The sequence below is a fragment of the Acomys minous genome (genome assembly GCF_964271855.1).
Source record: "Acomys minous genome assembly, chromosome: 6".
Taxonomy (NCBI): Eukaryota; Metazoa; Chordata; class Mammalia; order Rodentia; family Muridae; genus Acomys; species Acomys minous.
This window is the reverse complement of record NC_140487.1, coordinates 65364549-65436637: the sequence shown is the minus strand read 5'-3', so window position 1 is coordinate 65436637 and position 72089 is coordinate 65364549. Positions and strand designations below refer to the sequence as shown.

Below are 72089 nucleotides of genomic sequence, written 5' to 3'. Positions count from 1 at the left end.
AATGGGTGGTGATAGGTAAGAATATTTATGTTTTCCTGAATCCAACAAGTTTCCCATACAACTATGTAATGCAGCTCCTAAATTTAATGGGGGACTTCCTGACTGCCGCCACCATTTGGTTCTGCTCCTTGTTAGGCTTCTTCTATTGTGTGAAGATTGCAACCTTAACCCATCCTGTCTTTGTCTGGCTAAAGTACAGGGTGCCTGGGTGGGTACCATGGATGTTGCTCAGCGCTGTGGGGATGTCGAGCTTAACTAGCATCCTGTGTTTCATAGGCAATCATATGATATATCAGAACTATGTAAAGAGTGGCCAGCAACCTTGGAATGTCACTGGGAATAGCTTAAGAAACTCACTTGAGACATTCTACTTCATTTCTATAAAAATAATTATGTGGACAATCCCTACTGTTATCTTTAACATTTTCATGAGTCTGCTCCTCGTATCGTTGGTAAGACACATGAAGAAGACTCTCTTGACCTTTTCAAAACATCAAGATATTTGGGCACAGGCCCACATCAAAGCTCTCCTTCTTCTCCTCTCCTTTATTATTCTTTTCATCTCCTGTTTTCTGACGCTGGTACTCAGTTCTGCCAGCAATACACCATTTCAGGGATTCAGGTACTGGATGTGGCAGGTGGCGATTCATCTGTCCACAGTGATACACCCCATTGTTATACTCCTCAGCAACCCTGGGTTGAGAGTGGTGATGAGGAGGGGCTGCTGCTGAAGATACAGGACAACCTGCGTGGCAGTTAATAACCCTTGGACAGTGGGAGAGAAGGCCCTAGAGCAACGGACACAGCTTCATTTTTTTTTCTGTTGTTACATTTGATATTTATTCCCAGTTTACTAAATGTACTGACATATGAATAACCTCAGTGCAATAAGCGGGCTCCAAGATCCTCAAAATGACGTAGTGTCACTGGTGTGAACCATGCCACCTCTGGGACTTGATATCATCAAAGGACCTGTAAGCTTTGACATTCCCTGTGAGGCATGCATCTCTTGGAGGTTAAAATGATTCCCTGGGAACTGTGTAAAGAGACCCTGACACACCATGTGCTATTTCATGTGCTGAGTCAGACTGAAGAAGATGCTTAGAACTTCCTTTATCCTTCTGGATGCATCCTGTGAACCACCCTGTCCTTATTATGACTTCTCAGTAGTTTAGCCATTTGCCATGGAGATTTCTTGCTGGCATCGGAGACAGAGCTAAGACACTCCCTGATCTGACTTCTATAGACAGACCCCCATATAATTTGTGCTTGGGTGCAGCAGTGTGTTCCATCTTGAAGGTTTATGTTCCCAACTGACCTTTGTAGATCCCTCTGAAATCCCCGAGTCTTAAATCTGTTTATTGTTGGAGTTTTCTACAATGGCTGATTTGTGAATCATTTCTCTTAAGGTTATGAGTCATATTTATTCCCTTTGTGTTGGTGTATGGATGTACTGAAGTTTTTGATATGGACAGATCTTCTATGTTGTTCTGGAACTTAGGTTTAGGAAGAAAAAGTCTCCTGGCTTGGTGAGGAACTGCACACTGAATCTTTGCTTCTCCTAATTCTTTTCAAACCTTTGCTACACTCAATTGTCCCTGGAGCAGTGCAAACTGACATCTCTCAATTTCAGATCTCAGACAGTTTTACTTTCTCTTTGTGACTGCTCCTCCCAACTCCTTTGCATTAGAAGGTAGATCTCTGCTTTTGGATTTTCCAGACTGACATTTGTGCACATAGCCATATACACCACACACAAACACACACACACACACACACACACACACACACACACGTTCTTTCTTTGTTTTCCCTACTAGCTCCGTAGCACCATATATAATTGTTGCTTGGTGGACTTAAGTAATAGCTTACCAGAATTTGAAGTTATTAATACATAATATAATTTTTAAATTGACTTAAAATATATACATATATATATACACACACTTTAAAAAGTTTTCTTTGTTTTTATGTATATAAGTGTTTTGCTCACATGTATGTCTGTGCGCCATTTGTTCAGTATCTGCTGAAACCAGAGAACTGTAACCCATGTGGGTTCCAGTCATCAATGTGGGTCCTCTGCAAGAGCTGCAGGTGTTCTTAACCGTTGAGCCATCTCTACAGCCCCCCTACACAGACCTTTTGAGGTAAGGCCTCACGTAGCTCAGTCAGGCAGACCTATTATGGAGTAGAGGATAACCTCCTGTCTAGACTTCCCAGTGCTGAATTGTTTCCATGTTGGAAACTGGAAAGTTGTTAGAAACCTTGTTTTAAAAGAAAACATGGCATTTTAGATTGTTTTCAGAATGTGTATCAATAATTATGTATGGACTGAAATGTAAGCGTATCTCAATATAACCAATAAAATATCAATTAAGAAAGGAAAACAACCTAGCCTTGGGCATTTTATTATTGCAATACTAACTAACTGGACTAAGATGACTACCTTTACCAAATTAATCTCTGGAAGGCATAACTTTGATCTATTTCAAGAATACCTGAGCATCTCTTGGTGTCTATCAGACAAAACCCAGGCCTCTGATCTTGACATGCAAGTACCTCTACAACCTGGTATCAGCTTCTAGGACAATTCTAGGTTTTCAGTGATGTTTGGATTGTCATTGTGATGAGTGAACCTGAAGCTTCCTGTCTGATCCTGGGAAGGGTTTCCCCATCACGCGAGCCTGTCAGAATCCTAGTCAACATTTTTCATTTTTCTTTGACTGTTAATGGTTGGCCCACATGCTACTTCCCCATTGAAGCCTTTTTGCATGCTCCCCACACTTTGATCTTCCCCACTTTTGAGGATACCTAAGTTGATATTCTCCAGGTGTGACCTGAATTCTACCTCGTGGTGCTGTTATTTGTAGGCTGTGTCCTCCCTAGGAGATATTGACTTATTGAAGGATGAGTGATTCATGCTCTTCCATGTGCCCTCTGCAGTGCTTACAAGCAATTAAAGAGATGGACCACCTCGCTGAAAACCAGCTATGATACACATATGTTTGCCTGCACATTTATATGTGGGCTGCCTGGGACTTAATGCCTAGGTTTAAGCTGTAATCTTTTCATTAGGTCACTGCTTTGCTTTCTAGACGCCAGACTTTCATTTAAATTTCTAGTTGAGGAATGCATAATAAATGTAGAGGTGAGAGTGAGTGTACTATTGTGTCATGTCTTTCCATCCTTTTTTATACATTAGTGTGTTGCTAAGCAACTGTGCATTATCTGCTATTAGGTATTTCATATCACATCTACATGAGAAGCCAGTTCTTGCCTTTGTTACTGACCCAGTCTTCCTCTGCAAAGTGTTCTATATAAGACTTTTTTTGGTTCCTTTTGGTTTTCGCATCATTAGCTAAGAGAAGCTCAGAACCCGAATGACCTCCCCACGAGGACAAGTTTCTTTGAAGCTTGAACACTCAGAAAAATACACAAGAAGAAAAGTTTGCTGCACACAAGAATACCTAAAGATAATTTGTTATTATCATTAACCTTTGTTCACAGATCAATTTTTGCATATGTTATATTGATGACATTAATGGTGTTCACTTACTGAGTATATAGTTTTATAATGAATGAGGCTAGATTATTACCTTAGATATTTTATATACCTGACTATTTATTTATATGAATGTCTTGCTTGAATGTATGTAAATGCCAGAAGAAGGTATCAGATTTCCTGGAACTGGAGTTACAGGTGATTGTGTGCTAGCGTGTGGATGCTGGGAATCAAATGCAGGCCCTCTTCACAAGCAACAAGTGCTCTAAAACGTTGGCCCATCTCTCCAGCCTTTGTATGCTTGACTTTTAAATACCATAGCAAAGTGGAAATCGCAACCTAGTTTTGTTGATGTTCGTTAGTAAGCAGTAGAAATGTAATTATTGACTGCTACAATACTTAAAACAGCTCAGGCTGGGGATATGGCTCAGAGTTAGAGTGCTTGCTTGATACGCACAAGGCCTTGAGTTTGAGTTTTCAGCACAGAATGTCCATCCCTACCAGACATAAGTGGAAAAGCATATATGATAGGCAAAGCATTGTAAGCCATGGGGGAAAGGACTACTTAACAGTGCACTGGCACATTAACATTCCAGCCTCAGAACAAAAATGAAGCCATTTCATTATAATGTCCAGGTGGTTGATATCTGATATAAATGCTGCCTAAAAATTTAAAGCTATGTTTATTTCTTATAAATGATTTATTTCCTATATTTTATCCTGTAAAATACTATCTCTCTAGATTTTAAGAAGCCTAATGTGGCTTGAAATCTTAGTATACAGGAGGCTGAGGCAGCAGGATTGCTATTAGCTCAAGGCCAGCCTAGACTATATAATGAGTTCCAGGTCAGCCTGGGATAGAGTGAGATATGGCTTGAAAATAACAAGACAATAAGTGAGTAAATAAACAAAGAAATGAATAATTTAAAGAAATATTTCTATACATTTCTGATTTCCTTAATGTAGTTATATGGTCTGCAAATATTATTCAGTTACCTCAGACAGAGAAACTCTGCTTTCTTAAGCCAAAGACAGAAATGTCAATAACAGTGAAAATATTTTCATGACAGTCATCACTTCAGCTTACTATCTGGACAAATCCTAAGAAAATCTGTGTGATCATCACAAAATATCCTAGGACACTATTGAAAAAGCTTTAATACTGTTTTGATAAACACAAGACACATTTAGTAATATGACATCTTTGTGTCATCTGGAAACTCACAGCATATTTATTGAATCTAGAGACAGTCTTAGAAAGTTCAAAAAAAAAGTTAAGAATGATCATAACTGCTATATTTTTTACTTTAGTGAAAATTCCTAAGTTGGGGAAAAATTAGATTATAGGCAACAGAATGGTAAAGGAAAAATTTTAAAATGTATTTATTTATTTAATGTATGTGGGTGTTTTGCCTGTGCATATGTACGTCCAACGTGTGCATGCCTGCTGCCCAAGAGGTCAGAAGGTCCTCAATTTTCCTGGAAGTAGAGTTAAGGATGGCTGTGAATCACCATGTAGGTGGGGGCACTAAAACCAGGTGCTCTTAATTGCTCAGCCATCTCTGCAGCCCAGAAAGAAATATTTGTGCATTATATAAGTATAATTTGAGTATATATTTATATTAAGATATAAAGTCAAAGGACCTAAAACAACATGAACATCACTGCAGAACATAGGCACATTTGGTAGACGAGCCCGCTGCCAAGCCTGATGCTCCGAGTTCAATTCCCAGGACCTACATGGTGGAAGAAGAAAATGACCTGATTCCTATAAATATGACTTCTGACTTTCACACGCTTGCCCTGACACTCATGTGCCCCTTCCACACAAAGAAAGAAACATGTTGCAAAAACTACCATGGAACAAAAATAATTTAGTAAGGCTTTGAGGTACAAAGTAAGTACACAGAAATAAGATCTAATACACAGATAACTACTAGTTAAAATACAGAATAAAGGAAAATATTCTTTTTTTGCCATAAGAACAAATACCCTGAAATAAAACTTACATGAAATGTATAAAATCTATATGAAAGAAAACTTAAAACACCCAATACAACATGGATTAATGGAATTCTATTCTCTGTGCCTTTATAGGACCATTTGGCACTATAAGTGTCTTTAGGAGAACTTGTTCACTTAACATAATATTACAGAAATATCAAATAAACCTGTATAAAAATCTGGACACAGTCAAAGTTTATTAAGGAAGTTGAATGAAGCTTAGAAGGAGAAAGTGAAACTAAATAGGCTATCTCTTACCTTAAAATAGAGTGCAGCCTCACAATTTAAAAAATATGCATAAATATAAACCCCTAGAATAAAAGGTTCAGGACAGTAAATTTATATATATAAAATTCAGTATAAATTCAGTGTAGCTAAAACTCCAATTTAAAATGGAGGAAAATTCTGTTGCTGAAGTTTACATAACAAGATAGCTATCTGGAAAAAAATGTTGCCTCATCTCAAACCATATAAACTCAAAGTGTATCAGAGATTTTAATGCCAGAAATGACACATGATTGCCAGATTGGAGAGATGGCTCAGTGGTCAAGAGCACTGGCTGTTCTTCCAAGGGACTCTGGTTGATTCTCCGCATCCACATGGCAGCTCACGACTGTTTGTAATTCCTGTTTCTGGGGATCTGACAACCTCACACGGACAACTAGGCAGGAAGAACACCAATGCACACAAAATGAAAAAAAATTTGCATAGCAAAAAATGTATCAAAAGTACAAAATATCAAGTTGGGAGAATCACTTCCATCTGCATTATAAAAACTTTTAATCTTCAACATATAGACAACTATTAGAAACAAAAGGAAAATGAACAAAAATAAGGGGAAAAAAAGGCAAAGACTCTGAATGTGAAATTCACAGAAAGGGAAAGAAGCAAAAAGAAATTTATTTAAATATATTTTATAACTGGAGTCATATAAATATTAAAAGACAACAGTCATATCACTTAAAAACTACTCATTTGTAAACACCGGCCAGATTTTCTTTTGCTAAGTTGTCAAGGAAGCACTGCTCTTCTACATTGCTGACAAGAGCATAAACTGGTACAATACAATCCGTACAGAGGGAAGTTTGGCAATATGAAATTACACCCTTTGATTCAGCAGTCCTCCTCGGGAGTTTGGTGTGGAGCACGCCTCCTCATGGGTTACAGTCTGTGCCTCGCCCTCATGGACCTGCTGTGACTCGAATCAGCAATGAAAGGAGCTGAAGCCTGGCTGTCAACAGGCTCGCCAGTCCTTTGTGAAGAGTCCATTGTAGGATCGGCAGAGAAACACTGGTCTATCTTCTAGGACTGTCAGGAAGAGCTACTTTTTTTTCCTAGGAAGACCTGGAAGAAGTTAGCGGTCTATATTGCTAGCTTTATTGGTATATAATAACCACATGTGTTCATCTCAGTTTTCTGGGCTCTGCTGCCCCCAGATTGCTGTTCCAAGTCTTTCAGAGAGTTAACATGCTACCACAACTCAGCCACTCACTGTGTGGATTCCTGCTTTGTAATCTGAGACTTACAATCACATGTGAGGGGAGCTTTTTCTATTTTTTTTAATATGACAGGCATAGAAGCTTTCTGGCTTTTTTACCTGGGTTTTGCGCTACACTTTCCAAGCCCTACACTATTTTCTTTCTATTTGCCATACTCTCTAGCACAGTCAGAGCCACGACCTTGTCATCTGTCCACCCTTGGAGCACAAGAAAGACTTGTACTTGCAGCAGATATACTGGCTTTGAGATGACTCTGGGCAGTGGCAGGCTGCTTTACTTAAAATGGCAGAATTCACCCTAAGATAACAGCCACTAATTTGCACACTATCCTCAGCACATAGAATACATGGGTCTAGGAAGCTTCTGGGAGTGATTTTTGTCCATTACGTCTCTAACAGAGCTAATCAGAGAACCTAGCCACATGGTTTTAGAGTTAGTGGGCACGGAGGTCTTGCTTTCCAGGATCAAGAACCCTACCAAAAAGTGACACAAAAAGAATCCTGAAAATTTATGGCTTCTACTTAGTTATTTTATGTTCCTGGTCCCAGAAGACCAAGACACAAGGAAACAGATGCCTTAGGATAGGAATAACTGGCCATGATCATCATGTATAAAAGAGGCTGTGGGGACTATGTACTACATTCATGGGATCACTGAGCTATCTCTTGGGGGCTTTTAAAGCTTTATCTGCTGTACCCAGGCAAGTATAATTGCATGGCTTATCAGAGAATAGAATTAAAGTCTTGCAGCTCTGAGAGATGAACATCTGAGGATGGATTATACTAGTTTTTGTCTTACATGCAACGCCGGAGTAGAAGATGTTTATATTTGTTTTTCATTAAAACTCTTTGTAAGTTTCCCTAGGAACTTCATCCAACCAGAGTCACGAGGGAAAGCTATGAGGAGATGGAGCGAACCCACTGTGTCAGGCAAAACTGTATGGTGTAAAGGGTAGGTTGTCCTTTGAGCATTCTCTCCCTTTCCCAGTGCCCTGCACAAAGTTCGTGTACTCATCGCCACCATCAGTTCACTGCTGGCCTTTGCCTTTGATTTGTGAGAGCTGCTTTACCCAAAGGAGTTGTTTAGACGATTTTCCCATCTACTTCCTTGAGAGGATCTGGGGTAATGACCATCTGATGCAGGATGATAATAGTACGGTTCCCATATTTGAGGGTGAGACAAGCTTTGTGGTTCAGTCTACACCAAACAGGATCAAAGAGAATGGATATTGACTACTTAATCACCTTGTGTGTTGTTTAGCTTCTTCCCTTGCCCTCTCCAATGACTCATATATTGCTGTGCTTTTCAATGGAAAGAAACTCTTCCAAATATCAGCTGTTCGAGTGCCTCTAGCTCATGCTTTGTATCTGAAAAATGGATCCGAGTGGTCCGGTTTTCGTAAGAAATATCTCTGATGTATACATGCATATCTCTTCTTTACCTATCCATGACTGTCTATTTCAAATCTATATCAAAATTGAAACTCTTGGTATCCTGTGAATTTCTTACTTAACATAATTTTTCCTGTTTATACTTTCTGTTAGCTTTGTGTCTGTATGCAACATCTTCATCTTTCAGTTGCTTTGGTCAAAGTAATTTACAGCCTGTGTCCAATCACTCAGCAACTTAGAGCTAACCATTTGTACGTGACACGCTTCTGGGTTCTGGTTCCATGGGAAACCAAGTTGCTCCTTCCATCTATTGACGGTCAGATTGTGTCGCAAAGGTTTGAACACATTAGTGTTAGAGTTACAGCCATCCGCCTTCCAAGAGTATCTGCAATTCTGCTGAAATGCACTACCTTCCCAGCTATGGTCTGGTGCAAGCCACTGTTATCACACAGACTGTATTGTTACAATTGTCTCCTAACTGGTTCTACAGCTTTTACTGTCCTTTTGGCTTTAGTTTGTGTTCAACGTATGATCCATGAAAAATACAAATTGTGTCATGGCACAGCTCTTTCATAACTCTGCTTTCCACCTCAAGCACAACTCTGAGGGGAAAAGGAAATGCTTAAATCTGAAGTCATCTCCTTGTACCCAACTGTCTTCTCAGACTTTGGAAGAGAATATTCTTTTTTTTTTTTTAAGAATATTCTTAATTTGTTCTTTTAATTTAGTGTAGTTTTGTGCATGCATGCACACAATGTCTTGACCACATCCAACCCAAATCCTTCTCACACTTTGCTGGCCTGTTTGGCTTCCTTGATGTTCCTTAAATACGTCAGGCATATTTTTGACATCTGTGGTTTTGGTACTTGGAAAGTCCTCCTCCTTACTTCTTCGCTTCTTTCAGGTGTTTCCGTTGTCACCTTATCTAAACTGCAGTCCTCCATACTGCTTATCCTGTTTTTTTTCCCTAAAATTGTCACAATCTATTGTACTTATCTGTTTATTCCCTCACTATAATACACAAGCTCCATAAGGATAGAGGTTTGTGCCTATCCTGTCATCTATTGGCACATGATAGGTGCTCAGTACATATTAGTTGAAGACATGCATAATTATTATAATAATGAGACTAGTTTTTCTTTCTGTGTCAGTGAGAATAACCACTAGAGGCTGGATCATCAACTGACAGCTTCTGTATTCAGAAGTGTCTGTGAGTTTTGGTCTCTGATACAACACCTAACTCTTACAATGCCTATACCCATCGACAGACAGAGATGATAATCGTTACACTTTCACTTTTTAATCCAGAATTCACTGGGGCTGCGGACATAGCTCAGCTGATAAAGTGCTTGTGTGTGCAAAGCCCTGTGCTCAGTCCTTAGCATTGCATAAATGGCATGACGTTATGTGTAGTCTGTAATGCCCACACTCAAAAATAGAGGAAGGCGGCCCAGAAGATCAAGATTATCCTGAGCTTTACAGTAAGCTCAAGGTAAGTATGAGATATGTGGGACAAGTTCTAAGACAATTCCAGTCAAACTAATTAAAAATAATGTATCAAACAGCTGGATACGTGATCTAGACATACATCTGTCTACGGAGAGCAATGGGCATGCAAAAAACATTCAAGAAACTTGCCATGCTGTTTTTCTTCCTGTAAGCATAAACCAGTTAGAAGAATTTAAGACAATGACGACCTGGTGATTATAAGTCAAGTGTTTAAAGTTAATTATGTTATTTATTTACTTGACATCCCAATCACAGCTTCCCCTCCATTCTCTTCTCCAAGTCTTCCATCTCACCTTCCCTCTTCTCCCCATGCACTCTCCTTAGAAAAGGGGAGGCTGCCCATGGATATCAACCAGCCTTGGCCCACCTGTTTGTAGTAAGACTAGGCATCTTCTCCTACTGAGGCTGGACGAGGGAGCCCGGGTATGGGCAAGGTATCCAAGCCAGGGATGAGAGTCAGAGACAGCTCGTGCTCCCTCTGTTAGGAGTCCCACCTCTGTCTCCTTCAATCTTTCTTCCTCCTATTTCCCAGGATTCCCTGAGTTCTGCCTACTGTGTGGCTGTGGGTCTTTGCATCTATTTCCATAAGTTGCTGGGTGAATCCTCTCTAATGCCAGTTATGCTGGGTGCCTGTCTTCAAGCATAGAAGAATATCGTTAATAGTTACTGGGGTTGGCTTTCTCCCACAGGGTGGGTCTCAAGGTAACATAAGTCAAGTTCTAATAGTGTTTATTATTGAGAGAATTCTAAAATGGCAATTAGGCACAGCCATTGCCTATCATGATATATTTATAATATATTGCTACAATTTTTTTGTGTGCAGATACTGTATCTTGGATAATCTCCATGCTTTTCTCATGATTTTTCTAGCTTGACATTTCCTAATACCATCATGATTTTTTTTTTTGGCCCAGATGTTAATGGTTTGCCTCCTGTGTGACTCACTCAGGTGAAAATGGGTACCGTACAGATGAAGAAAGCCGTATCATAGGAATGGGCCCCTAAGTGGGAGGAGAGCTGTGAAGAGAGCTGAGGCTTTGAAGTCCCGCTCAGAATGATGAGGCAGAGAGCGAACAGGATGCAGCTTCTCCCCGGGGTCGTCGGCTTCTGTCAGAGGCTTGTAATGAAGCAAAGTTCTAATGGTCTGGATGACTGGCCTTAGTGACAGATAAAACATTTGACAGTGGGTTGTAGCAACGAGTGGCTTGGATGGGTTTTTGAGCTTCAGTAGGCTGAGCTGACTGACACAACTTTCAACTACAAGTGAGACTTACTCTTGTTTGATAACGATGGGATCGAGGCTGAGGCTGCAGGGACTGTGGTGGTGGCCAGTTGTCTCTTAGAACTTTAATGTTTATTTCTTGTCCTGTGGATGAGACAGCTGTATAGGTGATTGAATAAACTAGTTAAGATAAAATATTTACATACTACTACTACTACTGGTAAATCTCTATTTTGCATTTGGTGATGATTTTTAAAAAAAAATGGTAAATTACACTGGGTGAAGTGGCACATTTCTGTAATCTTAGCACTGGGGGAGTTTTAGGCAGGCAGAACACTGTGGGTTTGAGGCCAGCCTGGTCTACACAGCAAGTCCAGGATAGCCAAGACTGCACAGAGAAACCCTGTCTCAAAAAAAGAAAAAGAAAAATTATTTCTGTGCCGAAACCCAGTCTCAAAAAGAAAAATTATTTCTGTGCCAATAGATTTTTGTGCCTTTTGTATTAGAACTAATATAATTCTCTCTCTGCCTCCCCTTCTCTCTGTTTTGTCATGCATGGTACATGCTTGTGCGTGCACAGGGAGGCCAGAGTCTCAGGTTTAATGTCCTCTTTGATCGTTGCCTCCCCTGATGTTGAGACAGAGTTTCTTATTTGAAATCAGAGGTCACTGGTTCATGTAGTTTAATTTTCCAGCTTGCTCGAGGGATCCCCTACCTCACTTCCCTAGCAGTGGGATTGCACAAAGGGCCACACATCTGCATTGGCACTGATGCTACAGTAGGAATCTGGACTCTGATCCTCCTACTTGCAAGTCAAGTACTCTAACTACTGAGGCACCTTGCCTCCTCAAGTGAGGGGGAGATCGCTTTCCATCTCTAAGGATAGAGGATTTAGAACTCACATTTGAGGTTAGTGGCTTTCTGCTGACAAACTCTTTGGGGTGTCATGACTTGGATCACTAATAATGGTAAGTTCAACCCAATTCTAATGCGGAAAGACCATACTGTGTGCTGCTGCATCATGGCAGGCTCTTCAGGAGTGGACTATGAATACGAGGGAGATCTCACAAAACAAAGATAGCAAAGAGTTCATAGAGACGTTGTAACATGAAGAACTACTCGTGTGTTTGTGGGGATGCTGGTATGAACACACTTGGTGTACACAGGAGCACAACAACACGATTATATAAATGCGTAATATTTGATAATGAAAGCCAATGGCTTTATGGATTTATCATGCTGTGTGTTTTACTGTTACTTTAGAGTGTGTTACTGTTTATAAATGGAAAGCTTACAGTAAGACAGTATGCACATTCTGCCAGCCACAACCTCACACACACATCTTCATTTGCCCCGTTTCCTGGTGCACCAGGAGGCTGTGGGGAGTGACCTCCTGCCCCATGCAGGTTTAGGTGAGTGTACTCTGGGAGGTGCGTGCCAAATGAAACTGCCCAGTGACTCATTTCTTAGAAAATATCCCTGTTGTTAAGCAATGCATGACTGTACTGTCTTTAATGGTGGGAAGCTTCAAAGGGGAAGAAAAATAGGCAATCTAAAGATTCACAGTTAGAAGGGATCTGGGTTCGGGACTCCTCACTCCTCTTTACTATATTTAAGGACTTTATAAGAAGCTGGGGATGGAGTTCGCTTCTCAAGTTAGGCCCCAGTGCCTTGTATGCAGGCGAATCAGGAACATTCCTTTATGCTCGCTGAGGTTTGTTAATCTATTATTGTGATTACTATAATTGTTCTCAAAAAGTCATTCTCAACCTTCAGAACCGGGACCAGATTTCAGGGCCTCAACAGAAAGGCTGCTCATACACACACACACACACACACACACACACACACACACACACACACACACACACAAGTGCTGGTACTACAGGCAATCACTATGCCAGTTATTTTCCTCCTCATGTTTTTAAAAAATTCCTCCACTTTATTTATTTATTTATTTAAAATTTAACCACACTTACTTATTTTGAGTTTCCATGGAGGCTACAAGAGTGCATATCAAACAGCTTTCAAGAGTCAGTTTTCTCCTCCCACTGTATGGGTCTTGGGGATCAAACTCGGGGTCATCAGGCTTGGCAGCCGCTGTCTTCACCGGCGGAGCCACCTCATCGGCTCCTTTTATATTTCTTTGTGAGACCAGGCCTTGCTAAGTAGCCCAGGGTGGTCTCCAGCTCTACATCCTCCTGTCTTAATCTTAAGACATTTTTACATTGGCGTGGGGGGGGGGCGTGTCACATGCACAGATCCCTCAGTAGTCCATGAGGAAAATCCAGAAGATGAAAATGTGGATATTGCTGTCAGGACTTACCAAGCCTCTTCCCTCAGATTACTAGCTGCTGGGAGCATCTCCTCCAGAAGATGTGGCCACAGATCAAGATTATCTAGAAAAAGGAAGAGCAGCTAAACCTCAGGCACAGGACAGGTGCTCTGTTGTGCTGCGATGTGGGAGTTGAAGAAAACCGTGCTTGCCCATTGGAGAATGACGTGTCTATTGTAAGACCCAGAGCCGCAGCTGCAGTTGCAGCATGTGTTCAGATGAGTCAGATTTTACATTGGATTCAGCAAGCAGTCTTTGTGCAAATCCCTTTGAGAATCAGAAGTTGAATGGTAATACATACTTTTTTAAAAAAAAGGATCAAGAGCTGCAGTTAATTGGGGTATTGGTGTTGCTGGGGTATATAATATGATATGAGATATATGTAGTAAGTTCTTAGCAACATTTTTAACTGATGCTGTGAAAGAGAGGAAGACACTGCATAGCACCCAGGCTGCAAGGAACACAAAGCCCTTCAGATGTGGGAGCAGCTTGGACACTGCTTTATGGAGCACCACTTCAATGTTCTGGAAAGTTCCAAAGGTGGTATGTGCCTTGCGCATGCGTCCAAGAACTGCTTTCCTCTGGAGCGCACCTATAGTTAGCTCTGGTTCTCTCACATCAAAAGGGCTCTATAGCCACAAAGTTTGGGGCAAACGATTCCTGCTCTGACATCAATAGCATTCATTCTTAGGAAAAACCGATTGAAACCTAGAGATGTTTTTCTTACTTTCCCATCCATATTTGCTTGCTTATTTCAAACACTGGGAGCCAGCTTTTGTTTAAAGTCTACTGAAAAGGGCTGGAGAGATGGCTCAGAGGTTAAGGGCACTGGCTGCTCTTCCAGAGGTCCTGAGTTCAATTCCCAGCAACCACATGGTGGCTCACAACCATCCACAATGAGATCTGGTGCCCTCTTCTGTGTGGGTGTACATGCAGGCAGAACACTGTATACATAATAAATAAACATTTTTTTTTTTTTTAAAGTCTACTGAAAAGCAGACAGTCTAAGAAGTCCACAGGTGTCCCGGAAAAACGCTGCTTTTTGGCATTTCCCCTCCTGCCTGGGTAAGCCCTGGGGCCACTGTTTTTGACCTACATTGTTAGTCCCTATTGCTTTTTTCCTTGTTTCTCGACACTGTCCTCTTTCAAGGAGTGCCCTCATTTCCCCTCTGTGTTTTCCTGATCACCCTGGTAGCAAAACAATCAGTCATGACGTAACCTTGAGAAGTAAAGCTGTCAGCTCTCCAAGAGATGTCTTCACTTCACTCTCAGTTTGGAACTTGTGAATGGCTTCTCTGAATATAGGGAATCCTGTGGGGCCAGGGCTAGGGAATTCATACTAGGATAGTCAGGGGCTCATTCCTAAAACACAAACGAGAGTCAGCCGCTTGGATGCTCTACACCCTGCACCTTCAGCAGGCCTCCTGACCCCGCTGACAAGCTGAAATTGGCAAATGGAAACACTAGCTGCTCAGAGATGACCCTAGAGTTGAAGAGAAGTAAACCATGGGACACAAGTGACAGATCTGAGAGAATGAGTGACATTACCTTGCAGTCAAGAGTTCATCTGGGCACACCTTTAATTCCAGCACTCAGGGAGGCAGAGACAGGCAGATCTTTGTGAGTTCGAGGCCAGCCTGGTCTACAAAGAGAGTCCAGGACAGCCAAGGCTACACAGAGAAACCCTGTCTAGAAAAACAAGAACAAACAAACAAACAAACAAACAAACAAACAACGATTCTAGTTCAAGTGGTAATTCTTTCTGCCTTCCTATGTGATGCCTTCTGTAATGGCAATACCCTTGCAGATTCTGTATGCACTGGAGGGAAGTAAGAGTTGTGGTCCTCAGACTTTGATGGGTTGATAAGACAGTAGTGCTGGTGATTGATAGCGGCCCTATGTGTCTGCAGAGAGGGGCAGAGCGGATGTGCTGAGAGGTTTAGTTGGGCCAATTCATCAAAATAGATGGCTGGCAGAAGTAATTACGTCTCAAGAGATTAGTATTTGGCTCTTCCAAATGGTGGGACCTGTGATGCTGCTATCAGGTGAGCCCTGCTCCACCCGTTCGTCAACCCTCTTCCACATGCCATGTTATTCCCTTCTTTCTGTCGTAGGATCTTACAACTTAAGGTTAATAAGGAGACAGAGGCATTTAGCGTTTGTTAAATACATCAGTCTTACTCTATTCCTACTGCTATGAGAAGATAGGCAACCCTGAGCAATTTATAGACAACAGACACTTATTTTGCTGCCACTCTGGAGGTTGGGACGTCTTAGATCCAAGCACTGATCTTCATAACATGGAAGACACAGGGACAAAAATAACAAAAGGGCAGAAGGCAACATCCTCCCTTCACACTCTTTTATAGAGGTACTCATCCAGTCCCCACGGCTTAGTATGGTCCTCAAAGTCCCCATTTCTCAATGCTATAATATTGGTAATGAAATTTAACATGAATTGGGATAGTAGTATCACAAATGTTTAGCTATTTAAAAACGTCAATGTTCTTTTTTGGTAATGTGATCATTACAGAAAACTTGAAAATTTGAATTTTAAAGAAATTTAAAAATCTCTATGAATTCCCAGAGATAATTGCAGTTAGCATCCACCACTCTTTCTATATGTCCCTCAGCTGAAAAATAGGTGAAGAAAATGTGGTCTATTTACATAATGGAGTATTACTCAGCTGTTAAAATAATGACACCTGTGGGTGGGCAGAAGACACCCAGAGGCCTGCCCGCAGTGGGAGCCACTACAATATGCAAGTATGTGATGGAGTAATGGGAGAGAAAGAAACGCAGAAGGTTTTGAAAGACACTACGAAGAGAGGCAGAACTGAGTAGCCTGCCATGTTCCTTGAGGTCATGATGAAGTCCAGACCCAAGCTGACACTGATGATCATGTCTGGGTCATGGCCATGCAGCGGCAGGGGTCTGAATCTCCATGTCTGTGACTCATACTTTCATCAAAAGTCATGCAGACATCCCTGGTCTGGGCTGCCACCTGGGACCATGTTAATATCCAAGAGTTGTATGGAGTTGGCCCTGCCCCTTGCCTGCTGTAGCACTCAGGAAAGGGTGCCCTGCATCTCACCTGGGCAGCACAGTAGAGCTTGCCCTTGTGATGAAGGCACAGGTGAGCATTCTTGAGGGCATGAGAGTAGGAGAGTTGGTCCTGCCCCTTGCTGCCTACAGCATTGGTGAGCTAGCCTGGGCAGTGCTGAAGAGCTTGCCCTGGTGGTGTGAGTATGGGAGAGCTGGTGAGCTGACCAATTCAGGTACAACTGAGGCCCCAGATCTAGGGATCTGAGTTGGCTAACCCCAACATTTACCCTATCTATAAACTGCTGGAGCACACGAAGGGGCTGATCCTGCAGATCCAAAGCCACAGGATCTCCAATACACAAGGGGACAACTGGATATCTAGGGAGAGTCCTGGTGAGGATCCAGGATTGATAGCATAGCAGAAGCCAGAGGCCTGGCACCACCAGCGACTCACGGCAATGAACGCTGCAAGTTAAAATGTGCAGACAAAGGGTAAGCCATGGGACACACTGCGACACACTCTAGCTTCCATGGTGAGATTTTTAAGTTTTCTTTTTGGGGAGGGGAGGTTGCAAGGGCAGAAGGGATGGGGGACAAGTGGGATTGGGGTTCATGTTGTGGAATTTACAAAGAACCAACAAAAAGAAAAAAAAAACAACAAATAAAATCATGAGACTTGAAGGCAAATGGGATGAAAACAGAAAAAAAAAATCATCCCAGCACTCAGCACTTGGGAGACAGAGGTAGGCAGATCTTTGAGAGTTTGAAGCCAGCCTGATTTACAAAGTGAGTCCAGGACAGCCAAGGCTACAGAGAGAAACCCTGTCTCACCGTCTCAAAATACAAAGAAGAAGAAGTAGAAGAAGAAGAAGAAGAAGAAGAAGAAGAAGAAGAAGAAGAAGAAGAAGAAGAAGAAAAGAAAAAAGAAAAGAAAAAGAAAAAGAAAAAGAAAAAGAAAAAAAAATCATCCCGAGTGAGGTAACTCTAATGACCAGTGCCTTGTATAGTCATCACCAGAGTGGCTTCCTCTGATAGCAGACGGAGGCAGATGCAGAGACCCACAGCCGGATAGTATGCAGATAGAGTCTAATTTGGAGATGTCCATCAGGTCCCTTCCCTCAGAGCCTGGTGAATACTGTGGAAGAGGGAGTGGGAAGATTGCAGGAGTCAGAGGGGATGGGAGGACACCAGGAGAATATGGCAAGGCTCACGTGTGCACACAGAGATTGAAGGTGAAAGCATGGGATCCATAGGGGTCTACAGTAGGTCTTCTGTGTCTATGTTGTGGCTGTTAGCTTGGTGTTTTTGTGGGACTCCTGACTGTGGGAGCAGGTGTGTCTCTGACTCATTTGCCTGCTCTTGGGACTCTTTTCCTCCTGTTTGGTTGCCTTGTTCAGCCTCACTGTGAGGGTTTTCCTCTTGTCCTGTTGTATTTTGTTTTGTTGTGTTTGGTTTTTGTCTCTTGGGGGCAGGTTCTAAGGGAGATGGAGGACAAGTGGATCTAGGGGAGAGGGGAGGTGCTGGGGGTAGCCGAGAGGAGTGGAGGAAGTAAACCGTGGTTGGGATGCATCGTATGAGAGAAGAACCTATTTCCAATAAAAAATAAATAAATTTAGAATCTCTGTAAATCCCCAGAGATTTAGCAGTTAACACCCACTACGCTCTCTAGATGCTTATTCTCCGTTTGAATTGTGCTAGTCTATGTGCGTTCTACAAAAACATGTACTTCCAACATACCGGACACACAAATATAATTGTACAAAATTAGGGAAGTATATTTATTTTATCTTTTGACATTCTGTGACCTTCTTTTTGTCTGCAGTGACAGCCACAAGAAGGCCTTTCTATGACTATGAAAAGAGAGTTTTTAAATATAAAGGTAAGTGAGATGCATGAAAAAATATCAGGCAATGAATAGCAAGCATAGAATTCTTTCCATTCCACAAGAGATATCATCTATTTTGACAGATGGCAAAGTTCAGGACACCTAAATAGCAGGAAGTGCGCTGTAACACAAGGAAAGCACTCATACCATGCTGTGGAGCAAAAATATTTGGCTCAACCAGTCACTAACTGAATTTTATTTTTACATCATCACAAAAATGTAAATGGAACCGGGATGAAATGAATACAGTTATGTTTCTGGACTGTTCTATCACGGTGCAGGTGACCCTTTGTGGGACTTAGAAGGAGAATCAGAATAGGAAGAGATTCTGGGCAAGATCTTTCCATTTTTCCTCATTGTTTAGAATCTACAATATGAGGGTTGTTGTTGCAGACATTCAAAGAAAATTGGGTAGGCTGATCCTATCTGTGTACTCTGTCTGGGCTTTCCTGCTCTATAATACCGTGTCCCAAGCAGCATATGTTCAGATAGGTTGACAACACTTATTATTTGAAACTATTACAGACACATATTTTATTATCCAAGACAGGCCCAGGCACTGTTAGTTGCTGTCTGTCACTTTGGGCAATCTTATTATGACTGTTTAAATTCACATAGTTTTGCATCATCTTAGTGATATCTCTCTTCTCTGTCTATCGCACATACAGTGAAGTAGATTTGATAACTTTGGCATAATGGACAGAGTATAACATTTATAACAGAAAAAAAAATCAAAATCTAATGAGAAGATCTTCCTATAGTGAGCTTGAAGAAGTCATGTACTTCCTTTGAACATGTCTTTTTAAAGCTATGACTGTGCTGAGTCCTATCCCACTGTCTGTTGTGGGAATAAGCTGTGATAATGGAGATTAACTGCTTAGCATTTTACACATTTCACAAATGTTGTTAAAATCCAAATGAGGATGATATTTTCCAGTCAAAATATGCTGGTGTCAATATTCTATCCAAACATTCGGATACGTGTATTTGCAAAACTACATTAAATCCTTATCTAAATATTGGGGATGGAGACAGAGACAAGTAATATGGTCTTTCTGGTCATTCTTTTTTAATTTAATTAATTAATTAATTAATTTTGGTTTTTGGAGTCAGGGTCTCTGTATGTAGCAGAGCCTGGGTGGTCCTGGACTCACTTTGTAGACTAGGCTGGCCTTGAACTCACAAAGATCCATTTGTCTCTACCTTCCAAGTGTTGGGATTAAAGGCATGCACAGCCACACCTGGATTCTGGTCATTATTAACACTAGTTAATGGTCTGCACTGTAGGCTTCAAAGAATTTGCTAAAGAGACTGAATTCATTCACTATTGCTACAAAATAAATGTCAAGCTCCATGGTTTGAACAGCACTCTCTTATTAGTTCATATTTCTGTAGGCCAGTACTCTGTGTTCTGCATGGCCAAAAACCACTGCTTATCTTCCTGGGTTTGATTTTTGATTCTAATCTGAGTCTTGAGTTCCTCTTCCTGGCTCATGGATGACTAAGAAGTCATTTCCTCAACTGATGTATACGGCCATCATTGTGTGTCCTATTTAGAGGCTATCAGTTTATAGTATTCCTCCCCACCCTCTGGCTCTACAGTCTTTCCTCACCCTTTTCCCATGATGTCCCCTTCACCTTGGAGCCCGCGGAATAGATGTCTGAGAACTTAGCAGTCCCTTGTTCTCAGCACTCTTTGTTGCAATGTATGCATTGCACAGCTTTGATGGCTACCCTCTGCCAAATGAGAGGAAACTCTCGTTTCTGTTAGTTCTCACCTGGGAATTGTACTTAGTGCTTAAAAGCCAGTAGTTCTTTGGCACATGGCTTTCATAGACAGCCACTATTGGATATTTGATTTACTCCAGGCTAGACTGACTGTGACATTCTGGCTTTCTCTCCTCAACTACAAAGAAAAAAGAACCACGTTGTATTTCATTGCATAAATGGCTTGGGTCAGGTATGCTTTACTGACAGTACCTCTGGCCTGGCTTAAAACACTCTTACTGGGCAGTCTATGTTATAGCCCATCCCTGAATAATAATGGGGTATGAGGAAAGCATTGTTGATGAGGTCTGGTGTGTTTAGGGTGATATGGCCGTAGGGGACATCCTCAAATTCACATGGAGTGGGGACGGCGTTGGCAGAAAGCAAAGTGGGATGTAGAAAGTTCAGAGCTGAGAGATTTGGGTGTCTGTTTTAAAAAGGCAACTATACAGTGATCTGTTTGAAAATTTAATAATTTTTATGACAGGCGGATCTGGGCCCTGGGGTTCCTGCTCAAACTATGGCACCAGCCAAGGATAATATGTGCAGTAAACTTCGAACCCCTACCCAGATCTACCCAATGGACAGGCATTCTTCATAGTTGAGTGAAGAGTGGGGACTGACTTTCACACGAACTCTTGTGCCCCATATTTGACCACGTCCCTTGGATGGGGAGGCCTGGTGGCACTCAGAGGAAGGATAGCAGGTTACCAAGAAGAGACTTGATACCCTATGAGCATATACAGGGGGAGGAGGTCCCCCTCAGTCACAGTCATAGGGGAGGGGAGTAGGGGGAAAGTGGGAGGGAGGAATGGGTGGATACAAGGGATGGGATAACAATTGACATGTAATAGGAATACATTAATAAATATATATTCAAAAAATTTTAATAATTTCTATTCCTACAAATGTGGTCCCACAAGGATTTGAAGAGCCTGGGATAGTACAGTTGTAACTGCTAAGTCTACACTTGAGAAACATGATCATACATGAACTACAGCTAACAATTTATGCTTAATTTATAACAGCAAAAAACACCCACTGCTGACTTCTGTGTTTATTAGCCATTTCTGTCTCCTGTGGACAAAGTTCTATTCAATCTTTTAATGAACATGTTCTTTGACAAATATATATGATAGATTCTCTTCACATTTATCCTTTCCTCCTCTCTGATGTTCCACTCCATCTACTCTCTTTTTCCTTCTTTTCCTACCAAATTTCCATCACTAATTTCATATATTTTTCTATTGCTGAATTTTAAAAGCTCTACATGTTTTGGATACAAATTACTTCACAGATTTGTGACTTGTATAAATATTTTTTAATCATTTGTGGTTGTTATTTCAGATTATGGTGACAAATAATTTTGATTAAGTCAAATTTATTTTTCTCTTCAGACATTTATAATTCAATGTTATATCCAAGAACACTTTGTTTTACCCAGGTCATGGAGATATACTCTAATGGTTTCTTCTAAGAACTTTATAGCTTTAGTTCTCACATTTAGAGACATGATCAATTTTGAGTTTTGGACCTATCTTACCACCATTTTTGAAACTCATTGAGTTTATGTAAAAATCCAAGTAATATATTTAAAGCATTTTGGATAAAGCAGGAGGAGGCATAGCAATCACAAATATAAATTTATGGTTATTATTTTTTAATCATTAATTATACTGTCTGCTTGTTTTTCTCTCCAATGAGACTACCTTAGTCTTTATACCAATATGTCTGGACTATTTTCTGAGAGACATGTGATGAAATGATTCTATATAATGGATGGATAATAAACCGGCCTTTTCTGATGAAACAGTAAGTGTGTAAGGCTCCGGGAAAATGCTATCCTCAAGACTGACGAATCTATTGTGTTTGACTGGGTTTGGAAGCTGAGGGCAACTGAAACATTAGAAAACGCTGGCCTCATGTAGATGTCAAAGCAGAACACATGGCCTATAATCTCTGGGTACAGATCATCTTGGGGGCCCAGCATAGAAACTCTTAGGTATATTTTCCACTCCAGTGCTGCCATCCCCACCTTTCTGTTTCTTCTTTCTTTTGTTCTCAGTGTAAGCTCACGGTGGAAGAACCTTTCTAATGTTACTTTCAGCCCAGTTGGATCCTTGGGTGTCCACCCCCTAAAAGCTGAAGGTGTAATGCTAACTCCAGCCCCCTTTACAGTCTCCACCAACATTCTTTGCCCAGATGATCTCATCCTGTTTAATAGCTTTAAATACTATGTAAGTGTTGAGTCTCCAAACCTGTTACACCAGCCCTTGCTGCTTACTGAGATCCAGACTTACATTTCAATTGTCTAGCTCATGTCTCAACTTAGATATCTAGCAGGCATCTCAAGTGCTACATGACCAAAACAGATTTCCACTCCCAGACATGTTCTTCCATTCCTCCCCACCTCAGAAAATGACTCCATGATCTCTCTAGTGACTAAAGTTGAAGCTTTAGAATTGGTGCCGGAGCTTTTTTCTTTTTCTTACTCCAATATCAGCTCTACTTTCATAATGCAACAGCACCTCAGCTCACCATTGCTTTGCCCTCCTTGGGTTTCTACCCAAGGAAACGCTCTGGTCTACTTGTGCAGCCCAGGGTAGTATCTTCTGCCTGTTTGCTTCCACTCTAACCCACTCAACTGGGATTTACATAGTTGTCCAGGGGATCCACTCAAAGAGATACATTTCATCAGCTATTCCTTATTTTAAACCCTCAAACAAATTTTGATTACACTAGAATAGTATTCCAATTCCTTCCCAGGGCCAACATAAATTTCTTGATGTTGCTTTTTATTTCCATGATGCTAAACACTTATTTTTTTTTTAATGAGGAGCAAATACTTGAGGACATGAAATTTCCTCCAGTTTAGCCTTTCCAGATTTGCAAAGTAGATGCACAAAGACCTACGCCTCTAAAGCCCTTTGATAAAGAACAGACAAATAGATGGACAAGATGGTTATGGAGAGAATATTTTTTAATATAATAGCATTTTTTATTAATTTATTCTTGTTGGAGAGAATATTTTGTAAAGATTAAATACCTGATGAAGCTCTGCTGGGTCTCATCTTGTACTTGGTGGAGAAAGGCAAGGACTTCTTGCTTTTCACCTCAAATCTTGTGGGGACCACGAGGTTCCGTCATAAAATCAGCGAAGCTTAATGTGTCTGGTCTTCATCCAGGAGTCTTTAACAGATTTGGGGTCTCGCTTTGTCAGAAGGATGTAGAGGGTGTGCTGGTTAGTTTTTGTCAGCTTGACACAAGCTAGGGTCATCTGGGAAGAGGGAGCCTCGACTGAGAAATGAGTCCAGAAGATTGATATGTGCTCAGGTTTACAGTGCAGTTTCTTGAGTAATGGCCCCATCTCGTGCCACCCCTGGGACAGCAGTCCTTAGCTGAAGAAAGATGACTGAGCGAGCTATAAAGAGCAAGCCAGTAAGCAGCTCTCCTCCGTGGTCTCTGCTTCAGTTCTTGCCTTGAGGTTTTGTACTCCCTTTCCTCAGTGATTCAGGGTCACCTGTGAGCCAAATAAACTTCTCCCCCCCCCAGCCCCCCAACCCTAGTTGCTTTTTGTTATGTTTATCACAGCAATAGAAGCCCAGGCTAAGACATAGGGTAAGACACCGGCTGCTTGGTGAGATATTGGAGAACACAGACTCTTGGTACTAGGGCCAGAAGGTTCTCCTGGCCCCTTCTCCATTGTCCCTCAGCATCAGCCCATCTCAGAGGAGCTGAAGGTGCTGCCACCTTGTTCTCCAGCGTTTACATATCGGATGAACAGGTCAAGGCTGCTTTATTACTTGAGGCGATCTTCTGATAATCTGTGTGATCAGAATGAAAAGAAAAGCTCTGCATTCTGCTTTGGCTCGTATTCTCTCTCTCGGAATTGGTATTCTCTTGGAATCAAGTTTAAGATAACACTGAGGGAGAATGACTATAGTTACAATGAGATAAGGCTACAAGGATGAACCCTGGTACGGAGCGTGGCTCTGCGTTCCTGGGCTCTCAGCTTACATATATTACCTTGAGAAAATTTCTTCCTGACCTTCTCATCTCCCATAAGTACAAAGGGACAACATTCACTCTCCAGCAATCTCCAGGAATATTCTTTTATTTTCTTTAAAGAACTAATAAATTGCTTATTGTCACTTATATTCTATAGGACTTCAGTTTTCATAAAAGCTAAGATTTACTTGGATGGGCAACTGCTATAGGCTCAAGGACCAGGATAGTGCCAGCGAGAAGTTCTTATAAATATTGTGTTGGCTGCGAGGGACGTGGATTAGTACTGGAATACTTCCTTAGCACACGCATGGTTCTGAGAGGAGTCCCCTGATTCACAAACAAACATCTATAAATACGTTATTTGGTAGATAAACAAATGAAAAACAATATAAAAAAGATAAGAATTCATATCCAGGGCTGGAGAGATGGCTCAGTAGTTAAGAGTACCGCCTGCTGTTCCAGAGGTCTTGAGTTCAATTCTCAGCAACCACATGGTGGCTCAAAACCATCTATAATGTGATCTGATGCCACTCATATACAATCAATCAATCAATCTAAGAATGCACATTCAGATGATTTCAGTCGAATTGCTCTTTTTACTGTAGAACATAGTTTTCACACAGTGGTAGTTTGACCTCTTGGAAAGCACAACCAATACTGTATGTGTAATGAACATGTAAGGAACTTTTTCTTGTCATTATTACCTAAAAATAAAATCAAGTCCAGCATACTGCTTACATAGTACTTACATTGAATTAGGCATTATAAGTAAGTAGAGATGCTTAAAACATGCAGATGTGCATGTTGATATTACACTGTGGGGATAACAATTTTCACATTATTAGTTGGACCAATTTTCTGAGGAGATGCTTTCATAATAAAATCATATTCTAAAAAAAAAGTGTGAATGTTTGAAAAAAAGCCACAGATAAATTTGAATACATTGAAGTATTAAACAAAAAAATCTTTTAATGTAGATTAACTTGAATTTATTTTCACTCAGAAAATATTTTTGGAACAAGATGGCAGACTAAGGGTCATAGTAACTTCCCACTGATAACAGTTGTTCTGGGAGAATTCCAGAATCTAATAAGCTGCAGCTGTGCAGCAGAGGCCAAAAACTAGGACGGCTACACAGAAAAGTATAGGGAGCATTTACTGTCTTTGACCCTTGCTAGTGGTCATCAGATCATCGCCGCTGAAGGACGGAGAGAGGTATTTAGCTGCAGTGCCCCTCCCCACCCACAGTGCACCATGGAGCAGGAGGCCCCTGGTGGCTCTCACTGCCGATTCTAGCAGCCTTTCACCATCAGAGACACACCTGAAGCTTTTTCCATTGAGGTTACCTGCAGTTTGCATCAACCTCAACCTCAGCTGGTGACGGAGCTGCCCAGAGTTCTGTGGTCCCTCTACGCCAGGCCCTGTTACATCCCTGGGAGCCACTGCTGTGCTCCCTATAAGTAGAGCGTGATGTCACATCTAGCCTGTGACTTCATACCTTTTCATATCTTAAAAACTTTTATGTTTTGTTTGTTTCTGCTCCTGCTCCAGGGTCTCATGTAGCTCAAGCTGACTTTCAACTCGCGGTGGAGCTACGGATGACTATGGACTTCTTCTCATCTGCTTGCCTCTACTTCTCAAGGGCTGGGATAAGTTTGATTGGTCATCATCTCTGGATTGACTTTTAGTTGTTTGTTTTTGTGTGGTTTCTTTGACCCCCCAAATTTGTAGAACCTGGAAAGATAATTTCTTCTTTGACTATACAGAATTCACACCCAAGATTATACAAACACAAAAGTCAAGGAAATGCAGCACTAAAGGAGCACAATAAATCTCCAGTAACCATCCGAAAGGAATGCATACAATATGGTACTTAAAACCAGACATATAGACAATGAGACACAGCACAAAGCTCAGATATAAGTTTACACATGTTTCGTCAACTGAATTTTGACTAGAGTTCCAAGACTGTACAGTGGGGAAAAGATGGTCTCCTCAATAAATGGTTCTATGGAAAGTGGGGAAACTGGATATCCACAGGTAGAAAAATGAAGCCAGACCATTATATTATATGATACATAAAACTGACTTAAAATAGGTTAAATGCTCAAGTTTCAGATTTTGGTTTGTTTTGGGTTTTTTTTTTTTTTTTGAGACAGAATTTTTCTGTATAGCCTTGGCTCAAGTTTAAGATCTTAAATCATAAAACTCTAAGAAGTAAAGATAAATGAATAGTTCTTGACATTAGTTTGTGATCTAAGCTTTAGGATATCACACAGAAAGCACAGACAAGGAAAATTAAAATAGAGAAAGAGGATTATATCAGACTAAAAAGCCCATGTACAGCAATGGAAACAATCAATACAGTGGATGAAATCATTGCACACAAGATTATATGGACACAGAAGATCAGAGAAATACAAAACAGAAGCCACACAATACATTTCCGGTAACTAGCCCAAAAGAATGGAAACAAGACGGTACTGGAATAAAATCCAACACATAGACCAACGAGACACAACAGAGCTCACACTCATGTTTACACACATGCAGGCGACTGAACTTTGACTCGGTGTCAAGAATACACAATATAGAAAGACTGGTTTCTTCACTAAGGAAGAAGAAAGGTAAGGGAATTACCCAGCTCAATAGCAAAATCATCCCTCAAATAACCTGATTTAAACATGAGCAAAGGATCTGAGGAGATAACTTTCAAGAGTGGCGTACACACAGATGAGAAATGCATGAACTCTGCCCAGCATCATCAGCTTCAGAGAAATGCAAATTCAAACCTGGGAGAAACATTACCTCACACCTGTTAGTGGTTACCAAAAAGAGATAAATGTTGGGGAGGGGACAGAGAAAACAAGTTCCTAGGTGCATTAGTTGGGATGTAAATTGGCACAGCCAGTTTGGTAAACATTATGGATGTTCAGAGAGAGAGAGAGAGAGAGAGAGAGAAGAGAGAGAGAGAGAGAGAGAGAGAGAGAGAGAGAGAGAGAGAGAGAGAGAGAGACAGAGAGAGAGAGAGAGAGAGACAGAGAGAGAGAGAGAGAGAGAGAGAGAGAGAGAGAGAGAGAGAGAGAGAGAGAGAATTATCTATTAGCTTATTATTTAACAGTTCCATTATTCCTGGATGTATGTTATTTCTTGGTTCAGTTTCTGTTACTCTAGCAAAATCCCTTAGGCTGGACAACTTCTAAAGAGAAGGTTTATTCTGACTCAGAATTTAAAAGCTCAGGATTATGGTGTTGGCGTCTGCTTAGCTTCTGGTGAAGGACAGTGTCATGTGAGCAAAGTGAAAGGTAAATGGGTGTATGTGGAAGAGAGTCACACATCAAGGGAGATCAGAGAGACACCACTGTCACCTTAGATTCTTAAGGATATCAACCCAGTCCTACAAAGAGTGAAAATGTATGTGAAAGAGTTACTTTCTCTTAATGAATGTCTGACCTCTGAACCAAGGTCCATCATGAGTTTTGGTGTGGACCAAGCATACCCAAACAGCAATTTGTAACAGCAAATATCCAAAGGAAGTGAAATCATAAATCAGAGATAGCTGCATTTTTGTGTCCATTGCACTCTCAGTAACAGTAGCCAAGATATGGAGACAACCTAAGAAAATAGTAATAAGTAAATGGATAAAGAAAACATGATATATGACCATTATAGAATATTAGTCAGCCTTAAAAAAATACTGCTATATGAAGCAACATAAATGAACATTACCCTCTAGAAGACATTAAATTAAGCAAAGAACTCTAGACATAGAAAGACAAACACTGCGGGAGTTTACATGTGGTACCTAAAATAATCAAACTCTCAGAAGTAAAAAGTAGAGTAATGTTGCCAGGGATCTAGGATAAAAGGATGGAGGGAAAGCTGTTAGTCATGGGGTACAAAATTTCAGCCATGCTAAGCACGTCAGTCCTGGAGGCTGAACGTACAATCATGTGACAGCAGCCAGTCATACCAAGGTATATACTTACTATTTTCTAAAAGAGTAGATCGTATGTGTCTTTGCCACACATACAAATAATTGAAAAAATAATCCTCTGAGATGACAGATATGTCAAAGTAGTTTTACTTTCCAATATGGTCTAGTTGGGATCTCTTTAATGTTGGCGCTGATAGGCAGGGGCTCCCTTGAGTCTTTGTGGCAGAGCGAAGGTGGACTTCGTGAACATCAATCCTGACTTTTGGGATTTTGTGGATCCCTCACTTTCCCAGTTGATAAGAGCTGTGACTTGATTTTAGTCAAAGGAGTCCGAAATGCTGTGCAATCTGTAACAGAGCTGTGTGTTTCCAGTCAATACTACAGGCAAAGGAGGGTAGGTTGACTGTCCCAGGATTGTGTTGTTTCTGTCTTGCTCATACTGCCCTCTGCTGGTCTAATGAAGTAAGTCATTGGCCACTTGGTAAAGACTGAGGACAGCCTCTTGGACCTAAGTGCTGTCCAAACAATATTCAGTAGGAAACTGATGCACTCAGTCCTACAAGCACAAGGAAATACAGTTTCTCCCTAAGAGAAAAGCTTAGGTGATTATAAATCACTTATACTTTAGAAACAATAGGGGATTTAAGTAGTGACTTGAGTAGAAAAGTAGACCAAGGTATTGACTTTGAAGGGGTTGCTATTCATGAGTGAAGGTAGATGTACGGCAGGGAAACTCAGGTAGGATAGACTTCTTTAGTGTCATGATTTTTTCCCTAGGTATCTCCTTGTACCAGATATCTATGCATCTATGTATCTATGCATGTATGCATCTATCTGTCTGCTTGCCTGTCTGCCTGCCTACCTACCAACCTACCTACCTGTTTATCTACACCTAATAGGAAGATGAGTGGTCATATAGTCCAAAGATGAGATAAGAAAGATGGCGCTTAGTTACCAAGAATAAAAATCCCTTCCCACTGATGCTATTTGAAGCATGGCAGCATATAGGCAAAATCAGAGAAGGCAAATCATGAGCAGCTGGTTCCCCTTGGTACCCAAGACCAGGAGATATTTGCATCATATTTGAGCCAAGAGCACACCTTTTATCTACTGCCTTAGCATCCTTCCCATTCAAGTTCTGGCTCAGATGCAGAAGCCAACCACTTATCTTACATCTCCAGAAGGGAGTGTGCGGGACTGTGGGTAAGGACAGGGAGGAGGCCAGGAGCCAAGACAACCAGTGGTGACTACAGGAGGGGCTGACATGCTATCAACACTAACAGTTTTCTTCATGTCCATCTTTGTCCTGCTCTGTTTCCTGGGGATCCTGGCCAACGGCTTCATCGTGGTGATGCTGAGCAGGGAATGGCTACGATGCGGTAGGCTGCTCCCCTCGGACATGATCCTCCTCAGTATGGGTGCCTCCCGATTCTGCCAGCAGTGTGTTGGGCTGGTGAACAGTTTCTGCTACTTCCTGTACCTGGTTGAGTACTCCAGGGGTCTTGGCCGGCAGTTCATTAGTCTCTACTGGGACTTCTTGAACTCAGCCACTTTCTGGTTTTGCACCTGGCTCAGTGTCTTGTTCTGTATCAAGATTGCTAACTTCTCCCATCCTGCCTTCCTGTGGTTGAAGTGGAGGCTCCCAGCATTGGTGCCCTGGCTCCTACTGGGCTCTATTCTAGCATCCTTCATCGTAACTCTGCTGTTCTTTTGGGGAAACCATACTATATATCAGGCGTTCTTAAGGAGAAGATTTTCTGTGAACACAACCTTTAAGGAGTGGAATAGAAAGCTGGAGATAGACTATTTCATGCCCCTGAAACTTGTCACCATCTCAATTCCTTGCTCTCTTTTTCTGGTCTCAATTTTGTTGTTGATTAGTTCTCTCAGGAGACACACCCAGAGAATGCAGAACAATGCCCACAGCTTGCAGGACCCCAGCTCCCAGGCTCACAGCAGAGCTCTGAGGTCACTCATCTCATTCCTGGCTCTTTATGCGCTGTCATTTGTGTCCATGGTCGTTGATGCTACAGTCATCATCTCCTCAGATACGGAGTGGTACTGGCCCTGGCAAATTACACTTCACTTGTGCATGTCTGTGCACCCATTTATCCTCATCACCAATAATCTCAGGTTTCGAGGCACCTTTAGGCAGCTACTCCTGTTGGCCAGGGGTTTCTGGGTGCCCTAGAAGACACACTCTTCTTTGTCTAGGCCATTTCAAAAGACTCAGTTGAGGGTAACCTTCTTTGGAAGTGAACTCACCTACATGGAAATGTCTTCTTCATAGGCAGACATGGGCTCATGCTATGGGGCTCCTTCGTGGGAAAGGGAAGAGGAAAATACAGAGCATTTCTCTGAGCATTCTTCCTTATCTTGGGATATTGGGAAAATGGAGATTCTGAATCGTGGACCAGTATTGACTTGAAGTGCAAAATATAATATGTTCTGTTGCTTTCTTATCTGTTATGACTTTGTTACTGATTAATTCTTTAGGGTACAGGCGTGATCAACTGGATCATCTCTTGCCTGTCTACTGGGGGGCGGGGCAGTAAAGAAAAGATGTTTGTGTCACAGATGTACTAGGATGTATGTGCGTAGCGGGGAAGCAACAGTGTTCTTGAAACCGGGTATCCGTCTGTATGGGATCTCCAATGACACATAGCTGTGGCTGCTGTGGCTGCTGTGGCTGCTGTGGCTGCTGTGGCTGCTGTGGCTGCTGTGGCTGCTGTGGCTGCTGTGGCTGCTGTGGCTGCTGTGGCTGCTGTGGCTGCTGTGGCTGCTGTGGCTGCTGTGGCTGCGTCAAGGAGTCCTGATCACTCTTTACCCTGTGGAGACTATATGTCTCTTGTCAAATCTGGAAACTTTGGCTTTAGTTTTGTGAAGATTACTGGGAAAATTTTGCTGCTACTATGTTTCATTTCTCATTGACACTTTCCTTTTCCTTCCTTTAATTTTCTTCTCTCTTTAGCTTTCTTTGCTCATTATTAAAAAAAAAAAGACCATTGTGATTTCCTTATTTTCCTTTCTTTGGGAGCTCTTTTACTTCCCTCAAGCAAATGCTACAAAGCCACATCTGAATTAAATAAACATGATCTTTCGTTCAGAAAAACAGATTTAAGACTCTTATTTTATATCCAAATGCCATTTTAAAAAGTCACTGTAATAAATGTCCCAAACATTGTTTTTAAAAATAACTTGCTCTAATTATTATATAAATGTTTTGAAAAGTAATTTTAGAAAAAAATGTGGTTGGATCTGTGTGTTTGTAAGACAGAACAAAAAGCTCTTGATAGTTCATGCCAGCTCATCGCTCTTGCCTTCAGTGGGGGCATCTCTGAATCATGTAATTTCTTTTACCCTTTTGTAGCCATTCTGTAGCTCTCTCTCTCTCTCTCTCTCTCTCTCTGGCATTATATGAGAAAAGAACTTTTGCTAAAAGCCATCAACTTGTACATTTCAGAAACCAGTTTGCAACTGGATTCCTGATAGAGAGAGATTGAGCTGTCCCCCAGAGTAAAAACAGTTGCCCTGTTGGCTATTGACTAAGTGAACATGGGCTGTGGCTTGCAGTGTTGGAGAAAATGGTTCTTCGTATTAATTTAAACATTTTCATATGTTATATATTGAAATGGTAAGAACTCAAACTGTATTGATGCACATATGTGGGGAAAAAAAATCTCCCTTCTACTTAGCCTGTGTGCACTTTTTTTTTAAAATCAGTTTTGGGTTTGTGCTTCTAGAAATGTAATATTCTGTATTAATACCTACCTAAAGAACCAGTCCATTGACTTATGAACCAGTAACTCTACTCTCATAACCAAATGCCTTATTGACTATGCCGCATCTCTCTATGCAAATGGTTGTGTAATATGTGCACTGCTCAGTTCTTGACTCTCCTCATTTCACAGTACACCTCAGAGGCCTGCTTGTGTGGGCAGACATTTTCTTTCTCCTCCTCCTCCTCCTCCTCTTCTTTTTTTCTTCTTCTTCTCCTCCTTCTCCTTTTCCTTCCCCTTCCTCTCCTCCTCCTCCTCCTCCTCCTTCTTTTTCATGGAGCAAGATTTAGTCCTGTGTGGTCATCCAGGTGTTTTTTATTTTTTGATATTAGGACAATACAGGGACTGATGATCTGCGTCATCAGATAAGAAGGCTTGCTCTGCAAGCATGAGGACCTAAATTTGGATTCTCAGCAACACCATAAATAGCTGTGTATGGCTGTGCGGGCCTGGAACCACGACACTGGGGAATGGAGACCAGGAGATCCTAAAAGGTTGCTGGTAGACTAGCCTAGGAAAAGGGGAGAGCTTCTGGTTTAGTGAGAGGCCCTATCTCAAGGTGAAAGAGGAAGTTACACAATATCCTGCTTTGGATTTTATATGTGAACACGTGGTAATGTACACCTGCACATTCATATGCATGTGTCACATACATGTTCCACAAGAAATGCACACACACACAGACATACACACACATGCTTGCATGCGTGCACATTCTATGAAATGGGCTTAGTCAAATGGCATACAGCTATCTACTTTTGAAAGAATTGCCTCTGTGGGTTTGCAACAATGTGTTCTCCTACCACCAAGCAGCTTATTTTTACACCTTTAATTTAATTTAATTTATTTATTTATTTTGGTTTTCGGTTTTTTAGAGAGCGGTTCTCTGTGTAGCCTTGGCTGTTTTGGACTTGCTTTGTAAACCAGGCTGACCTCGAACTCACAGTGATCTGCCTGTCTCTGTCTTCTGAGTGCTGGGATTAAAGGCGTGTGCCACCACACCTGGCTTATTTAATTTTTTAAAAAAGATGTATTTATTTATTATTATGTGTGCAGTGTTCTGCCAGCACACACACCTGCAGGCCAGAAGAGAGCATCAGATCACATTATAGATGGTTGTGAGCCACCATGTGGTTGCTGTGAATCTAACTCAGGACTTCTGGAGGAGCCCTTAACCTCTGAGCCGTCTCTCCAACCCCACACCTTTAATTTGGACCAACTTGTTAGGTTAAAAAAAACCCCAGATGTATTATGTTATTATGTGTTTATAATTTATATAATTGATCATTCATGTCTCACTTTCCTGGTATGTTAAATAGGGTAGCTACTTTCTAATAGTTTTAAGGGTTGAAACACACAATGTACACGTGGCACATAAGGAGTTCTCATCATAGTTTAAAATAATTTTAACTCATAATTATGGCTGTTATTTTCATAATTTTCTCTACTTGCATTAGTATAAGAAGGCAGAGTAGGGCGAGGACAATTTCTGGCCATGAGCGAAGACTTTCCCTGACTCTGATCCTTTGTCTTCAGTTTTTCCTCTGTCTCCTTGTCCAACAGGAAAACACTGTGTGTGTGTGAGGTGAGGAAAATATTATGGCAGGAAGGATGCTGACGCTGTAGCATGCTTGCAGTTCACTAGGTGATTGTTTGTGGGTGTGGTTCTAATGAAAAACGTCACCCAAGTAGGATTTTAATGTCAGTTAGTGGAGGGGAAATAAAAGATCTAAGAGATATTTTATTCCTTTGAAGGGAAAAAGAGAAAAGTTTAAGAAAAATCAAGAGCTTCCAAATATGCCTAGTTCTTAAAACTTGTTTTTGTTTTATGTTGGTTTGTTTTTTGTTTTTTAACCAGATTGGATCAATGAGAACTCAGATGTTTGGATGGATTCTGGATCAGGGTTGCCATATCCACTTCCACTGTGCCCACGGTCCTGGTGTTGGGAAGGTCTCTTTATAGCCTCCACCTCATCAGCAGCAAACACCACACCTCATGGGTAAAGAGGTTTTGTTGTTGTTTGTTCGCTTGCTTGCTTGTTTGGTTGGTTTTGTTCAGAGTCTTACTATGTAGCCTGGCCTGTTTGGAATTCACTTGATAGATAAAACTGCCTTTGAGCTCAGAGATCTACCCGCCTCTGCCTCTAGAGTCCTGAGATTAAAGGCGGCCAGCACTGCTAAGGATTTTATAAAAGACATTCTGTGAAATAGAAAAGCATACTCATACAGAATGATCCATAGGCTGGAATTAGTTAAGAATCGATTCAGCTAATACTTTTGAGTACGCACGTGGAGGCCATGCCTGAGTCAGAGGGAACAGAGCGGCCCACAGGTGCAGTCCTCAGGGAATCAGCGATCTTGTGGGAGTCAGGATTTACGTGTCTGACGAGTAATCACATTGTTACACACTGGGAAAAGTGCCTGGAAGGGAAAGCACGTGGCCTATCAGTGTGCACAGCGGGAAGGCATGGCTTTATATGGTAGAGGCTCAGGGTGAGAAGCAATTCCCTAATGATGTGCTAAATGTGCATGGGATCTACAATTGGAAACACAACTCCAGCAGGAGACACACCCCAAAGTCTGTCAGTAGCTCCAGCTAAGACCCCCTGCTTTCTACAACAGGATCCTGGGTAGGGGGAATGGAGAGTGCTGAATGGGGAGATTTTATTGTGGACAGAAATCTGGGGGAAACAATGTTTGTTCGTTAATCAAGCCTGTCAAGAAAGATCATTTGCCTTCTTCTTTGTCTTTAAGAGATTCTGTAAATACTTCCCAATTCTAGCCTCTCTTGCCTTTCTCCTCACTGCTCTTTAGGAGGAGACCGTGCCTTTGCTCACACTAGGACCAGAGATGCTGAGTTCCGCACTTGGGCCCATCATCTATTGGCTTGTTCTCGATTAAAGCGCACAGAACTCTTCCCCAGGGTAGGAACTGGTGAGATCCAGACTCCTCTGTGATTAGGTGTCAGAAAAGCAGGTTCCAAATACCAGCCTCACCTGGGTGGGACTTGTCTAGCCAGGAGCTGCCTTTCTGAAGAAGCAGGCCATCAGGCTAGACATGGTTGCTATCTGTTTATTTTTGCTGAGTTTTCAGAGTGCTTCCCAGGTGGCATGGCGTTGTCTTATGCTAACACAACAAAACAAAAAGTGAGACTGGAAAGCAGAAGGCACTTACTTTGTGGACGGTGGAACCTCTGTCAATGTGAAGATTCAGTTTCGCTTCTACATTTTTTTTTCTGTTCTGAAAAACTTTCCGTTGATATGCTGTAGCTCACCAATATTTTGGTCTCTGAACCCTCCCCTAAACCCTACACATTCTATGAAGTCCATCCTAATTAAAGGAGTTATAAATTATGAACTTGAATATTGTTTTACTTATTGTGCCCCTAAAAGCAAGGGATAGAGCCTCAGACTAATGATAAAAGATGATGTACCACAGGTCCTGTCCCTTTAAGGCATGGAAGAAGACAGCTTTTAGTTACTGTGGTAGACGCACTTCTCCCGTATCACAAGCTCTGTAGTCATAACCTAGAATGCAAATTCCTTGGCCTCGTTTTCCCAGCTCTACCTCCCCATAACTCCTCAGACTGAGAGCTTCACTGAGCTGGTTTCCTCCCCTCTCAGCAGATCCTTCCTGGTCTCTGCTTCCTCACCTGGCTGTTGCCATGGGGACAACCCCTCTCCCTCCACTCAGTCACCTACTGAAAGCTGACTATTTCCCGAGACTCACCCTGTTTTTTTCCTCTTTTAATTCCATGTCAAACCATAGGGATTTCCCACCACTCTGATGGAACTTCATTAGCTTCTAAGGGTTTCTAGCTGCCTCTTGTTTAGCCATTAAGTGATACTATAAAACCGTACTCCCTGCACCGCAGGAGTATGGTGGAATTTGGTTTTATTTATTTACTTATTTTGACATTAATCTCTCCACGCACTCTCTAAGCTGTGGGAGGGCATGGGTCTTGTTGCACCTGAAACTGGGTGCTGCACTTAGTGGAGCTTGACATGGAATTTGTTTCTAAGACTTGCGTGGTATTCCAGGTCCTGTGATTTGTGCAACACACAGGAGCAATAGGCAACAGTAGGGATGATGGCAGGAGCCGTGGCTAAACACAAAAAAGACATTTGTTAAACGTAGAATTTGATTGAATGGTGGATTGATTGTGGATGCAGAACTTGATAGTTAGGGCAATGACAAAAATTATTAGGGCAATTATCCTGATGTCACTGAGTCAGCAAATATGCACCTTAAATTTCTGGATGGCATAAACTGATTTTGAATCTTATTGTGAAAAGGGCAGGGTTATAAAAAAAGGTTCCAAGGCGTGTGCCATTATTATTCAGACTTTCAAAGTCAGAGTATATGTCCTCTCTCTCTCTCTCTCTCTCTCTCTCTCTCTCTCTCTCTTAATATATGTGTTCGAGTGTAGGCAATTCCTTTCTATTCCTGGCTCCTTACTCCACTGTTCAGCTCAACTGACTGGCTGCACCATTATCTTACTGCCCTATACGATAACCTGGTGTGTGCGTATGTGCATGTCTGTGTTTATCAGTGAGTCATTCTGTGTGTGTGTGTGTGTGTGTGTGTGTGTGTGTGTGTGTGTGTGTGTGTGTGTGTGCATGCAAGCAGGCATGTGTAGTGTGACATGTACTTTGGCCATAGGGTTCAACACACTGTATCCACTTATGGACACGAATGTAATGTTTTCTGGTTCCATGGCAGGATTAGCCATACCCACATGTCAAAAGATACTCATCAGCCCATGAAAGACCTTGGAATCATCACTGCAGTGCAATGCAGGGGGCTTCCCAATGGTTATATAGCAGAAACATGGTCTCCCACTAGTGAGTGAGAAGAAGGTCTAGGTCCTCTGTAGGGATAAAAAGGTCTTATTCTCCAGGAGCATGAGTGTCTGCATATGGGGGACTCCTCTGGGAATGTAGCAGATGGCTACCGCCAACGCGTGGCAAAGGAAGAAGAGGGAGCCGAGGGTGCAGGAGGAGGGTGAGCAGGGCTGGCATGTTCATGGGTCTAAGCAGCACATGGTCCAGCCTGGATGTGCTTGTCCCTGCAGGGATGTGTTAGCATAAACTCGCTGACCCATGTCACAGCACTCCTCTCATGAGCAGGTTGGTCAGTCCGCCTGAGGAGTTAGGGGAACTGAGTCAGAGTCAGAGCTCATGGCCTGGGACTGAGCAAAGGACCCTGAGGAAGACTCCGAGCATGAGAATATGTTCTTCACTAGAGTCTAAGTTCCTTGCAGTCAGGGATCATCTCTGAAGTGTTAAATGCAAACATTCCTACTGTGTGCTTACTGTAAATTTTTTGTTGAGTCCATGAATAAACTTGTTTATGGTATCTTTGAGGGTTGTCTTATTTCTAAGTGTGTGTGTGTGTGTGTGTGTGTGTGTGTGTGTGTGTGTGTGTGTGTGTGTGTGTAAGAACCACAAAATGCTTGGGGAGGTCAGGATAATTTTGTACAGCTGAGTCCATCCTTTCACTTTTATATGGGTTCTAGGGACCCAGCCTAAGTGGCCAGGCTTACATGGTAAGTGCACTTTTCCTCTGAGTCTCTGGTTAGGAATTGCCTTCTGATCACAGAACATGGCAGAGGCAGAGAAGCAGAGAGGCAGAGAGAGGCCGAGAGGTTCTTCTTGCTCCTCCATAATCCAGGCTAGGTCAATGACAATAGAAAACTGCCTGTTTCGTTCCCAGTGATTAATCAGGCTTGATCTTCTGCTGATAAGATTAGAGACGCATATAGGACATTATATCAATTGCTACTATATCTCTTGGTGTTTTGAGATTTTTGCTGTCTCCTTGGTGAAATGTTGGCATTTGTTTGATTGTCAAAGTGATTAATAAAAGATGAATGCACACATCACTTTCAATGACTACATTTGGAAGCCAGCAGTGCCCACAGATGAAGTCAGCAAGGGAGTGCCGCTCAAATCCTTTGGCTGTGTTATGGGTAAACTCTCTGTCACAGCAAAGGCATGTTTGCCCTCCAAACATCTCATTGTTTTGTTTGCTGTTTTTCAGCAAAGAATAAAGATGACTTTTTTTTCTGGTTGTGCAATACATCTTTTCGTTTGTTTGTAGTAAGTTCCACTGGCTCCCATTTCAAGGGCTCATGATCGAACCTAGGGCCAGATATGCTAGATGACACCTCTGCCACTGAGTATGGCCTTATCTATAGTTCATGTCAATATTCACCTCCTATCAATTTGAAATGTGATGGAGGGAGTGCGAATGGCTATTTTGAGAATAAGGAGAGAGGGTAGAAACACAGAACAGATCCTGCCTGGTAGACAGCCCATCTGGGTTCTTGTAACTCAAGTTTCAGAATGAACAAGGAACTCCAGAAGACAGGGGTGGCCTGCGCAAACCCCACAGAGCAGTGCTCTCAACACCGGCTGTGCACACACTCACCCACAAGCTTTGAAAACTCAAGATGACCCTCTACGGAAAGCAGTTCAGTAAGAACCTAGGGCCAGATATGAAAGGGCCAGTAGCTCCTTTCAATTCTCCCTCCTCCTCCTCCTCCTCCTCCTCCTCCTCCTCCTCCTCTTCTTCTTCTTCTTCTTCTTCTTCTTTTCTTCTTCTTCTTCTTCTTCTTCTTCTTCTTCTTCTTCTTCTTCTTTCTCTCTCTCTCTCTCTCTCTCTCTCTCTCTCTCTCTCTCTCTCTCTCTCTCTCTCTCTCTCTCCCTCCAGAGGGTGGACGGAAGCTTCTCTTCCCTTGCAGCTGGCCTGGAACTCACTTTGTAGGCTGGTCTGACCTCAAAATTGCTCTGCTCCTTCCATCTTTATACCAAAAGTGCTGGGACTGACTATAATGACCATCATACTTGCAAGCTTTGATTTATTGTAAGACATGATTTTTAATAAGGGTATATGTTTTGAGATCAATTTGGAGAAGGAAAACAATCTTTGGGGCTAACGTCATTTTTCTTCATTCAAGCTATCCGAGTTTAAATGATTTATAGTAAATCATGGGAAACAAATCTGGTATCTTACCTTTTGCACAATATTGTTTCTATGGGTCTATTTCTCATTTACTGTCCTGGAATATCCTAGATCATGTGAGAACTAGTGAGTATCAAATGAGATAAAGAATGAGTCTTTCACAAACTTTAGAATATCATATAATAAAATGATTAGCTTTAGGGTTATGAGAGGTGGCTCTTAGAATCCAGTGAGCTAGAAAGGAATATGTAGCCCCCTTTCGAACAGGGTGAAAAGATGGAGCCGGTGGTGGGTGGAGGTGACAGAAGAATAGTTGGGGTCAACCTCCACTTACTCACTTCCTCCTGACAGTTGCTCTGTGGCTGAAAGGAGTTCCCTGTTTGGAGATCCAGACTAGAAACTGGTTTCGCATAGCACCACCTGCTGATTTTCTGAGCTCCCACCCCTGTGGCCCATGGCTTTAGACAACTCTTTCTTCTTTCTTTCTTTCTTTCTTTCTTTCTTTCTTTCTTTCTTTCTTCCTTTCTTTCTTTCTCAGCACAGTCAGGACCAGGCTTTGGTCTTCAAATGTCCTTACTGAGTGCCAAGAATATACACTGACATTCTCTTGTAAAGACAATACCAAATGAGATCCATATGGAAGAATGAAGGTAGAAAGGACTTTCAGGCTTATGTGTTCGACCTCATTGTTTCTTTCAAAATATAATGCAGCTAAGGATCAGAGAGCAGAAGTGATGGGTTCAAGGTTATTTTTTAATAGATTGAACCAGGGCCACAAATGGGTCTAGATCATGATATCTAGTTTCTCCCTATAACACCAACTATGTTGTCCCTCATGGGGCAGGGCTGGTGGGTCTCAGTGTCTCATGGGAGGTAGCAGAAAGGTTTGGCGTGGGGTAGGAAGGATATCAGGGAAAGCTTAGTGGGTGAAATGCTCCTCCTCTGAGTTGGATGAGTCTTTGCATTATCATAAAGTTACATAGGAAAATGGCTAGAAAATTGCTTAGAATAGACAGTGGTCTGTGGTTGAATTTGCCAATCATATAATCTCTTTCAGTCTTATGTGTAAAGGGAACCATCTATCCCATAGTCAGAATGAGAATATGGAGCCCACACATCTGGACACCCAGTCTTCTTTGTGGCTGTAGGTAAAACCGTAGGGGAACGTCTTCACAAAACTCATCTGTTCTGCAGCTTTTTTTTTCCTGACTTGTAATGACCTCCTTTAAAAACCTAGTGCATCTCCCTTTTACTTGCTTCCCCTCTAGTTTCTCTACAGAAGCTTCTGTATAATATCGAACTAAAATAACAACACCTAGTGAGGCTCTTAAAAATGTTTACATGGGAATGAATGACAGGACCATGCAATTTGGCATATGTATATGCTGGAGGATCATAGGCACATCCAGGGAGATCGTGGCAAGTGGGGGGATTTAAAAAGCAAAACATGAATCTATTTTTAAAAAGCAAACATTCATTGGTTATAGGGACTTCTGGTGCTGACATGTACACTGCTTGTTGCTAGGAAATAAATTCATACCAGTGACTGACCATGGGTGGAGATGATTTGCAAGTTTGCAAAAACTAGCTGTTTTGGGACAAGGTGTCCTTATATAACTGGTTTTAACTGCAAGATTGTACTTTGGCTGCGTGCATTGTTATGGACTTTTTCACCAAGTAAAAATGCATGAGGCCTCCTTTGTTGGTGATGCTGTAACTTTGTTATCAGGGTGTCTGACATGGCTATTTTGGCCTTGACAGCTTTCACCACAGAGTTGGTGAACTGACAGACTGAATGAAGACCCTGTGGAAAAGTCGCTTCTTCAGATCCACTCCCTCACACATGTAGTTGGGGGAAGTAAAAGAACTGTGTGATGAGGGAAGAAAGGTGATCTTAAAAAACACCTTGACACTTACTGGTCCCCATCTTAGTACCCCCAAGAATCCTTCTGAGGAGTTCCTTGTGTTAAGATCTCATTCTGAAAGAAAGGCTAACAGCTTTATTTACTTTTTAAAAAGGATTTTTATTATTTTTATTTCATGTGCAAGAATGTTTGCCTGCATGTATGTATGTGCAGCATGTGTGTGCCTGGTGCCTGCAGAGGCCAGATGAGGGCATCAGGTCCTTTGGAACTAGAGTTCCAGCCTATTGTTAGATGGCACGTGGGTTCTAAGACCAGAACCCGGAGCACTGTGCCAGGGAAGCGAGTACTGCTGAGACACCCGTGTGGGCCCGAGTGCAGGCAAGTTCTGAGGAACCCGTGTTCAAGCTTGTTTATCATATTTTTTTCTTTATCATAATATTTTTATTGAGTCTTTGGAAATTTCACATCATGTACCCTGATCATACTCATTTCCCAGTCTCTCCTGTCCTCCTCCTACACTTGTGACCTATTCCCCCTCACCCCAAGTTAAGTTTCCAGGGATGGGCATGGATTCAGATAATCATAGCCACCGTGAGTTCATGAGCACAGTGGTCATCCCATGCCGGGAAGCCAGTGTCCCACAATACTCCATTCCTCTCTGGCTTATCCATCCCCACTCCCCTCTCCTCCCACACTGCCCCCACAGTGTTCTCCGATCATTGGAATAAGTGGTACAGATGTCCCTTTTAGGCATGGGCATTCAATTATCTTCAATATTTTAACGAGTTATGTAATATAGAACTATTATACAAGTATGAACTATATATCCATATCTTATGATAACTGGATACGCAAGTTCGGTCACATATACACACAGCTGAATGCGACTCAGCCACACACAGGAAAAACGCCCTGTTACAAACTACAAGGATCAAGTTAAAAAAACCACCGGGATAAGTGAGGAAGACCAGGTATTTCTTTCACAGGTCTAGTTACATGACACGCACAGAGCTGGCAAATCCACAGACAGAAATCATGCTAAGGCCAAGAAAGGGCATGGCTGCTTCATGAGAATAGGATGTTGGTTGGTTTTGCCATTGTTGACAATAATTCTGAAGTCACACAGATATGAGGCTGCAGGATTTTGTGATAAACACCCATGTATTAAATGGAAAAAATAATAGAATTTGATAGAGATGTCTGATATTTCTCTTCTACTTAACTTTTGAGAATGGTTTGAATGTGTTGAATAAAACTTGCATTGCTCATTTTCTGGATTGATTTGTTTTGTAGACATGAAAAACTTGAGATCTGTAATACTCAGAACAAAAATATTTTTCTCTTTCTAAAAGAAATAAAATTCATCTGGATGCTTTGCCCATATGTGTCTGTGCACCACATGTGTATAGTGCCCGGAGAGAGCAGAAGAGGGCATTGGATTCCAAGGGGTGGAATTGCAGATGGTTGTGAGCCACTCTGTGTGTGCTGGGAATCGAACCAAGGTCTTAAGGAAGAGCAGATGCTCTTCACTGTGAAGCTATCGCTCTAGCTCCCGAGTGAGAGATACTTAATTTGCATTTTAAAAATCAATTTTAAAAGACTGGCAAGGTGGCACATGCTTGTAATGTCAGTACTCGGGGAAGCAGAGACAGAAGGATCGCTGTGAGTTTGAGGCTAGCCTGGTCTACAAAGAGAGTCTAGAACAGCCAAGACTACACAGAGAAACTCTGTCTAGAAAAAAAGCAAACAAAAAAGTTGTTTGAAAGAATTGTCAAAATCAAACCAGCACTTCTTTGCATTATTGTCTAAGGTGTTTAGCAGATACTCACCCACCCTGTGTGAGTAGTAGAAGGGGCAAACCAAATGATTTCTAATGAGGAAAGAATCCTTGCCTTTCCGCATACCTTGGCTCACCTCTGATCATGTGTGGCGCGTCCTTATAATCACGCATGACTTTTGAACATCTTCCAGAAGTTTCAAAAGAGAATAAGCTGATTTTAAGAAAGATGTAGTTTGAGGTCCTGATTTTGTGTTTCTCTGACCTGCCACTTGCCTCCCTTGCAAGTTGGAAGTGAAAAGAAAGCAAATGAAGCCCTTGGGCCTTGCACGTGGCCAGAGCTTACTCACCAGGACTCTGGGAGTCATGAGGATGAGTTTGGCTCCCGATGTGTTGAGTTCCACACCCTACTAAAATGGGCTGCTCCAAGTGGGAATCAGATGACGTTTATTCCTCTGACCTAAGGCCAATTGGATGACATAAACCCAGAAAATTTTATAACTTACCACTTATTTATTCCTCTTTTCCATATGACTTCTATATATTTGGAAATTTTAGCAATGTAATTTCCTTAACATAAATTGTATGCATACCTAATTGGAGTAATCTTCCTTTCTAATTAGTATATCTGCTGTGTAATTTCTCCTAAATGAATATATTTCATTTATTTATTTTATTTTTTTTGTAGATTAGATCATTTTAAAGGCATGTAATTCACTTTCTTTGGAATAAGACAGGTAAATAAAGAAAGGAAAAAAAAGAAATTTAGAATTAAAATCTTAATTCACTTTTAACTCAAAGGAGCATAGTGTATATCATGGTCCTATGTGCTTGTGCACACTCATGCCAAACACATTAATGTTCGCCCACACACGCACACATATGAGTATCACAAAGCACTATATGCTCCAGCACACTTATGTGTACACCATGAGGAGCTATATGCCCCAGTTCTCACTATAAGGAGATATGGCCTCTTTATATAATTGCTTCCTAATTCTTTGACTCCAATCTATTTATCAGAACCCGACTCAAGGCAGCCTTCACATCCTTGTTCCTCAGGCTATAGATGAGAGGATTCATCATGGGAGTGACCACAGCGTAGAAAACCACTACCACCTTGTCCTGCTCAGCAGAGGCGGTGGAGGTGGGCTCCATGTGTGTGAAGAGGGCCATCCCATAAGACATGGAGACCACAGTCAGGTGGGAGGCACAGGTCCCAAAGGCTTTGCGGCGTCCCTGAGTGGAACGGATCTTCAAGATGGCGGCCACAATGTGGGCATAGGACAGAGAGACCAGGCAGCAGGGCACCAGCAGCACCACCACACTAGAGGCCAGTATCACCACCTGGTTGAGGGTGATGTCCACACAAGCCAGCCTGACAAGAGCCAGTGTCTCACAGGCCACATGGTTGAGCACATTGTGTCCACAGGTGGGAAGGCGCATGGTGACTGCTGTCTCCACAGCAGAATTGACCACACCCACAAACCAAGAGACGCTTGCTAGAAGCATGCAGAGCCTTGGGCTCATCACCACTGTGTACCGTAGTGGATCACAGACAGCCACATAACGGTCATAGGCCATGGCAGCCAGAAGCAGGAACTCAGTGCCTCCTAGGGCCAGAGTAAAGAAGTGCTGGGTCCCACATAGGGCAAATGAGATGGTCTTCTTCTCCATGAGGAAGTGTGCCAGCATCTGGGGGACCCCACTGGAGGTGTAGCAGATGTCCACCACTGACAGATGGCAGAGGAAGAAGTACATGGGCAGGTGGAGTCGTGGGTCCAGTGCTATGAGGACGACAATGAGCCCATTGCCCAGCAGGGTCAGCAGGTAGGTGGCCCCAAAGAGGACAAAGAGTCCAGCTTGGACATGCTTGTCACTGGAGAGACCCATGAGGATAAACTCACTCACCCAGGTTGCATTGTCTCTCCTCATGGAGCATCTGGAACAGCTGGCCAAGAGTATGGGAAGAAAAGTCAGGGAGGGCAAGTATCAGTGTCACCATAGGTCTTGCACTAGGCTAGGATTGGAGCTGGACATGGGACATAGCCTGATGCTGAAACCAAGGCAATTAGGGAAGGACATGGTCGAAATAATGGAGGAAGGAAGACGTGGTTGATGACACAAATGCCTGGGATTCTGAGGAGCCAAGACCCACTTTAATTGCCTTTTAAAGATTTCTAGCACTCTGTAAATTGAGACAATGTAGGAAATAATCTGCCAATTTAGAAAGAAAGAGAACAAATAAAATGGAATATGGAGAAGAAATAGACTATTTAAAAATGAGAGTAAAGAGAAAGGAAAAACTCAGAAAGGAATATATGAAAATGTGAAAGGTGTTAATGAAAATAGGGAAACAGTTAAGAAGGGTAAATAGATTCTTCAATGTCCGACAGTCTGAAGTTTTAGAGGTACCACTGAGCATGAAAAGGGATGCTCCAGCATTCCCTGTGTGATTTTGTAAGCATCCATTCTTTTTCTCTTCTTGCTCCCAATAAGCTTGAATGTAAGTGATAGTGTAGAGAGAATCCCCTCACATCCTCCTCAGTGCAATCATCAACTCTGAGGAGGCTTCTCTCTTTGAGATTGGTATTTCCTGTATGCTGGGAATGGTGTGGGGTTCCTGCCTATGAGAAAAAAAAAGAGACAGCATCACAAGTCCTGCTCTCTTGATTCTTATAATTCAACCAGGGATACAGAGATTAATTTAAAGAATAACAAACATTAATTAAAATGTGTTAAGTGCTATGAGAGGAACAAGGTCAGTACTTGGGTGATTACATTTTAGCCTTTGTAATTATCATTGTGGCTGTTCCTTATGTCTTCATAGCATGGGACTTGTATGGTAAGTTTTTGAGTATCTATTTGGATATTTAAGATGGTGCTGAAAGAGTGTTGTGCTAGGACCTTTTGATGAACAATGGGAGGCAGACATATTGATATCAGGTATGAAGCAACGAGAAAGTGCTCAATCTTTTCACTGGTGTAAATTCTCCTTTCTTATTCTGAGTTTGCATTAGACTGTCTATGGTCCATCATGGCTGACTGGTTCCTGAAAAATATCCAATTAAATGCTCTCAGCCTTCTTACTAACAGTATAATCTGTAGGTATGAATTCTTTACTCAAAATATTTGATGGGCATGTTTGCAAATGGGCAAATTCTTCATTTGTTGAAGAATTTATTGACTATAGCAAGTTTCAAGCTTTCAGTCAGCCTTTAGGACATCTTATCTTTCAACACTAAGACTCTGTGAAACTCAGTGATTCTACAGCATCAAGTAGGAAATAAAGAGAGGAGAGCTTTGGTGTATTCTTTACCAAGAAGAGACTTGATACCCTATGAGCATATACAGGAGGAGGAAGTCCCCCTCAGTCACAGTCATAGAGGAGGGGAGTAAGGGGAAAATGGGAGGGAGGGAGGAATGGGAGGATACAAGGAAGGGGATAATCATTGAGATGTAATATGAATAAATTAATAAAATAAAAATTAAAAAATAAATAAATAAAAAAGAAATTAATGAACCAGTTCATGCATATATAGCTCAATAATATAAATGCTATATATTATCATTAATACAGCTAGAGTGAAGCCACCACATGAAACATGAGAGTTCTGAAAAGCACAATTCTGCACTCATTTCTCCTGGCTGGAAACAGTGGTTAGAGTTTGCCTAATTGTTGGAGTGGGAGAAGAGAGTGCTCTTAGGCAGTGCCAGCTGTTCTGGCCTCCCTTTGCCTCTGATCCTGCAATGAACAGAAAGTGGTCACAGTGGCAACTCTGAAGGGTAGGAAGTGGCTTTGGATTCCAAGTGAAGGTTAGGGGATAGGGTCAGGCTTACAGAGGTGCCAGTTGGAATTGAGCACTGTGACAGTCCAGAGCCCGTATGCTGAGTCAACAGAGGGAGTGGTCCAGTTTGGACTTGTTACCATTCCCAGGTCACTTGTTGCTGTAGACAGAATCCTCACCTTCACACTGGCATGAAGGATCCAGATTCCATTCAAAGTGCAGTCAACACTGCTCAAAATGGAAGGAACTATTCCTCTCACTTGTTTTAAACCCAAAGAATGCAAGGGACAGGCTGATGTCCCCCTGCCCAGGGCTCAAATCCACCTGAAAACCAACCCGGAGCTGTGTTTATGATCCCAGGTATTATATAGATTATTAGTGAGAGACAGAAGTGGTGGTTGACAGATATGGTCCAACAAGAAGTATGCTTGAGCGCCATCAATTGTGAGTTCAGAGTGGTATTTTGCCTTATAGAACAGGGGATGCTTTGAATGTACAGTCAAAGGATCTGAGTCCCAGCTTGCTTGTTTGGGGGAGGAGACTACTCTACTACAATCTTCTTGACCTCCACACCCCTACTTTCTTCATTGAAAACATGTGATCAGCAATAAACAAATAAAGCTTTCTGCAGAGTATTTCAAGTAAGGTCAGATGAGCCAATGAACACAATGCATTTTTGGAAAGTACTCAGTAAATCCTTTCTGGTCATCGTTCCTGCACTCAGGAAGTTCATATCACGCAGGCCAGGTTTATTCACTAGCATGAGAACAAGTGATGGTGGGGTATATAAAAGATCAGAAAGTTAACAAGATGAGGGAGGGGCACAAGTTGATTTACAATAACTCCTAAGGACTAAACTTAATTGCAATCTCCTGTTGTAAGACATCTCAGGAGCCAAGGCAGAATCTGTGACTTTGTAGCATCAGCAGCGTTGCTGTATGAATTCCCCATCCATTTGTTTTAGCAATGTTTGAGGTTGGTTTTATACGAGGACCAACTCTGTGGATAGGTGGCACTGTTCTGAGTGTCTTCAAATAATTAGAGAGTTCATTTCACCTTTCTGAATTTGATAAACATATACTGTGTACCCCACTAGTGACAGAAGCAGAGATGATAGGGGTCAACAGATGAGTGCTCTGTTTCCAGAAACTTATACTTACAGAAAGGATGGAAAGGTTGTGCTACTATGCCCTTATTAGAGGAAGTCCCAACATTCCCTCAGTAACCTAAGTCAGGCCCTAGCTGTGTCCCTGACTGTGTCTGCTTTTATAAAGTAGAAGTGAAGAAATAAGCAGTGTTTGCTTCTCAAAACTGGAAGTGACCCATATGACAGGAGAGAACCAACTCCTGCAAGTTGTCCTTTGACTTCCATTCACATGCCATTTTCAGGTGTATGCCCACATAAATAAATAAAAATGATTTTTAAAAGAAGGGTCACAGTTTTTTTTTGTCATAGGATTTACGTTACACATTTTTTTTTGGAGTGAGGAGTGTTCAATAAGTGGAATTTCTTGTCTTAAAGACCAAAGACCAAAGGAATAATGGATAAAGGGGCATATCATTAGAACTCGGAAAACCAGTTGGGCCAAGAATGCAACACTCATTGTCCTCTGATACATAGGCCTCTTTCCAAAGTTTATCTTTCATCATTCCTAGAGTATGATGTTCACTTACTTTTTAAGAAGCAGATCAGGACTAAACCTGCCTTAGTTCCTTAAAAATTATGCTTTTGGCGTTTGGCAGTTGAGAATATCTACTATCTTTCCTTTCGGAAATGATGTGTTCCACATCATCCTTTGGATAATCTACCAGCACCATCCCTTGTCCATCCCCTTTCACTCCAACAATACAGACATTTCAAAGCCTTTGGGTTCCAATATTTCTTTCCAGGAGTGTTTATCTATGGTATTTAGAGAATTGCAGATGTACTGCTTATCGGATGACTGAGTGCAAAGGAGGGCTCTGTGGAGTGACTTACGTTATCTAAGCCATGATTTAAAACATGTCCGGCTGCTGCCAAAAAGAACAATGCACCAGAGGTTACAAAAGCCATCCGGGGATGCTCCCAAAGGTTTGGATTCCATCATCTCACTGCCTCCTCTGAACTTTCCCTGTGGGCGAATCACCGAAGCAGAGTACGTACCTCACGTAAAGGACTCATTTCGGCCGGGGCATGTGGCTCATCTCGAAGGGAGTCCTTGAGGAACTTATCCTTTGTCTTCTTAGGCATGGGGTTTTTACTTTGTTTGAGCTGATAACTTTTCAGAGCTTGGGAATCTCCAGAGGGCAATTACTTCCTCTTGGTGTGTTCTTTTACACCGTTCCTTCAGTTGCAATTCTGTTACCCCGCTTCCCTTCTAAAGGTCCCTGTGGGATCAACATTTTGAAAGCGTCTTAACTCAACTTTTAATTGTCCTTCTAGTTTCTAGGCTAATGAGACTATCTATGGTTCCTTTTAGACTTGGAAACTTTTGGCAGGAATCTGGCTAAAGGATTTTTCCCCCTTGACCTGGTGAGACGAATAGAAAAATAATTGAGCAGTAAAGTATTAGCAAAATCTGAGATCCCTGTATGTCTTTTAGAGGAATATGATTAACACTGCCTCCTTTTTCCCTCCTTACAACACAACAGTTGGTGACCATTGTGTGGGAAGTGTGTGCAGCACAGTAGAACTGTCATAACCATGGCCTGGAAAGCCATTGACAAATCCCAAGTTCACAGTCACTAAGCTGTTCTTGGTCTCCTTGGTGGTCTTGTATATCATCTGTTCAATATGCTGTGCTTTCTCTGCTTAGTCTGATCTCATTTTTCTGTTTTTGTGACCATTTAGCTTCCAAAGTTTGGGCACCTTCCGCAGCTTTCCATCTCTTTGGTATTGCTAGGAGAAGTAGAAGCAGAGATGGATATGGATTTTTTTTTCTTTCCAGTATTTACCAAATCCAGTGTGGAAATGGAGCCTGGATTTTTAGTGAGGTGAGAAAAATAAAACAGACATTGTGCTATCCATGAAAAGCTTTCAATAGTAATTGGTCAGTATAAAATGGCAATGCTTTCATGGTACGCATGGTAATCATTTTAATGACAGCAGACCTGAATACTGTGGTTTTACTTCTTTCCTTTCAGACAATCTGAAGTTCATCTCTGTTCCTTCCACCCCTCTACTTAGGGCCCCCGAGGACTGTAAGGCCTCAAGGACTATGAAAATTACAATTGAGAATTGTAGCCAAGAGAAAGAGGGAAAGCAAAAATAAAAAAAGATTGAACAACATCACGAGGGAGAAGAGGGAAGAAGAAAGATGCTGAGAATCTGGACTCCAAAAGGCATCTCCTGTGTAAGCTGATGGAACTTTACAAAAGATATAAGAGAACTATTATGTATCCTTTCCAGAATAAATATGACTGAGTATAATTAAAATGCTTCTTTGCTTATAAAAACGCATCTTATCTACTTTTTTCATATATTTTGATGACAGTTATGTAGCTATATGAAAAATATAGGTGGGAAAATGGCAGAAAATATGTCCAAACAATTGGATAACTACTAAAAAACTCAAATGTAGAAAAGCAGTGGTGTCCAGAAAGGATCTATTGATTACCTCTGGCTAATAAGATCATAATTTGTATTTTCTTCTTCTTTGATTATCAATATGTATAAATGTCCAAAACAAAGACACAGATATATATTATCAAATATGTATACAAATGAGATGGAAAAAAATCCTTACATTTGGCCTCATATAATGATACAGTAGTATTAAGAAATTAACTTGCTATTTTAATATCTAACACTAGTAAACTATCTTTGAAAAACTGAGTGGCTTTTAAAGGGCTTAAGAAAGTACACATCTGGGCACCACACAATCATTACAATAATTAATTCAAAGCAGCTGCAGATGCCTGAACTGGGCCTGAACAAAATTGGGCCTAGAAGCCATTCATTGATGAGAGAAGGACCAATGAAACCCCTTTTCTACCTGCTGAACTGTTGGTTACTGATAGATTCTGGGTGAGGGATAGCCATTGTCTTCAGTCATCCTTGGAAAGGTCACCAGGTTCTGACGGATGGTTCTAAACTCATGACTACTCAGATGGCCCTACAAAATAAACCATGAAGACATGACTGTGAGAATGGCATTTTTAGAGAAAAGGAGGTTGAACAGCGGTCGGAAGAAAATAAGAGAAGGCTGAGAATAATTAGGATGCATTAGAACATTCATTAAATTATCCATGAAGAAATTTAATTAAGAAAAAATGTATTTAAAGGGTAGAAAGTGTAGTTAAATTTGCATTACACGTTGACATGTCAATTGGCAGTGTCAATTTTCAGGTCTTGTTTTGGCAAGCATACGATGTCAACATCAGGTGACATGTTGGTGTGGATTGGGGCACTCTTACAACCCCTAGATGAAGAGCTCCAGGAGAGGAAAAAAACGTGTCTCTTCCAGAAATGGGCTATCTGACAGATTGTCCAATCAAAAGTGGTCAGCCTTAAATGCATAAGCATATAAGCAGCACTGAAGAGGCTCAGCAGGTTGTATTTATACATTTATTTTTATATGTGTAACAATATATGGCACGCATACTCTCCCATACACATTATAAATGCATGCAGGGTTAGAAGATGGGGTCAGCGTGGGTGTGAATGGTACAGGATGGAGAAGTTGGTTCTACTTTTTTTTTTTTTTATGGGATATGCCCAACTCTTTTTTTTAAAAAAGACTTATTTATTTTATTTATTGCATATGAGTGCTTTATCTGCAGAAGAGGGTATTAGATCACATTACAGATGGTTGTGAGCCACCATGTGGTTGCTGGGATTGAACTCAGGACCTCTGGAAGAGCAGGCGGCGCTCTTAACCACTGAGCCATCTCTCCAGCCCAGTTGGTTCTACTTTACACCACTCTTCTTCCTCTGTAGCATTGGTTAAGACTAGAAACAGGCTCCGCAGATTATCAGCTGCCAAGTTAACTGGGCTCAAGGCTTCCCCCAGAGTATAATTCTTTTTCAGCAAGCGTCAGTCACAAATGTGGCTCCCCAGTGTCCAGTGTAGTCACTAAAACTTTTTCCATTGATAAGGGCGAATGAGAATTATAGAGACATTTAAAAAAAAAAAACTGGAAACAACTTGAGAAAACTCTTTCAACTTCTTTTGTTCAGAAAAAGAGGCAATTGGATGGGGCTTAGAGGGTAGGAATGCTGGTGGGTACCAGTGTTATGTTCTAAGTTAGAACAGGGCGAGAGCTTTATCTAGACCACGTGACCTAATTCTTCACACGATACCAATGGTGTCTCAAAATTTTGAGTCTTACATTAAGGTTTCTGATCTATTTTGGATTGGCGTTGCAGTTGGTAAGTGATCAGAATATAGTTTCAGTTTTCTACGCGTGTCCCACAATTTCCCAGCAGCATTTGCTAAAGAGGCTAGCTGTCTTTTTTGACCTATGTCAAGAATCTGATGGCTGACATTACATGGGTTCATTTTTGTCATTTTTGTTGCGAGTCTTAGCCTGTAGCAGCCGAGCCGTCTTTTCTAGCATGGGTTTGTTTCTCATTCAGCCAGAAAGAAGTAAAATGACTCATATTACCACAGGGACAAAGCACAAAATAAATTCTGCTAAGTGAGAAATCCAGACACAACAGGGCACATCTTTTAGAATTGCATTTATTTGATACACTCAAAGTTGACAGGCCCATAGGTGGAAGGCACTGCAGTGGTTTCAGGAGCTGGGAGACGGAGTGGCACAGAACACTTGGAACGGTGTTTTGTTGTGGGTGTGATAAAAATGGGCTAAGGGTGGGAAGACATAAAATTGTATGACATTGTGAGGATGCTGAATGCCAAAGAAACAAAAAGTTTCACTAGAAACTTAATATCTGCTCTGTTTTCTCCTGCTCTTTTGCTCAACCTGTTCCAAAGGCATGGAGCAAAAGTTTGAGTTGTTCTAAAATTGTGCTGCAGTGTTTCTTTAGTCTTGTTGCAAAAATAGATAAGCGATCTGTTATGCTTTGTTAAGTGGTATTTGATTATGGTTTTTAAAATTTTGTTTTAAACATTTGTTAGGATCTGACTGTCACTGTTTTATCTTCTAGGGTAATTGGAACTCACTCACCTTTGGTGTTTGTTAAGTTGTTTCTGATGCAGAAACAGAGTTCTTTCCTTGTTTAACACCTTGGCTCACCTCTGATTATGTGTTGTGTAGACTTATGGTCAAGTGTGTGCTCTAAATGCATTCCTGACCTGGAGTGTTGAGGCATATCTTATGTCTGTGTGGAAGCTTCACCTGTCAACAAATCTGATGGCATATAGCTTAGGCAGGAAATGGGAGGTTAGAAATCCAGCAGGCAGAAAGGATTATGGGACAGAGCCTGGTGCAGGAGACTCAATTAGCAAGAAATGTAGAAGACAGATGCATCGTACCTGGACAGAAGTAACCATCCATGTGGCAATATTTAGATTAGCAAAATGTATTTTAAGTTATGAGATAGAGAAAATCCAAGCAATATGGCCAAAGTATTTGTAAATAACATTTTGAGTAGCATGAATCATTATTCTGGCATCTTGGGGCTGGGAGGAAGGCCCTCCACAGCACAAGAAGGTATGGTTAGACACCATTGTTAGACATTTATCTGAGGTCTTTACTGTGTGACTTGCTAACCTGCCATTTGCGCTCTCTGCAGTTTGGAAAGAGACAGAAGGAGAGTGATGCCTGCAGGACTTGCACATGCTCAGAGAAGTAGGAATCATGGCTTCTCTCTGTGTATATGTTCACGTGTGTGTGTGTGTATGTGTGTGTGTGTGTGTGTGTGTGTGTGTGTACGTGCACATGTGTGTCTGCATGTGCCTGCATTCTCACTCTCACATGCACTGTGTGTGAAGACATGTGCAAGTGTATGAAAGCCAGAGGACAAAGAGAAAGGCAGCTCATTTGGCTATTCTGTGTGGCTAGTAAGCACCAAGAATCCTACTCTTTCTGCACACTCCTGAATACAAGTGTATTCTACCACACCAATTAAAAAAATGTTTAAAAAATGTTTATTTATATTACTTTTATTTTATGTGTATGGGCATTTTGCCTGTATGTGCGTATGTATGTATGTATGCATGCATGCAGGTATGTATGTATGTATGTATGTATGTATGTATGTATGTATGTATACCATGTGTGTACCTGGTGCCCACAGATTCCTGAAGAGGGTGTGAGATCCCTCGGAACTGGAGTTAGAGACAGCTGTTAGCTGCCTTGTGGGTACACAAGGTCCCTGTGAGAGCAGCAAGGGGTTTTAACTTCTGAGCCATCTCTTCAGGCACCACACCCATCATTTGATGCTGGTTCTGGGCCTCCATCTCAGCTTCTCACGCTTGCCCTGTATATGTTTTACTGCCTGACTTCTACTCTCAGCTCGTCTTTTGTACTTCTGACCTATTTAATTCCTCAGTCACAGACAAGTTTGAAACTTGGTAGAGTTTTCTTTTCTCATAGACTGAGGAAAAGTTAGGTACGTATTTACAGATTTTAAGAAGAATGTAGACTCACATCGTTTATTTGTTTGTGTATGTGTGTGTGTGTGTGTGTGTGCGCACGTGTTGGTGCAGGTGAGAATGTGGTCTGTGGAAGCCAGAGGATAAGTTGTGAGTCAGGCCTTTTCTTTTATCTTGTGGGTCAAACACAGGTCATCAGGCTTGATGGCAGATATCTTAACTCACAGAGCCATCTCTGTGAGGACTAGCGATGATGTCATTCCAGAATTAGAGTGTTGACAAAATAAACTGTGTGCATTGCTCTGATGTCTGAACCAGCTTCCTTTCTGGTTCATACACACTGCCATTCTGTTTTCTCTCTTCCTTTCTGTTAAGAAAATGCACATATTTCATTTAACTTTCTGCATGGAATTTATATCTTAATGGCGCTGTAATTTGTTTCCTAGAATTAAAGTAGGGGCCACAATAAAAACCGGAGGAGCATTACCTCAAAGGACCATTGTGTAGGTTAAGGTCTTGGTAACTATTCTCTTGCACATATATACAGTACACTTAAGGGCAGGTCATATGAATGGCTCACACCCTGGTGATGGCCAGGCATCAGTGACAGGCATTGCTGTGTGCCACACATATGACCTGCCCATTAAGCGTGATCACAGTCTTCAGGAGGGCACCTTTTCTTTTGAAATGTGCCTCCTAGTTCTTTGCTTCAAAGCTCTTCAACAGAACTCGACTCAAGGCAGCCTTCACATCCTTGTTCCTCAGGCTATAGATGAGAGGATTCATCATGGGAGTGACCACAGCATAGAAGAGGACCACCACCTTGTCCTGCTCGGCAGAGGCGGTGGAACGGGGCTGCATATAGGTGAAGAGGGCCATCCCATAAGACATGGAGACCACAGTCAGGTGGGAGGCACAGGTCTCAAAGGCTTTGCGGCGTCCCTGAGTGGAGCGGATCTTCAAGATGGCGGCCACAATGTGGGCATAGGACAGAGAGACCAGGCAGCAGGGCACCAGCAGCACCACCACACTAGAGGCCAGTATCACCACCTGGTTGAGGGTGATGTCCACACAAGCCAGCCTGACAAGAGCCAGTGTCTCACAGGCCACATGGTTGAGCACATTGTGTCCACAGGTGGGAAGGCGCATGGTGACTGCTGTCTCCACAGCAGAATTGACCACACCCACAAACCAAGAGATGCTTGCTAGAAGCATGCAGAGCCTTGGGCTCATCACCACTGTGTACCGTAGCGGATCACAGACAGCCACATAACGGTCATAGGCCATGGCAGCCAGCAGCAGGAACTCAGTTCCCCCAAGAGTCAGAGCAAAGAACAGCTGGGTACCACATAGGGCAAACGAGATGGTCTTCTTCTCCATGAGGAAGTGTGCCAGCATCTGGGGGACCCCACTGGAGGTGTAGCAGATGTCCACCACTGACAGATGGCAGAGGAAGAAGTACATGGGCAGGTGGAGTCGTGGGTCCAGTGCTATGAGGAGGACAATGAGCCCATTGCCCAGCAGGGTCAGCAGATAGGTGGCCCCAAAGAGGACGAAGAGTCCAGCTTGGACATGCTTGTCACTGGAGAGACCCATGAGGATAAACTCACTCACCCAGGTCACGTTTTCTCTCATAGAGAAGTTAGGCCAGTTGGCCAGGAGTAGACGGAGTAGAATCAAGAATAGTCAAGTAAAAATATCATTATAGATTTTGTACTAAGTCCTACGCTAGAATTGGAACTAGCACTGGAACATAGCTTGGGTCTTTATCCTAGGTGGTTACGGGAGGAAATAATGAAGACATTGAAATGACTCCCCTGATAAAATAAGGAAAAAGAAAAAAAAAGGGTGCTGGTGGGAATAACCTACAGACAGGCATAGTGACACTTACCTGTAACCCTCCCATGTGGGAGTTCAAGGCAAGAATATCAAAGTTCAACAACAGTCTGAGCTACAAAGAGAGTTTGAGGCCGGGAGGCACCATATGAGTTTCTGTCTCAAACAAGCAAGCAGATAACAAAAGGAGGAAGGAAGAACTGATTTCTCATATTCAGCATATGTTTCTGAAGGTTAACACCCCTGATAGCACCTTGTGCCATAACAGTTGTAAAAGATCAATCAATGTAGAAGGAAAGAGGATTCATACAAGGGGAAGAGGAAAAGAACATAGTATCACAGAGGTAAGGGGAAATAAAAATCTGAGAAAAAAAGGGGGGAAGGGCCTGGACACTGAGAATTTAGTAATGAAAGTAAACAGGGCAGGAATATGTGTTCTACAATGTAGGGTAGCAGTGCTCATGTCTTCCCATTAAATGTACAGGAAGAATAAGGATGCCTTATTGATTTTTAGCATCATTTCCTTCATCCCAGTTGTACTGTTATTCATGCTTCTTGCAGGTCTAGATCATGGCCTTGCATGCAATGCTCTCACATATTCTTCCTTTTGTGAGTCTGTGTTGATGAGGTTTACGTCCCTGAGATGGACATCTGTTAATGAGCTGCTTTTTCCAGGAAGTCTACCTATTTGTGAACACAAAGACAGAGGCATAGGTCTTTCTCTCTTGGATCTTATAATTAATGGATATAGAGATTAATTTTTAAAATTAAAAATAAATATACTTAAAATATACTTGTGCTAAGTATTATGGAAAAATACAAGGTTCGAAGTTGATTAACTAAATTTTAATCTTGAGATATGATTCCTTATATTTTAATAGTATGCAATCTATACAGTGCATTCTTTAAGTAAGTAATGAAGGAGTAGCTGCTGAGGGCTTTTGGAGAACAGCACTCATATTGATTGGGCTTGGAAAGGTCTTGGCTTTTCCACTGCTGTGTATTCTCCTTTCTCAGCTGAGTTTGTGCTAGGTCATTGACTTTATGGTGCCTGACTTTCTTTGTATAAGTCAGTGCATCAGATATGTTTGTAATTTCAACCTTTACGCATATTTCTTTCTCACAAGTATTTATCTTGCTAAGTCATTTATTCTTTTACTGTTTTTAAATTTTCATTCACATATACAGCACTCTGCAACCAAATCCTCCCCTGCTATCATTTCTTATCCTGTTTCCATGCCCATCAAATTATTTCTTCTTCTCAAGCCCCTCTGCCTCCTACTCCCATGTATTTTGCTTGTGTGTATGTGACCCACTGTGTTCAACTAGGATTTGCCTTTATGAGCCTTGGTTGAGTAATTAGTTACTTAAGTTGAGGAAGTGTACCAGGCTAACATGAATGGATAATGAAAATATATATATATTCAATATATATTGAAATTATATTTATCTGTGAAGAAACATAAAATTGTAAAATTTCAGGTAAATGGATGAAGTTAGAAAATGTAATGAGTGAGGCCACACAAGCCCCTAAAGACACATGCCACATGTTGTTTCTCTTTTGTGCTTACTAGCTTTGAATCTTTAGTGTTTAACCACCGGTAAAAGCCAGGAGTGTAGAAAGGGGACCCTGGGGGAGGATGCCTTAAGGGGGCGGGCGAGATGGCGGGGCACAGGTGATATGAAAGTGTACAAGGGGTGAAAAGGTTTGTGTAGGAATATGGATGGGGGAGGAAAAAGAGTTTGGAAGAAAATGCAACTTATTTTTTTTCAACTTACCTGAGTGAAATACTTCCTTTCACTATAAAGTGTGCATTCAAAAACACCAGTGGTTCCGCCAAACAAAATATGAAAATTTAAAAACTGGACCTTGGTGCGTTCTGTGGAGGTCAATAACTTCGGTATGTATAAGCCACTGTAGCAGAACAGAGGAAGATGCAATGCATGAAGATGACGACAAGCAGAGCAGAGCCACAGCTTCCAATACGAGAGATCTGAGGAGCATAATTCCATCCTAATAGCACTGTCTGCTAACAGTGGCAGGAGCCCTCCCTAACTGTGGGACTGGGAGAAGGGAGTGCAGATAGAACAGGTCTCTGCCTTCCCCCAGCATTGACCCCAAGTTTATGCTTCATTTATTCTGTTCCAGTTTTACTTACATATATAACATTCTTTGATCAAAGTAACTCCATTATCCTCTCTTATTTTATTTCCATACTCATCAAGAAGATGCCAGTGGCCAGAAGGTATCTCTGTAGATACCATGAACCGTGGCTTTGGCTTGTCAGTGGTGGAGGTTAGGGAAGAGTGTCAGAATCTAGGGAGGTGCTAATTGGGATTCTGAGCACTGCCCAGGGAGCCCTTGTCAGTCCACAGGACTTGCCCTCGGAGTCAGCCAGAGGGAATGTCTCAGTTTGAACTTATTACCACTCCTAGGCCACTTGTTGCCACAGACAGAATTCTCCTTTTCAGACTGATATGAATGGTTCAGATTCCCTCCCAACTATGGTCAAAAGTGTGGACATGAAAGGAACCACAGAGTCAGAATTTCCTTCATCTTATTTTAGGCACAGGGAATCCGAGGGATAGGGACGAGTGATCTGCCTTGGTCTTAGATCCATCTAAGGACCAAACAACATAAAGGCAGCCTGCCTGAGAGACAGAAATGTCCTTGGGCAGATATTGTTCAGGGAAGGAGACTTATGGGCATCTTGGATTGCAGACTCAGGAAAATATCCTGCCCGGTAGAGCTGTGTTTTGGAGAACAGGCAGAGCTTTGAATGAGGAGTTAGGAAATACGAATTCCAGTCTGCTTGGTTCATGAGCAAAACAATTGATCTCCATAACTTCAGAAGACTTCTCATTTGAAATGGATGGATGATGATATGCCTTCCTCAGAGTTTTGGAATATATATCAGGTGATGCATATATATCCATCATTTATAATATATTCAACTAATGAACATGAATTTGTTTTATCAAAATACTCAGTAAAATCTTAAGGGGGGGTGATCCTTATACTCAAAAAGCCTAGAATAGTGAGGTTAATTCTGTCCACCAATATGAGGACAAGTGACAGTAGGAACAAGTCTTATTAAGGTCAGAAAGTTAACAGAAAGTGTCATCAAAATGATCTGCAATAAACTGTAGTGACTAAACATAATTACAGGCTCCCTGCTGCAATATAGTTCAGAAATTAAGTTAGAGTCCATCCACACAGTGTGTAGCTCCATGCTTCGCACGGAGCATGAACTCATGATCTTTTTGTTCTAGGAACATCGTGGTGTCGGTTTTTGACCATGATTAAACTGTTTTTCTTGATAGATGACTTTGTTCTGAGCTCTTTTGGACAGTTAGAGAAGAACTTCGTTCCACTTCCCTCAACTTCATAAGTGTTTGGTGAGGACGGGGTAGGGCCTTGTCAGCGGTAGGAACAAGAGCTCCAGGTGTTATGAAAAGAGGACCCTCCCTCCGGAAGCTCCTTCTGGCAGGGAGCGTAGAGAGAGTGAGTCATCAAGTCATATTCCTACATAGGAAGCTCAGTGACATCCCAGTAACTAAAGACACACTGGCTACGCCAGCAACCGTAGATACACTTTCTATAGCAGCACAAACACTTCAAGTCAAGAATCAACTACTATTTTTGTCCCTTTGAAGATATGTTTGAAGTCACAGTATGATAAGACCTGCTTGTAAGCCTGTATTAAATCCCAGTTACACACTATCTGGTTAGCTACCCTATCTGAAGTATGCATTACTCACCTGCAGAGTGAAGGCCTTAGATTTAGTAAGCATTAAGATACCTTGTAGTCCTAAAGATCTGTGATAAATTAAGCCACACACATTATAATTTGAAACATCAAAGAAAGAGAAAGTAAAATATTAGTCCTTCCTGCGTTCTATGCATAGATAATAAAATGATAGGTTAGAAAGACAGTATTAAGGGTCCCTGTACTTCCTAGTGAACTATTCAGACTGAATATACAACTCTTTGTGGTGATGGAGATAAATGGCCCTTACAGTTGTTAAAACCAGACACCAAGGAAGTAAGAATGTGACCATGTAATTAGATATTAGAAAACTTGTATCAAGCCAAAGTACTTATAGTTCTCCAAGTCCTTCTTCCAAAGTCCAATCTTGATAAAAATCCAGGGTGAAAATTCCAGTAGCAATACATTTTCCACCAGATCAAGAGTTAAACATTCCTTCATCTTATAGGAATTATCCTTCCAAGTCCTGACGTTATTCACCATTTTGCCTTTTAGAGATGGCAGGTTCTACATCTGCCCTTGTATCTTATAGCAACCCCGTATCTTCTCCATTCCTTCTTACTCCAGCATAGGACAAATATGTCAAGGACTAGACAGTAGCTTTTGATGTATACCATTCCACTCTGTAAATGTCTATCTACAAAGAACATTCTGTTTACCTGTAAATTGGTGGGTAACTGACATAGAAGGATTCTTCAGTGGCCTGAAACCAACGAGGTTCATCAGTAAGTCACTGGAGAAATTAAAAAGGCTTCTCTAACTGCAATCAGTGAGAACAACACAGGAGAAGCTAAAAGAGCCAGGCTGGCTTTCTAAAGGATTTGGCGACGTACTCTTATCACCTACTCTGAACTTGCCCTGTAAGGAATCATTGAGTACTAGCCTCATGCACAAGACTCACTTTGGCTGGGCAGGTGGCTCACCTCTTAGGAAGCCCTCGGAGAAACGTGTTTCCTCTTCTTGGGTGTGGAGATTTTACTTTGCCAGTCTGAGTTGATAACATTTCAGAGCTTAGGGATCCCTAGAGGGCAATTATTTACCCTAAAAAAGTATCTGTTCTTCCCCTAGCTACTTCTCAACAATCCCATCCCTGTCTTCTAAGTTCCCTGTGGAACGAACATACTGAAAGTATTTTACCTGAACTTTTAATTGTCTTAGTTCCTAGGCTAAGGAGACCTCCCCTGACTTTTGAATCTTTTGCTACCTTCCCACATTGCTGTATTTTCAAAGGAGTCAGGACACAGAGATATTTTTCCCCATGGCCTGCTTACATGGGATTGAAAGTAATTGAAATTTAATATAATATCTGAAATGGCTAGAGAGAAACATAATAAAATGCCTCAAGATATAGGCACAGGCAAGGAATATCTGAAAAGGACTCTAGTAGTAAGGGAATTACTCAAAGAACTGACAAATGTGATCACTAGAAATCAAGATGCTCCTGTACAGTATAGGAAGCAGGCTGCAGGGAGAAGATCAGCATACAGCATGCGAGCAAATCTTTTTCAACCATTTATCAGTTAGGCACTGAGATATAGAGTATTCAGGAAGCAACAGAAATTAAACATCAATAAAATAATTCTTCCAATCAATACATGAGCTAATTAACAGAATCAACAGTTTTCAAAGAAGAAATCTGAATGTCTACAAGTCCTGGAAAAGTGGTGAGCATCCTTAGTCATCAGGGGAATGAAGATTAAAACTGCTTTGACATTCCATCTCACCCCAGTCAGAATGGCTATCATAAAAACAAAACCAACCAACCAACCAATCAACCAACCAAACAAAAAATTTCTAGCAAATGTTTTAGGGAAAGAAGAGCCCTATACACCACCATTGGAGATGCAAACATGTACAACCACTGTGGAAACTGCTGTGGAATTTTCCTCAAAAAATTGAAAATATAGATATGAGGACACTCAACTCTATCCTACTTGAGGTATACAAGTAGTATCCTTGAAGGAATCTAACTTAAAATGCGACAGTAATATTTGCACAACTATGTTTTTTGATGCTCTGTTTACAATAGCTTAGATATGGAACCAACCTAGGTCTCCACTGACAGATGAAAGGATAAAGAGGCACATATAAATTGTAGAATTTTAATCAGCCATAAAGAAAAATGAAATCATGGCATTTGCAGGAACATGGATTAAATTGGAAAACTCTATGCTAGGGTAAATAAGCCAGACTTAGAAAGTCAAGAACTGCAAGTTTCCTTATATGCATTTCTGTGTATTCACATGTACATGCACATATATTCACTTATATGTGTCTGTATGTAGGTCATGAAACTAGAAAGAGAATTACAATAATAGAGGAAAAGACCTTAATGGAGGAGAAAGAGTCAGAGAGCAATCAAGTACATGTGCCATAAAACTTAAGGGACATCCATTTGGGGACAGGAGGCTTGGGTGATAGCCTTGGGGGAGACAATCAGAGCAGAATATAGTGGCACACATGTATGGGAATGCCACAATAAAATTCATTACTTTTTTGCTAACTTTAAAAGTTAACTTAATGATTATCCTAAGTGAGGTAGCCCAACATAGATCTCTGAGAGATTCCACCCAGTGGGGGATTGGGACAGATACTGGGACATGCAGCTGGACTCTGGGTGAAGAGCTGTGAATTGTATGGAAGATTTGGGGGAATGGGAAGACAGTGGGGGGTGGGGGATTTCAGGAGCTCCACAAGGAGACTATCAAGCTGGCAGGTCCGGACCCAAGGGGGCCTGAACAAACTGATGCACCAACCAAGGGCATTGCAAGCAGAAGACCTAGATGCCTAGACTGTAGGCAGTCATGAGATTCCTCATATGGGTTCTGGTAGCCTAGTTCAGGTCTTCTGGAAGAATAAAAAAGCCCGTCATGTGATTTATTATCAACATTTACATATACAATTCAATGGAAATATGGGAAGATATTATGGTGTACCACTGAACAAACTTTATATTAATTGACTGTGGCCAGGCAGATAAAGATGTCCTGATCTGCAAGTAAGATTTATCACTATAATGACAATGGACCAGGGGACAGTCATGTGACTTTATGTGTTCCCCTCTTGGACAATCTAAAGTTCACCTTTGTTCTTTTTGCTCTTTAGCTAAATATCAGACACTAGAAGACTTGAAGGCTTCTCAACTTTAAGGTCTATGGAAAAGGAAAAATTAGACTTTCCATAGAGAGTAGTGGCGAAAAGTTAAGAGGGAGAGAAGAGGGTTAAAAAAAAAAGAGCTGGAAGGAACCAAAAGAAAGAAGAGGAAGGGAAAGTAATGTCTGAGAGGCGGACCTTCCAGAAGTAGACTTAATATGGAGAGATGTAATTCATACCAGAACTGAAAGACAAGAGCTGTTGGGTATCATTTTCTAGACTACATTCTACTATCATCTAATGAAAATGCTTCCTTGCTTTCAAAAAAGAAATTGCATCTTTTCTCTCTTTCCAAATAGTAAGATGACAAATGATAAATAACTAGAGTAGAAAAATAGATTGGGAAGTGGAAAAGTGCTAGAGTTGAATGCATCACCAAGACCCACACAAGATCAAGCCAGTTAACAAACATTCTAGCATGGAATGGGGATGGCCTCCCAAGTCCCTGTCCCTAGCTGAGGAGTTATTGGTGGTCTATAGTTTCTAGGAGTGATAGAACAAGTTTTCTTTAAGCATGTGATCCCTGGTTGGTCAACTGTGCTCCAGGAAATGGCCCCCTAGCTATGAGTATAGGTGCAACACAAAGTGGGCTTGGTGGGTTATTAAAAAAGAAAAAGAGCACATGAAGTTGAGAGGGGATGAGCCATGGTGGTGAATCTGGAAAGAATTGAGGGAGAAGTCAGGGGTGGGTGAGTAGGCTAAACTACGTTGTGTGCTTGTATGAAGTTCTGTAAAAAGATATTATATTAACAAAAGGATGATTCATCAAAAAAGAATTGGACAGAAGGCCACAAAGTATTTGTGCATTATTGCTGGCTTCTAAGAGTATAATTTTATAAGAGAATGATTTTCATCTTCTTTTGTTAATCACTATTTAAAAACTGTCACAATAAACGCATACATTTTTTCAATTATGAGTACAAATTAAAATAAACAGTTTTGGAACTGTGGAGATAGCTTAACAGGCAAGGGTGCTTGCTATTCAAACGTAAGGACTTTAGTTTGGACCCACAGAACACACACACAAAAATCTGGGCATACTACACAAAGGCCTGTAATCCTAATGCTATAGTGGGGCACAGACAGGAGGATTGTTGGAGCTTTCTGCGCACCAGCCTAGTTCTCAGCATATTGAAAGACCTCATCTCAAGGACATAAGGTAGAGGGAGATAAGGCCTACACATACATTGGCCCATATATCTCCACACATCTGTATAAAACACACACGCGCGTGCGCGCGCGCACATACACACACACACACACACACACACACACACACAGAGAGAGAGAGAGAGAGAGAGAGAGAGAGAGAGAGCGCTTTAAAATTGATATTGATGTGTCTCATTGAGTTAGTGACATTTGGAAATAATCAGCACTCTCTCTTAACATTCAGCAACAGTTAACTGCCTTTGCATGATATGGATGTTCGTTACAGGATAAAGCAAGATATGAGTAAAACTGTGTCTCATCAAAATAGATGTAATCACAAGTTTTGGTCTATCTGTGCCAACAAAGGCAAATCTGTGCTCTATGCTAAGAAGCAGTGTGGACTAGAACAAGCAAAATACTCATACTCTAGCTTTAGCAGAAAGGCCTCTGTATCTTTGTCAAGATACATAATATCAAATTTTCCATATGTGAAATTAAGTGGTTGGATAGACCTACAGAATCCTGCAGATGTGGAAATCTATGTTTTAGTGTTTACATTGTAGTAGTTCTTTTTCACTCAATATTCCAGGTTCTGTACTATGACACGAAAGTCACTCCATCTTGGGTTCCTGTAGGCATAACAGGGTACGTGTAATTCTCTCTTTTTATCCTGATCCACAGCAGGTGATTAATGGCAAGAAGCACATTTTATGTTCAATTTCCACTCCTTGGACATAATGCATTTCCTGTAGCCCAGGCTGGCTGTTTGCCTGCTCTTCTCTTCATTGCTTTGGAATTCTCCCATGGCTCCCACTTCCTTTCCCCTCCCTTCCTCTCTCTCTCTCTTTAATGTCTCATTGTCACAAAGTTTCTGTAAACTAGAGTAATAGCAAATTATCAATAATTTATCTCACTGACACTAAGCTGCTAAACCCAGTTCTTGACTACTAATCTTTTTAGTTAAGATCTTCCTCATATATTAAAAAAAAAAGCGAAATATTAACTTTTCTTTATATACTATTTACTTTTTCCCCTCATGATTTCTGAGGTTTCCATCTATAGTCACTGTGGTGGGGAGGCATATCCTGGCTGGATTCTATCACATAGATCATTTACCTCATAATAGATAGGAAGGGGTGGTCAGAAAAGAGATGCCTTTAAGAGGCCACACCTAATGACTCACTTCTTCCAGCTGAATCCCATCTTCTAAAGTTTCCAGAACTTCCTAAAATATTGCCATCACCTGGGTTGGTTAAAACAGGAGTATTCTGGGGCATCCTTCCATATCCAAACCGCATTACTCCATCCTTTTCCAATAAAACTCAAGAGGAAACTTGAGAAGGAATGGTGCTTGAGCAACACTGAAGTAGTTCACAAAAGCCCTGGACTCAGCTTATCAAATGTAACTCTGTAAGGAGAGAGTTTAAATGTTTCTCTTTCAGTTTCTATATATTGAAGTTTGAAATGGTGTTCCATACTTTAGTCTTCTGTCTGTGCCTGTCCCAGTTAGCATTAATGATCAACTTGATACAATGTAGAGTTACCTGAAAAAAGAGTTTCAATAGAGTATTTGTCTTTATCAGGTTGGTCTGCGGGCACTTCTGTGAGGGATTCCCTTAACTGATAATTGATGCACTATCGTTTGCTGGGAAAGTGTTCCTGGTGTATAAGGAAACTAGCTGAACATGAGTCTGAGTGAGCCAAAGAGTGAGAAAGCAAGCAGAATTTCTCCATGGTTTTTACTTCAGGTTCCTGCTTGAACTCGAGTCCTGATTATGATCTGGAAGTCTCAAAAAGTAAACAAAAACAAAAACAAAAACAAGACAGAAAAAAACTTTTCTTCTCTAGTCACTTTTGGTCAGAGGATCTTATCGTAACAAGAGAAAGGAAATTAGAATTGCAACTCTATGACCAATTGCAACTCTATGACCTTAGAGAAAATAATTCAATGGTCACAAGAAAAACTTGGCCCATGATTCTACTGGCACTTCATGCTTTCTAAGTTATTTTGTTGAAATTGTAGGTAATTTACTATTGTATATTATCATTGGATACACAACTCATTTTGAAAAGGTCTTTTCTTAACATATTATAATTATAAATATGGAGCCCATAGAAATCTTTACTACAAGATCAACTTGTTCACATGACAAGATGATGGGTTTAAAATATCAAGGCTTTTTGGAAATGTACATTTTTATTTTCTGTAATGATCACAGACTCACTCTCCTGGTGAATCTGTGATAAATTCTGACTCTTGTGCAAACAGGGTACCTACGGGACTGGGCAGGGGCAATCCAACTGTTCCTACAGAACAAACCACATCTTTTTTTCTTCAAATAATCCTTTTAGGTAAACGTTCAACCAATTTGAAGTTCAGTCCTGTACGAGAATGGTATATTTATTTTTACCTTTTCCACCACAACTTCCAAATTTAGGATAAAAATTGAGACCATTGAGTTCTTGGACTTTGGAATGGAATACTAAAGTCTTTGTTTCATGCTGGTCCTGGTACCCATCTCCACAGCTAGGCAACCACACTCATCTTCATGCATTGAAGTCACTGCTTTCTGCTGAGATTCAGATACTTTGAATTAGGCTGTGGCGGTGTGCTGAACTCTGTAGTCAAGGGATGTACAGACTATTTGTTGCCTCGGTTTGGTTTTATCGTGGCTTAGTGGTAGTTCCTCTGTTACACAGTCTCACTTCTTTTTTTTTTTTTCCTGATGTGATATTTCCTTCAAGCGCACATACACCCATGATACTCTGACACATTTAATCCTGGAGCGCAAACAGGTCTCAGCTGTAGGACTTCCAAGCTGATTCATCTGAGAAGTCTTTGGTTGAACTCCCAGTTGCCTTAAGCACTTCCTTCTGGATACATGTGTGAGCACATCACTTTGTAAAGGGAAGTTGGGAAAGGTCTCAGGTGGACTTCTTGGGAACCCCTCTACTGCTGTTTCTTTCTTGGCCCTCAACACTTTTGGAACATCTGGATCTTCCTAAGCCATGGCCTCTTTCAATATTCAAGATGATCAATAAAGCACTTCCACTTTGGGCCTTTTCTTACTGTACTATTTCTCGTCACATGATAGTCCCTTAGAATTCCTATCAGCACACACAGTCTTGACTGCACTTGCTTTTCTTTTTCTTATTTAATTAACTTAGTCACTATTGTGTATAAACACACATATGTGTGTGCCTGTGTGTGTGTTTGTGTTGGTTTGTATGTGTGTGTGTTCATATCTCTGATTGTGGGGAGGTGTATGTATGCCTGCATGTAAGGAACAGGGGTCAGCCTTAGACCTTGTCATCAGATGCCATCCACTTTTATTACTTTTATAATATATTTTTATTTTATGCATATGGGGATGGTACATATCCCTGCCTGTATGTCTGTGCACCACATGCATATAGTGCCCTTGCAGACCAGAAAGGGCATTTGATCTCCTAGAACTGGGGTTACATATGGTTATAAATCCCACCTGGGTGCCAGCAATCAATCTCAGATCCTCTAGAAGAGTAGCCAGTGGTGTTAACTGCTGAGCCACCCATCTTGTTTTTCTTAATGTGTATTTTATTTATTATAATTTATTCACATTACATCTCACTTGTTACCCTCTTCCTCTTATCTTTCCAGTCCCACCTTCCCTCCCTCTTCTGGCTATTCCTTTCCCCTAGACCTCTGATGGGGGCGCCCTCCTACCCCAACTCTTTGGTGACAGCCTATTAAGTCTCATCAGGATAGCCTGCATCCCCTTCCTCTGTGTGCCTGCTAGGCCTTCTTGCCAAGGGGCAGCGACCAAATCATGGGCACCAGGCTGCATGTCAGAGATTCAGCACCAGTCCCCCTTCCCCCTCCACGTGGAGAATCAGCTGTCTATCGGTTACATCTGCACACGGCGTCTAGGTTCTCTGCATGCATTGTCCTTGGCTGGTGCATCAGTTTGTGCAGGACCCCCTGTGCCTAGATCTGCCAGCTCGATGGTCTCGCTGTGGAGCTACTGCTCCCCCCAGACCTTCCATCTCCCCACTCTTCCCTACAACTCTCAGTGCTCTGCCCAGAGTCCACCTTTGAGTCCCAGTATCTTTCCCAATCCCCCACTGAGTGGAGACTCTCAGAGGACATCTATATTGGGCTAATATCCACCTATAAGTGTCTTTCTGGGTCTGGGTTACTTCACTCAGGATGATCATTTCTAGTTCCACCCATTTGCCTGCAAATTTCAAGATTTCCTTGTTTATAATAGCTGAGTAGCATTCCATTGAGTAAATGGAACCTCAGTTTCTTTACCCATTCTTTGGCTGAGGGCTACCTAGGTTGGTTTTTAATCCAGGGTCTTATTTGTCCTGGAACTCACTGATTTGGCTAGGTGGACTGGCTAGGAAACTCAGGAGATACACCTGTTTCGACCTTTACAATACTGTGGGATTGCAGATGTGCACAGCTTCCCTAAGCTGTGTACTCCTAGTTTATCCCAAGGTTGCGGATTTTTAACATAAGTGACCCAGAACCTTGGGATGCAGAAAGACAAAAATGTGTTGATTCAATACACATAACTCCCACTTTCTATTTATTGTCCATCTTTCATAGAGAATCGAGGTATCTGCTCTCTTATATTCCCCTCATCATACCTGCCCCCCAGTGAACAGCCTTGTCTAAGTGGTTACCCTTCTCCTGGTCTATGAAGGGAATTCTTTTATAGGCTTTGTCCCCACGAGCTCTTAGCTTTCTTTTACCTCCTTTCTCCACAAACATTCTGCTGCTAGGTCAGTGTGCAGCTATATGTTAGCCTTTGACCTGGCTTGGCAGGTGTTCTGTTCCAGTCCCTTAATTCATATGTGCACCAGCCTGGGACTCTGGATGGAAGTGGGCCAAGGGAATGAAGGAATCCATCCAGGGCAGGCCAGATTGCAGGACTAAGCAGCTACAACACAGTGAGATCAGCCACTTAGACTATGGCATGTGAGGAATTTTTCTCAAAGAACATGGGTAAAACATTTTGAAAGGCACTTCTCACTTCCAGTAACTTTTTGTGTGCTCAACCCTAAAGACAGGGATGGTTATGAGCATAGTATACTGAGGAAACATCATTCTGTCAAATTTACAAGCCTATGAGGAAGTACAGATCAGTCAAGAACTAGCTGAGATGAACACTGAGATATTTCTGATATTAAAGTCTTATTTATTTCCTGACCATCCTGCTTCTCCATTCTCTCCACTCTGAAGGGAAGCAGTTGTAGTAGCAGCCTGTGGAGATTTCTTTATGCTCTGACAGTTTGAAATTCTGTACATGTGGCTTGCAGAAGTACGTGTCTGCTGTTGGGATCATTTTTTTTTTGTTTATGGCTCCAAGTAAGCAAATGAAATCATAAACATATGAAAAGAAGCAGAAAAAAGGGTTCAGATCCCGTTTCTTGACTCTTGGATGTATTTCACTTTCTGGGCTTACTTTTTGCTTCTATATATGGCTAGCCTAGGCCTAGGTCTAAACACTTTTCTTAGTTTTGTCTGTGATTGACTGGACAGTTATCCACACCTGTGTGCACATATTCTGATAGCAGTATAAGTAGAGTCATTGTCTTGTATGGCAAAAGAGATGTAAATGCGATTAAGATTTTTAAAATTTTTTATTTTACATCCTGACCACAGTTTCTCCTCCCTCTTCTCTTCCCAATGTCTCCCCCACCTCCCGTCTTCTCACTCCCACCCTACCCCTATCACTCCATCCACTCCTCCTCAGAAAAACTCTGGCCTTGATAGTTATTAACAAGCTATGCCATATCAAGTTGCAGGAAGACTAGCCACATCCTCTTCTATTAAGGCTTGACAAGGCAACCCAGTACAGGGAAAGGACCCAAAGGCAGGCAACAAGTCCAGAGACAGCTCTTGCTTCCACTGTTATGACTCTCACACAAGATGATCAAGCTACACAACTGTAATATATGTGCTGCAGGCAACTTAGCGCTTCAGTCTCTGTGGACCCCTATGGGTTCAGGTTAGTTGATTCTGTGGGGTTTCTTGTGATGTCCTTGACCCCTCTGGCTCCTATAATTCTTCCTCCCCATCTTTTGTGGGATTCCCCAAAGCTTTACCTTAAATTTGGCTGTGAGTCTCTGTGTCTGTTTCCACCAGTTGCTAGATGAAGCCTCTCTGATGATAATTGGGCTCTATTGCTTGTCTATGAGTATAATAGAATATCATTAAGAATCATTTCATTGACTTTTTTTTTGCCATTTATGCTTAGTTCTATCTTGTGTCTCTGGGCTATCTAGCATTTGGGTCCTGGCCTTCTGGTCAGTGTCTGTACAAGAAACTTTTATTCACCTGTTGTGTTATCTTGGAGGATTATTTTCTCTGTCTGCTAACTTAGGCCTAGTCCTGGAAGCTTCTAGCCTTCCTACAATCTAACCTAGGCCTAGGACGTTTTCAGACTTTTGAGACTTACTGCTTAATAAGCTCACCATTTCTGGTAGCATTCTGTATTTCTCCTTTGGTAACAGTCATCACATTCTAAGTTCAAAGCTGGCTGATTCAGTTCAGTTATTCTGGCTAAACTCCTCTCCTATCTGACTTATTCAATCTGGTTTATCTCTAGGTCCCTGAATTGCTTTGCTTGGGCTCAAACTAGCTCAGCATCCTGCTGTAATCTTCTGTCTCCTTTTTATTGTCTGGCTTGTCCTGCCTTCACTTGTTTCTAACTTGTTTTTTCTCTGCAGCCTGTCTCTCTAATACTGTCCATGTAAAACTGCTTCCTCTTTCTTGGATTAAAGGTGTATTCCAGCCAGATCACACAGACCTAGAAGGACTTTGGATGTGATCTCTTGTCAGAATAGACAAACTCTCAATTAAAATTTTTCTACAATGTCTACATTTCTGTTTAAGCTAAAATTTTTACAGTTTATCACTTACAATAGAAATAATTATCAACCCCACAAACTTAACACTATAAATGTTCTTATAAAGATCCACTCAGCCATTGATGCAATGATCCTCCATAACTGCAGTCCTGATCATTGGTCCTTAAGTAAAAGTCTGTTTCAGCATCAAGGTTGCCCCTGTTCACCTGGTTTATTATTACTCTATCTCCATTCTGGGAGATCTGTTTTCTGCTTCATCTGTGTTGCTGTCTTTCTGCATCTCCTCCTTGACTAGTGCCTTCATTTGGAAGCCTCTCTTATTCGGATAATATATTTATCAATTTTGATGCAACTGATAGCCTTTCATCACCTGTGGAAATATAGGCAAAACCTTTTCCCCAATGTAACATGTTGCCTGAGATCCATTCTGATGTTAAAACATCTTTAAAGTGTCCAGGTTGATCTAATTGAGTAGTTTCCCCCACCATCCAGTGTCTTTTAGATAATCTCACTCCATCTTCCTGTATATCAAGGGACAATTAGACTTTTATGAACCCACAGAAGCTAGACATTTAGGCACCCTCATTCCATTCCCAGTTCCATGCCAGTGAGCTGGGCTCCACTCCAGTGAGACAGGCTTCTTACCCATTATCAATAGGCTGTCTGCCTTGATCCTCAATTTTATCAGTTACTGCAGGTTCACAATTAAACACTTTCTATTCTCTTAGTTCCTCTGTCTCTTGTATCTTAAGCCTTTGTACTATCATAGCTAACTTTTCTTGTTGTACAGTTATTTTTTTTAACCTTTCTTGAGGGGAAAAATATAAAGATTGTAATTAACATTAGAGAGGGGTTTACTTTGGTGGTCTTAGTTGCAATAAGTACTGCAATGGCTTTTTCAAGTAATGTTTTTATCCCCTCAAGTCCTATGCTTGTTCTTAAGGAATCTGAAATGGAATTTCCCATTTTTAATGCAGGAAAAGTCTGTCTATATAGTTAAAATTGTCTTTTGGGGTGGCTTATTGTGATTCACTGTCTCAGAGGCTCTGGTGTTGCTCCTTGTTCTGGGCTCTAGGCTTCTATTGCTCCCGGATCTCCTGAGTCTCTTCAGGCATCCAGCTGAACTGAAAAAACTGAATCTTCCTTTGGAGATGATCCCAGGTGAATTTCTCCTCTGTAGCTTTCTGTCAGATGTCTCCTGTCCAATGCGGCATTTCTTTAGATGCCCTCAGCTTCTGCAACATTTGTGGGCTTTCTTCTTCAATCATGATGGCTTTTCTTACCAACTGTGTTGAGTGTCAAATGTACAAGGGACTTTTATTTATCTGATGTAATTGTTGTCTTAAAGGATTATTGCTTCTGTTTGCTAATCTAGGCCTTGTCCCAGAAGCTTCTAGCCTCCATACAGTCTAACCTAGGCCTAGAACATTTTCAGCCTCTGAGATGTACTGCTCAATAAGCTCACCCTTTCTTGTTCTTAGCAGACAGAGGCAATAATTCTAGGAGATGACAATTATAACAGGAGAATAAAAGTCCATTTTACAAGTGTCAGGTGTGGAC

At 41.5% G+C, this 72089-nt stretch overlaps 5 protein-coding genes across 5 annotated transcripts in view; 3 read left to right on the top strand and 2 right to left on the bottom strand.

Annotated features, from left to right (window-relative positions):
• TAS2R60 (taste 2 receptor member 60) overlaps positions 1–731 on the top strand; it is a gene marked incomplete at both ends in the record, with an annotated part of 966 nt that extends 235 nt beyond the window's left edge. Inside the window, one exon of the mRNA XM_084785652.1 lies at positions 1–731. This exon is cut by the window's left edge and continues 235 nt beyond it. Within this exon, the coding sequence (XP_084641778.1) occupies positions 1–731 (731 nt within the window).
• A 13714-nt stretch (positions 732–14445) lies between these two features.
• LOC311599170 (uncharacterized protein) lies at positions 14446–49666 on the top strand. Its single transcript, XM_084784846.1, has 5 exons — positions 14446–14527; positions 15373–15507; positions 18330–18386; positions 33742–33883; positions 49446–49666. Exons 2-5 carry the CDS (start codon positions 15480–15482, stop codon positions 49528–49530), a joined length of 312 nt encoding a protein of 103 aa, XP_084640972.1. The 5' UTR covers positions 14446–14527; positions 15373–15479; the 3' UTR covers positions 49531–49666.
• LOC311599010 (taste receptor type 2 member 41) lies at positions 27138–30861 on the top strand. Its single transcript, XM_084784709.1, has one exon. It carries the CDS (start codon positions 29369–29371, stop codon positions 30293–30295), a length of 927 nt encoding a protein of 308 aa, XP_084640835.1. The 5' UTR covers positions 27138–29368; the 3' UTR covers positions 30296–30861.
• LOC311599614 (olfactory receptor 2F1-like) lies at positions 43485–44426 on the bottom strand (the record flags this gene model as incomplete). Its single annotated transcript, XM_084785651.1, has 1 exon — positions 43485–44426. One exon carries the CDS (start codon positions 44424–44426, stop codon positions 43485–43487), a length of 942 nt encoding a protein of 313 aa, XP_084641777.1.
• Positions 49667–54456: 4790 nt separating the features above from the next.
• On the bottom strand, positions 54457–55395 carry LOC311599009 (olfactory receptor-like protein OLF3; the record flags this gene model as incomplete). Its single annotated transcript, XM_084784708.1, has 1 exon — positions 54457–55395. The coding sequence occupies one exon, from the start codon at positions 55393–55395 to the stop codon at positions 54457–54459; it is 939 nt and encodes a 312-aa protein (XP_084640834.1).
• Between the last annotated feature and the right edge of the window lie 16694 nt (positions 55396–72089).

What these genes read in the sequence shown, in the direction of transcription:
- LOC311599170 (XM_084784846.1), top strand. Translation starts at nt 15,480, where the DNA reads ATGGTGGGACCTGTGATGCTGCTATCAG. An exon ending in ACCTGTGATGCTGCTATCAG is followed by an intron (nt 15,508 to 18,329) that starts GTGAGCCCTGCT and finishes TTTTGTCTGCAG; the next exon opens with TGACAGCCACAAGAAGGCCT. An exon ending in GCAAACACCACACCTCATGG is followed by an intron (nt 33,884 to 49,445) that starts GTAAAGAGGTTT and finishes CCCTCTACTTAG; the next exon opens with GGCCCCCGAGGACTGTAAGG.
- LOC311599010 (XM_084784709.1), top strand. Translation starts at nt 29,369, where the DNA reads ATGCTATCAACACTAACAGTTTTCTTCATGTCCATCTTTGTCCTGCTC.